The sequence below is a fragment of the Aplidium turbinatum genome, chromosome 2, assembly GCF_918807975.1.
Source record: "Aplidium turbinatum chromosome 2, kaAplTurb1.1, whole genome shotgun sequence".
In the NCBI taxonomy this organism is placed as follows: Eukaryota; Metazoa; Chordata; class Ascidiacea; order Aplousobranchia; family Polyclinidae; genus Aplidium; species Aplidium turbinatum.
Window position 1 is genome coordinate 17,114,145 of NC_137473.1, and position 72,089 is coordinate 17,186,233.

Genomic DNA, 72,089 nt, shown 5'->3' on the forward strand with positions numbered 1-72,089 from the left:
ATATTTTTGATGCTGTAATGTCAGATAAATTTTCTGCACCATAATTGATCTATCTTGCGTAGTTTTTGAGTTGTATCAGCTCAAAGTGCTAGTGTCGCTCTGTCTCACCGACTTCCCCGTCCGCAGGTCAACTGGCCAAAAAGCGTCACAGGAAATAGGGTTAAACACGAACAGCTTACGAATGACGAATATTTGTGTTTGTACGAAGGGCGTATGTGACCTCAGGCGTTTCAACCATTCTTCTCCTGATGTAATTTTTTTTATAAAAAATCTCTCATTTAGATTCAAATTATTATCAAGTGGGAAAAATTTTCCCTCAGCCTTCCTCAAATTTATACAAGTTTGGCCATTTAAAACATTGTCAAAAATAAATCATTGTAGAAATACAGTAGCCTAATGTTAGCCTACAGTAGCCTACTTGGTTTGTTATGAAAGAAATTAAAGTATTTCGAAGTTTCAGTTCATTTTTTAGTTACTAAAAGCCACGGTTTGAAAGGAGGTTATGGTTAAATAGGCCTAAAAATTGTGCGTCTTAAACAAAAAGCATTTTTGGAGTAAAAAAATATTCAAAAAGCGATCAAAACGTGGCAAAAGTTGTCAAAGTTTTCTTCTGCCAAATTAAGCACCAGACCACCCTGCTCATTTTTTTAATGTTAATTATGCCTCTATTGTTATACTAACCATTTCATATCGACATTTTTGCTTAGACTAAGTGACTTTAGTTCTCCTCCAAAGATGCTTCTCTAAATCCGTTACTGCTTTTGGCTTTTATTCAAACATGGCCGTAAACTTTGCTTATTTCAGTCTTTTGCTGAAGTAAATTACTGCAATTTATTTTCAAGCACAAATTTCAACACCAACGAGATTTTGTCTGCTTTACTAAAATTAAGGTTAGTCAATGTTTCACACAGTAGGTTATAATAGACATTTGATATTATTTGCAGTTAGGCCTATCTTTGTTTTGTTAAGATGTAGACCGATCAGATGATTTTTCTGATGAGAACGTAGAGCAACGCTTCTTAACCCGCGCAAGGTCGTCAGGTGCCCAGCAGCAGTGAAGTTGAATAAAAGTAGCCTACCTATTCAAAAAATCTGTAACTTAGTAGGCTATGTTTAGAAGGATAGAATCTACGTGTTCTTTAAATCTGATGGGCACTGAAATAGGTATTTCAGTACAATTTGTGCGATATTTTTTTTTTGTCAGAACCAACTTTTTTTCAACCAAAGGTTGTGCACTGTGCAGTGTGTATTTTTATAATTTAAAATTATTACAATATAAACTTATAAAGGCTTCATTTCTTATAAAAAAAAATTGCTTTTTTTTGGCTTATCTCATTGAGCATACAGTACTTTAAAAGATAATGCAACTAGGAGGCCTATGTATTAAAAAGTTGCAAGTAGCCTAATTGAAGAGAAATACCGGTAGCCTGTATCCAAACACAATTTCGCACTCGCTTCGTTTGCCTGGTGCGACATTACGTTTTCTGAGGTGTGCAGGTGCGCCTTGAAGTAAAAAAAAGTTAAGAAACACTGGCGTAGAGTATTTCAGAAAACTTCTAAGTTTAAAATGTAGGCCAAAAGTGTCCAAAGTCAGGCTTACCGGCAAAATCCTGCCGTGATGCGTTTATGTATGGCACTTGCCGGTTGTTGCACAATGTGTTATGTTTGATCCGCTGACATACAGAAATCATATTAAACAACTTGCATAGCAGAGACATTTTTTTACAAACGTAGCCCTGTACAAGACATTTTTAAGCTTTGCGAGATGTCCCTGTTGGCAGTGGGTGTCTTGAGACAAAAAAATATTCAACAGTCCTCGTATCTCTCGCTAGCGAATTGAAACACCGTTTTCGGGATTCGGCCGCAATTGATCAGAACTTATTGTTATTTACTTCTCCCTTTTGCTTGGACCCTGATGAGACTCCAGCCACTTGAAGCTAATTGCGTTGCAAAACACAAACTAGAAATGCAAACGTTTGCAGTGAAAATGTTGAATTTGTTCGACTCAACATATTTGTGTGAGCAGACGTTCTCGGTTATCAAATTATACCCTAACCGCTTGAGATCAAAACTGAGCAACTTCTGCTTTTGTGATGTTTCAAGCTTGTCTACCTTCAACCCCAAACAAGACTTGACCCGTGTGTTGAAATCAAGATGTCAGTTTCATCCTTCACATTGACATAGCTGTGTTTTATACAGTGTTCTTGGATTTTTCAATTTCTGAAGAAAGGAAGATAACTTGGGGTATAATATGTAATATAATCTAACCTATCATATGATATGTGTATAACAAAATACTTAAACCTGCATATTCCTTTGTTGTGTAAAAATGACATTACATAATACAATATTAGTATATTACTGTATACATATGCATCTGTTTTCTGCAAAACCAGATTATCAGAGTTTGTTGGCTCTCTGGCCCTTCCGCATTATCAAATGTGGTCCGCCTGGGAAAACGTCTAGACATCCCAGAAATGTAGGCATTAGGCTACTTCAGTTAATTGCGTTGTTGGAGCAATCTTATTTAATACAATTTTAATTTTCTGTGTAGATAAAATTGGATTGTAACTTAATACAATGCTTGAAATACCTTCATTGTCGTTAATCTTAAACAACATTACTACTTGGTCTGTTTTTGCAATATTTGCTGCTGTGCTTTACCATTGGTGGAGGCCAGCTCATCCTAATTTCCCTCCTGGGTACAGAGGTTTTCCATTTGTGGGTATACTTCCATACCTTAAAAAGAACCCGGAAAGAGTGCTGAAAAAATGGAGTTCACAAATGAAGCAACCAATAATATCAGTGAGACTGGGTTCTAGGGATGCTGTTTCTTTAAACACTATCGAATCTATACAGCAGGTAAGTTAGTGCCAGCAAAGCTATAGCCTACTGTATTATTGGATGATTTTCATCTTTGTTCATGATGCTTGGGTAGAGTGAAACTATTCGAAGGGAAACCCTTTCAAAACAAATTTTCGATTTTACTTCGACGACATTGTTTTGTCTTGGTTATATTTTAAATTCTAAATTGTTTATTTTGTTATGTACCATTACAAAACTTTGTACGACCTGTAAGTTTTTTCTTATCAATGTTTGAACTCTGACTTCGCAGGTCCTCGTCAATAACAGCATCAAAACCGCAGGAAGACCAGACTTGTACTCCTTCACACAATTATCCAAACAAAACGGAATAGTCTTTGTAGATTTTAGTGACACCCTTAAAAGACATAGGACCTTCGCTTTGACACACTTCAAAAAAGGGTAAATTAAAACGTAGCTTAATATGACATCATATGTTAGGCTACTTTTTAGATTTGAAAAATTAACTAAGCAGGAAATTAGAAAGTAAATGAGGTGTAGCCATACGTATTGTTCATATATGTATAGTGCAGACATAAAATTTCATTCTATCTTTGACTATTATTGAATGTATACTGTATAGGCTACATCTACAAAATTCGTTTCAAGACGGAGTGCAATCATTAGTTGAATCGACAAAAATGCAGCAGCATTAGGGCATTGTAACAAACAATTAAATAAAGGTGCCGCATTTAGGAGCGGTTTGGAGTGTTCTGTGAATTTTGAATTATGTTATGATGACAATTATATTGATGACTCGCTCTAATGCAGTGCTTCCCAACCGGTGGGTCGCGACCCATTAGTGGATCGCGAAGCTATTTCAGGTGGGTCGCGAAGCATTTCTAAATGTTACTGAATGTTAAAATTTTTTAAAAAATATCGACACTACTATGGATCTCACAAGCCGCAGTTTGGTCTTGATCAATACTGCGCCTTCGCCATTCTTATCCTCACTTCATTTGTTGACTGCATTTTCATGAATTGTGCACCCTGTTTTCTATTAGATCGGGAAATTATTGTATTATCATTACGTAACAATTAGATGTGTTATGTTAAAGGCCATTTTTATTTTGACCTGAAGACTAAATTTTTATTAAATTTTGACTTTATTTTGACCTAACGAAATTGCTTATTTGTAGAGGGCACAGTTCTTCCTTGAATTGATATCAGTTACTGAAACATAATATTTTGTCGATTTTAGACCCAAACGTAATATTTTGTTGAAAAGTCAAGGTGTTTTATGAATTATAAAAAGTGCGTCGTGTTTTTTGGCGATAGGAAAATCTCCACAAATCTGTCTAACTTCTGCTGAAGACGATTTAGCTTGCTCAGGCATTTTAATATTACAGAATGTCAGTAAGCTATTATTAAATCCAAACTGTAAATCTTCGAAAAGACCACGTTTGTAAAGAGCGAGTATTTTATAAAAAATATTCCAATACGTAACAATGAATAAACAATGGACAATTTGCGATAAAAGTTATTGCTGATCCGTGGGCATTGTGACATATTTTCTGCTTTTATGGGTTAATATGGTTTAATGGTGTCGCAGTTCCTGATTTACAATGCTTCCATGAGGATTTTGACAAAAATTACAATAAAAAAACACAAAAAGTTTGTCAAAAGCCATACTTTGACAAATTTGGACTCTATTGCAAATTTTGACTTTATTATCAATTTTGACTTTATTTTGACCTATAAACTTCTTAGAAACAGTCCCCTGTAGGTGCTGAAAACAACTTCATTCTTTGATTCGTGGATAAACGAGATCCTTAAAAAATTTTGACCCTATTGACTTTTGCGGACCCTAGTTCTGTCGCATTAACTACTTCAGTACGTACGCCAGTAGTAAAGATGCCATAATAAAGATGTCATATCTCATTGTGGGCAGGGGTGCATTCCTAAACATTTTTTTGGGGGGGCTCTAACACTTAGCTGTGTTGTTATAGACAAAGTATGTATAAGTAATCGGTGTAGGTTAGCCAGCAATGTTTACCTTTTTTAAAAGGAAACACTGTTCAGTTTGTTTTTACTTCTGAACATCATGTCGAAAAACAACCCATGCTAAAACATAGCTTAAAGTACAGAAAAAGGTAGAAGCAACAAACCGTGAAAACGTGGTTGAATCCGATATAAAATTATAAGTTTGAAATTTGGCTTGGTTGCTACACTGCAATCTCCTTTGCTTTTTTTTACTGCGTTGGCCTACACTTGAAACTCGATTTGCATAAGCTAATTCCAATCTCTTAACTCAATTGTAAACTTATGAGTATGAGCCAATCCTAAGCACACTTGCAAAAACATTGACTGCAATAGGAAAGTAAGGAAATGCCATTCTTGAAATGAGCGCTTGTGGTTGCAGATTTGCAATATAAGAACCAATAAGCTTCCAATGTGACAGTTACACTAAAATCTCATTTAGTTATTAACAAACAGTTTAAAAAACTCCAATTACAGCAAAAGCATATTCCAAGTTGGTGCAAACGAGATTACACAAAACAAATAGCCGGTCTGCCAGGTCTTTGGTTTTATGGGCTAAATTATAAGCACCACGACAGTCCTTGATTTTAGCCAGCAAACAGTTTTTGCAGAGATCTGAGTTCATTCAATGTGGCCAGCTTAGAATGCTTAACTTGAATATCCACAGCCGACCGATGAGTCTGCAACACTTCTGAGTTGCCGCAGTGCCATTCCATAAATGAGGAGGTGATCCATTGATGCTGATGAACAACAATGCTGAAACAAGTGACATGGTCAGCCGTGATCGTAGCGGTGTGATGACCAAGTTCATTTGTGAAAATCCACGTTCGGCTTCAGCACTTATAGCAATCATGTTTAGTACTACGTTCTTGAGCAACTTTATCGTATCTGGTTAATAACAAGGATTGTCAACATACAGTCGAAAATCAGAAATAGGAGTGATGACATGAAATCTCTCCTCTATTTTTCGTAATCTCTGCTCCCCTTCTTGCCATGGAACTTCGACTGCAGCAGGCTATAACTCTGGTACAATAATTTCCAAGCTCTTCACAGAATTTTCATTGTTGGTGTCCATCATCCTGCTTCCAATGTTGTCAACCAAAGCTTGAATAATTCGATTACGATCAAAAGAAGGGTAGTCTCTACGTGAGGTTTGAACTGGTCCAATGTTGTGCCTTTAAAGGAGTAGTTTTTTGTACTTCCGGGACTCAAGTTAACAACTTCATCAAACGAATACTTTCCTTCTTGAATAGCTTTTTTTATTTGAAGTAGAGAATTAACAGTTCATTTGACATGACGATTAGCTACTACGAAGTTGATATTCCCAGTCTGGAGAGTTTCTGACAAAAGTGATAATTGGCGATTGCTATCAACTTATGTTCGTGTTTTTCTGTTGTGAGAAAGCTGTTAAAGTGTTACTTGTTCAGTCGAGAAGTTGTTGTTCAGCCAGAAAAGCTGAAAAATGGAAGCTTGAACGAGCCCCCCCTGAGCCCCCCCTACATCAAGCCTTTTCGTTTTTCGGGGGGCTCAGCCCCCCCGAGCCCCCCCCAGGAATGCAACCCTGATTGTGGGTCGCACAATAAAACTTGCATCAAAAGTGAGTCGCAAACTGAAAAAGGTTGGGAAGCACTGCTCTAATGATATTCTTAGCAATCTTAGCAATATAAAACAAAAAGTTCTTGATTGCATTCTGCTACATATTATAATTCTTATGAATGTGAATCGATTTCTGCAAAAAATATTCAAAGCGTTTTTGATTTTATTTGGGATCATTTTCAAATAATGAAAGGAAAAGCTGTTGACTTTTATCAAGCAGATTCACAGCTTCTTGAAGGCTTTAAAGTCATTGGTGCAAGACTGCAAGAACGATCACGGATAGAGTTTATGTGATCAACCACTTTTATGCATAGTTTAAAATTCTTTTAGCCCTTCGTTTGCTGTATTTTAGTAGAATGAAAAATGTTTTCGAAGTGAACTGTCTACTGCGAGTAGTTTGAACCACCGTTGCTTGATCACAGCAGCGAATAGAAACATTGAACTTTTAGAAACAAGTTTTTTTTTTATCAAGATTTCTTGATGTCCCACGCTACGTCCAATTAACATAAGACGAACTATGTAGAAAAGAGTGTTCTTCATGGCAGTCAACGTAATGCTGTAGTGTATAGCCTACTCACTAGAACCAAGGCTGTAGAGTCGGGCGAAAAATATACGACCCCGAGTCCTTAATTTATAATTGGCCAAATTCGACTCCAGCTTCAGTGTGCCAGATTATGGAGGGAAGCCAGATTTTTTTTTAATTTTGCAATTAAGACAATGGTTCTGGTAACAATGCAGCTATTTTTTTATTGATACTATATAGCTAATTACACTTTGCCTAAGGGCATCGGCTATGTCTAGCAACTCTTCGCAATCACCTCGAGCGTTGTTTTTTTACACCCAAGCTAGTATTACACAATTCATCGCATTAATCAGATAGCCTACCTCGCAGGCAAGTTTACATGTTTTACATAACTTAACCACTTAAACAGGTCAATATCCACTAAGATCCCATTGACAGCGTCCCAATCAGAACATGTTTAAGGGGCTGTCGCCCTTGCGACCCTTCTACCACAAGCAGAGATTTCATCCTTGCTTTTAACTTTGGTAATCAACAGAAGAAAAAAGAGTTCTAGCAGCGATGGGAATCGAACCCATCGTCATGAGCAGTGAGCACTTCCCTAACCATGTAGGCCACGCTGCCAAAGGCGAAAAGTTCACTTAATTTAGTTTCCATCAGAAATGTTTTCGTTTTTTTTTCTTTTCTACCCCTAAATTCTCATTGATTGAAACCCTGTTTTACCTGTAACTTCTGATTGGTTGGTTTATTCAAAGTTTCACTAGGCTGTTACAAAATTTAATGTTAGAGTGGCTACCTTTACATAAATCCATAACAGTTGCAAAAACGAAGAGTCTCCGTCGTTTTTTACACTATACATTACAGATTTCTTCTAATAAGCTTTTATGTTGAGAATTGCATGTGGTTCAACGCCAAGGTATCAGTTCAGTTCAGCAGGCCGTAGCTTTCACAAGAGGCGTAGGCATGTTTCTCTTAAGCAGCGTAGCCTACAGTTTACATTAGATAAATCAATGGACGTCACTTTACAATCGACGGTGTATCTTTAAGTGTCTTGCTAAACTAAAGACATAGCCACATGCTCTTGAACGGCATCGAACCGGCGGCCTTGCACACGTTGAACTATGGATCAACACTCTGCTATGCAGCCGATGAGCCAAAGACAACGCCAATTCGTAACACATCAATGCTTGCAGGTTAGTAAATCTTGGTGCTGCTGATACATTTGTATATTTTCCAGTTTTGGAGCTGGTGCAGATGCGATTGAAAACGCAGTGAACGAAGAAGTTTCCTGTTTCATAAAGTATCTTCGTAATCTTCCTCAGCAGCCATTTTGCCCCAACGTAAAGATATATATTCAGAAAAAAAGTAGTCTTAATAATTAATTCAGGATACGTTAACTGTCACAACGTGATTGACAATTAGTCTGCATCCTATATTGTTTGACATATTTTACCATTTATTTTGAAATAACATGATACATTACATTTTTTGCAATTGATTAAACTAGATAACAATTAATATAGTTCATATTGATAATTGATGTTTTTTCAGCCTAACTTTTTAAGCACTTGTTTTATGTTTATTGTTTTCCATTTTATGTTTATTGTTTTAATTTCGTGTTTAAAAGCCTTATTTTTTTATATGAAAACATTTTTTTTCTGAAAAAACCTGACTAATCTCGCTACTTTGCCGTGATAACATATTTTCTTTGTTAATTTTTTTTGCAAAACAAATTTCATTTCAGAAATACCTTCCCCGTCTTACCATGAATATGACCTGTCAACTCCTAATAGGCAAGCACTATGACTACGATGATCCTACAGTAGAGAAAGTTGCTCGGCTGATTGCTCAAGAGTAAGTAACCTTGACTAGAATGCTTTGAAATGTTTCATTTCGTGGTAAATTACTAATGAAAAATCAAGCTTACAACAAAAACAGAATTTGATCAAACAAATAAAGTGTAAACTGAGCACCAATGAGCAACAATTCGAAGTACGGTAATTTAATCATGGGTTTAATCTGTCTAATTGGGTCATATTAACTAACAGAAAATACGTTTCGAATAGCCTAACTTTAGAAAGAAACCAGCATTCAAAATAGCAACTTGTAGTTTATTATGAGTCGAACTTCCGCTGAAATTGAATTCTACATGTAAATAATTTTATGATTACCAGTGGAGTGCAAAATTGCCTGGTCATTGGCATAGCCTACGCATATACGACACCAGAAATTCGCGAATTTTAATATTAAAAATTTAAATCTTTTTTCAGATTTCAATTTAAAAATCAAATAGTCGAAAAAACAAGTAAAGAAAAACACTTCTCTCTCTCCTCCATCTCTCAGTACTTATAAATGTGGATTTGGACACGAGAAAAATCGAGTAGTTACACAATAGAACACATTCATAATAGAGCAAGAACATGGCTTACTTAGAGCAAGAACTGTCGGAACCGAATAACCTTACGGTTTCCTAGTCGAGGTGCTGCCTGTCATCAAGCAACAACAATAGCATGAATTCATTAAAAAGTATAATCACCACGTGTAGCACATATAAAGATTCACGATCTGCAGTGCATATGCAGTTTAATATTAAATACAATTAGATCGAAATAGTCAATTCATGACTAAATAATGTTTTTCATCTCAAGCTATGCAGGAAACTCAACAGCCAGCGACCAGCGACAAATTATACACCTACACATTTTTTTCCATTTGGACACGAAAAAGCTATTTATAGAAGTCAAGTAAAATGCTTTTATAGTGTTGTTTAAAAGAGTTTTTATGCAAGTTTTTTTATTGTGTATCGTAGTTGATTTCAGTCCAACTTTTAGTCCCTCGATAAGACAGCAAATTTTTTGCTAAGGCTTTGTTTTGACTACTTGAGGAAGAAAAAACACAGCTTTATCTAACTGTCTGGTGTTATGAATGTGTACGTTATGAATTTTGTTAAAGTGTTCTCGAAAGAAGCTTAAAGGGGTACTAAAGGAAAAACCTGACTTGGCGACTTTCCATGTTCTTTGTGTTTAACATGCTACCATAAAACGATTTTCAATAAAATTTTGCCCCATTGCGGTCTGACCACCATTGCGCGTGTGGTTTTGTCAGAGCTGTCAAAACGGGAATTTGCGTGAGGAGCGAAGCGTGCGACTGTACAGTCTACGTCATAAAAGCTGATCGAGCAATATTTCTTACTGCGGGCGATTTAACTGTATGTATTCTCTCATTAACCAGAGTTTCTATGATTACAAGCGGTAGTTTTTATACTTGGAGAATTAAATAATGTTTTGTCTAGTTGAAATACTGCATTCAAAGAAATGGCATACACATGATTTTACACAATCAACCAACTCTACATAGGCTACTGTGTAAATTCACGCTCGTCTGATCACATAGGCTACACTTCTTGGACCAACAAAATGAGCGATTTTATGTAGATTTAACAGGACATTGAATTGCTTTTCATAGTTTAGTGCATTTTTCACTCGGTGCAGACTTACATATTACTAAGGCCATTTTAATTTAACCTAAAAAAATTCTTTTTTACTTTATTTTTACTGAACCGAATTGATAACTTGGAAACAAATAAGGCGATAGCAAGTCAAGTCAATTTATTTTGTTTCAACAGCGCCATATATTCACAAACAAGCAGAGTAAATGTAATTATGCATGTCCAATTGTCCATCTAGCATGTCTTTTATCCGTGCTGTATCCATCTCACAGTAGCACAAAGCTTGATGTTGCTCAACCATTGCCACACAGTGACAGCATGAACACCTGTTGATATAAAATTGGTAATAATTAGGGTGATTACTTTTTTACTTGTCAAAAAAGTGAAGAATTTATCAAAATTGTAGCGTTAGATCAAAAATTGTCAAAATTGTTCACAAAGTTAAAATTGTTTACAAACTGCATTGTTGTGGTGTCGTAGAGGTTGCACTGTCAGTGAATTTTTTTCATTTTACACCTTGTAGCCTACTTTGGCGCAGAGGGATGGTGTAACGGATAAGAATTGGACTCACCGAATTGTAGCAGACCCTCTACAATCTACATGTACGCGAAACTACCAGGAATAACCTATCAAGGCTTTGTTAGTCCGAGAATAAAAATTCAAAACCAACCAAACCCGGTTCGACTCCCAGCTTCAGCTGGTTGTTAATAACATCGCTCACCTCTAGCTAGGGTGTAATAAATTGGGTGGACATAATTGCTGCAGGAAAGGCGGCTGAGAGAAAGGAACTGGCTGGTCACAGCGGTAAACCATAATTTCTTCGTGGGAAAATTGTAACTTAAAGTTCCCGGATCCTTTCGTCTGCATATAATGACCGAAGAAACACACACTTGAACTTCTTTTCAAACAGTGTATTTCTGTAAAAATTAGCCCACGGCTACCAAAAACGAGGGGGTGCAACGCGTACACCACTTAAACTGTCACTACACAACAGATTACTTGGATAAAAGACGGAACTTTTGTCCAGCTAGCAAGCACTAAGCCAACAGTTAAATGTGCGGCCAACTTTCAAACAATCATTTTACGAATGACCAGAATAGATATCAATATCTCAAATTCACGTAGAAAGTAACTGTGACGCAATAAATGAAAGACAATTATGAAGTCATTCCAACAGGTGTTTAAGCTGATGTAATATTTCCTGTTTAAACAGGCCCAAACAGGTCCAAACAGGTCTTATGAACGATGGTGCAATTTTGGCACATGCTTTAGGAATTTCCATGACGTAATATTCAGTAGACTTGAACGGTTTTTATATGACGTTTGATTTGGTGAAAATTGTCGGGAACATAGCGGCCCCTAGTTATGACAGTCTGACATGGCATAACTAAAAAGAAATGACGACAATTGTGAGCCAATGAATAAAAACACATGATACACAAATTGTTTGAATCACTCACGTTTAAGTTAATACGCAAATACAAAGGGCATGCAAAGAATGAACAGCAATAAGAATAAACACGACGATACATGAAATTGGTACCATAGGTACACGCTAAATGACGCTATATACAATGGTTGCGCTAATAACCGACTGTTCCGGGCTCAGACAAGGGTCGGCCACCGCAGACAAAACCAGGCTCAAACCCTAACACTTAGGTGTTCTTTACGGGGGCGAGGCACGAAATATCCCTCAACACGTAGTCTACTTTCACTTTCCCCGTACTCTCATCATAGTTGCAGACGGCAACTTTGGCTCTACGAACCACAGGCTTCCCTTTCCTAATTTGTGGAACTACCTCATGCACCCTCCCAAGTTGATACTTCCCACGTTTACCAATGTCTTGGAGAGAACCTACCACTACAAGTTGACCAGGCTCCAAATTCTCGGCCATTTTTAGCCATTTTTTCCGGCCCTGAAGACCTGGCAAGTAAAAATCGATCCATTTATTCCAAAACTGCTGAGAAAGTGACAAATTGAACCGATAATCCCTTCTTAATTGGTCACGATCATGTGGTTGCCCAACAGCACAGTATGGGTCTAAGTATGGGGTCAAAAGTGAGGCAGGGGTGATGACAGTAAAATCCCTAGGGTCGTCACTCAAAGGTACCAAAGGGCGTTCGTTCACGATCCGAACGGCACTACCTGTGTACGTAAGCAGTTCAATAAAACTGGGCTTACGTATTGAAGAGTCCAAAATGTGAAAAAATGCAATTTTAAATTGTTTAACCATTGCCTCCCAGGCGCCACCTTGCGCCGGAGCATACGGAGGTATAAATTCCCAGTTTATCTCTCTCTGTCTCAGGGCGTTGTGAAATTCAGCTGATTCTATCAACTCGGGTAACTTCTTAGATGCTGCCTGAAAGGTACTTCCATTATCGGAATAGATAGCATTAACCTGCCCACGTAAATCTGTAAACCTTGTAAAGGCAAGTAAAAAATCACTCAGCGACAATGACGTAACCAGCTCAACATGAATAGCGCGAGATGCCATACATGTGAATAAGAGTCCCCAAGCTTTTTTGTGACTCCTACCTTCAACAAAGGTCAATGGTCCAAGATAGTCCAAGCCGCAATCAAAAAAGGGTTTCCTATGGGCAGTTGTGCGAGACAAAGGTAAATCAGACATGAGCTGCCTTATAGGCCGAGCTTTCTCAATCGCACATACACCACAATCATTAAGATACCTCTTCACGGAAGCATTACCATTAGCGATCCAAAACTTCTGTCGCGTAGACAACAAAGTGTGCTGTACTCCACAGTGCGCATTTCGATTATGATGCGACAGTACAACAAGCCTAGTGAAGGGGTGCTTCGAAGGCAAAACAATCGGATGCTTTTGCTTCTAGAGAAATCTCGGGAGAATTACTTAAGCGCCCTTCAATGCGGATTACACCAGCATCATCTACACAAGGTCTGTACTTTTTAAGTGAACGCAATCCTTTCAAGCGTTCCTTCTCACGTTGCGAAGCGCCAACACTACCCCGCTTTATCACTTCCTCAAGTGCATCCGGCGATCGTTTGGTCATTAAATGTAACACATCGCCATACACGCTTTTCTGAACAAACTTCACAGTTAAGTCTAAGGCTCTATCAAGATAAGAGGCGTCCAGTTTTGGCTTCATAAAGCTACGCTTTTTCGTTTTACAGCACAAAAATTCAACAAAAGCAACCAAATAAGCAATTCTCTTTTTCATAACATACAAAGAAGGTGCGGCCTCGATCAATCTGTGAAGGCCACCCTGTCCAACGTCAAGCGACCCCTCTTCGTCACGAAGATATAGGCTATGGACAGGTACTGGAGTGGGGTTTTCTACAGATGGAATTTCTTCACACTGATAGAGAAGACTAGAACCATTTAACCACAACTCTCGAAACTCTTTCTTTGTAATAAGATTTGGCCTTGTGCCAACATCAGCTGGGTTCATATCGGTAGGGCAAAAACGCCAATCCTGGGCTCCAGACAACAATAAAATATGCTCAACTCGACGCGTAATAAACTTATTCAAACGTAAATCAGGGTTTTTAACCCACTGCAACACAGTCCGAGAATCACACCAAAAATACTTACTGCAGTCGGGCATCTTCAATGCCTCGTAGGCCTGCTTCACGAGTCTTGCTGTATTTAAAGCGGCAACAAGCTCTTTCCTAGCTATCGGCCAAGAAAACTGATTTTTTACAACAATGGTAGATTTACCCAGAACGAAAGACACACTCGGAACTCCGTTAACCAGTCTACGTAAGTAAACAACAGAAGAGAAAGCTTGATTCGAAGCATCACTAAACCCATGCAATTGATATGAAACAATATCATCAGGACTGCACACACCAGAGTTTGCAAAATACCATCTCGGTAACGAAAAATCCTTAAGCAGGTCCAAAGAGCGAAGCCACGACTCCCACTCTTTAACAAAGCTATCAGGGACCTCGGTGTCCCAATCAAACTTGTCTATCGCCAATTGCTGAAGTATAAGGCGTGCTTTTAGAAAAAATGGCGCTCCAAAGCCTAGCGGATCAAAATTTTGTCCAAGCTGACTGAGCATACTTCGGCGCGTGTGTTTAGCTAAGGGCTTTAAGGAACATGCGATACGCATCTCGTCAGACTCGGTTTGCCACACACAACCCAATGTCTTCGCTGATGGCAAAGTCATATTTTCAGTCTGAAAGTCAATGTCACGAATCAAAGGTGAAAGCATCTCATTATCCAAATTTGACAAGACAATCATAGACTCCTTGTTAGCACTCCACTTAACAAGTTTAAACCCACGGCTATCAAACAAAGCAATTGATTCATGAGTGATTTGCTGAGCTTCCTCTAAGCTATCAGCCGAAAATATAAAATCATCCATGTACATATTATTTGCAATATTGCAGAGAGTCAATTCACCAGCACTGCTGGGATTCTGCTCGATCATTTTCTTTATAGCCAAGCAAGCGATATACGGGCTACTCTTTATTCCCCAAGGGTGTACACAAAAACGAAATGGTACCATCCTACCATTTTCAAGGTCATCATCTTCAAACCACAATATACGAAACAAATCCCTTTGCGACTCCGGTAACTTTATTTGAAAGAAGCATTTAGTCACATCAGCCATGAGACCAAATCTACCAAGCCGAAATCTAGCCAAGACATCTACCAGAGGGTTTAACAAGTCAGGACCCGAAAACATTACATCATTTAACACAAGTTCCTCGAAATTCAGACTTGCCATCGTAAACAATGCGCTTTTTTAATTGTGACGTCACAAAGTATGGTAAATACCATTCAAATCCCTTGACATTTCCTGCTTCACCCGCGCGCTCAATATAGCCATTAGATTTAAGATCTTTCATGGTGTCAGTAAGGAAATCACGAAGTTCAGGTTGTTTTAAAGCTTTCTTTCTTAAAGCAGCAGCTCTATCTGACGCCAACACAAAATTGTTAGGTAGATCAATATCTTCCTTCAACGGAACAGGTATCTCAAATCGACCATCTTTCAACTCAATATTCGGTTCGACAAGTTCTCTAGCCAAAATATCATTGCGAGACAATTCACAGGTTTCATTTTGCAAAGTCAAATCCTGAATGACTTTATTCAGGTCTGCTATTTCCATATCACGAGACTCAATTTTACGCTGAAAGCCAGAGATGACATCCGACTCTGAAGACGTCTGCACTCTGCACACTTTAGCAACGCTTTCAACTAAGGGTGACTTACCACCACAAGCCAACCAACCGAGAGGAGTGAGTAAAGCATGCGGTTCACTGCGATTTTCACCAACACGTTCTTCTTTTGCCCACATCAAATAAGCGTTGTCATTGCCAATCAGTACATCTACAGTACTACAATCATTCAAATGAAACATATTCACGTCATGAAAATGACGGAAACCACTTAAATCTTGTTTATGAGGTAAAGTTTTAACATCGTCAGCCCAAGCTGGGTTAACCACCGAGGTTATATCACAAAACAGTTCATCAGTCTCTAACGACTGGATGTTGAGTTTAACAAGGTCAGCACAAGTAGGTTTCTGACCAGCCAGAGTATCCATTTTAAACGACGCTTTATCATACGGTTTAAGACCAAGTTCGCACACCAAGTCACTCGAAACAAAGGTCAACTGCGAACCAGGATCATGCTGACAATACACCAACTTCGATTTGCCAGTCATTGGATTCAAAACACGAGCAGCAGTAACGCGGTTAAAGGCTGCTTTAACATTTCCAATCTTAACATTACGCACAGGAACTCTGGCACCAGCCTCATCTTTACCGACCAAATCCAGAGAATCACGTGACGTCACATAAAAATCATGCAGAAGAAAATAGTGTTTCCTATCGTTGGTAGGTCCACACTTACGACAGTTATTTGCATGATTACAGTCTCTAACCATATGCTGGCGCAAACAATTCAAGCATTTGCCAGCTTTCACAATGACATCTCTCCGATCTTTAGGTGTCAAGCGCAAAAATTCTTTACAGTTAGACAAAAAATGATATTCAACTTGACCACGTGACGAACAACAAAAACATGCCGGTATGTCACTACGTCTGGCCACACCGCCGCGCGGTGCGCCAACAGCAGTCGAGTACTGCGAACTCCCTGAAATCACATTATCATGGGGTTTTACCGACGTCTGCCTAACCGGACATGAAGGCAATTTTCCTTTGCCAAACTTTTTAAATTGCTGCGACTCACCAGAATCGCCCATTAGCATAATGCTAAAATCAGTCGACTTGCGCGTTTCCTCCCGTACTACAAAATCAAACAAACTCTGAAAGGTAGGTTCCTCAGTGCTACCATACTGATCACCTAAAAAGTCAAGATAACGCTGCTTAGCGTCAAACGGGAGTCGCTTAGCCAAATCCAAAACAAAACGTCCTTCTAATTTATCACGCTGACCATAAGCTTTCGCGTAAAGCAAACACTGCGACAATTCATCTTTAAACTCTTTCAAATCACTGGAAGAGATAGAAGTCAATTTGCTACCATAGCGATACTTTCTAATTTCTGGTTCTGCGAAAAGACCTCCACGAACCCCAAAACGTTGGGACAAGCGAGCTAACGACATTTCTATCCTGTCTTCCTCTGACAAGCCAGGAGTGTCAGAAACCAAATTAGCAATCGTTTGTGCAGCTGTTCTAACACAAGCTGCTTGCAACAAAGTCAAACGAGTTCCCTTAAAGGGCGAAGCTGCCATCAAGGCCATAACACGATTTTTAAAGAAGACAAATGGCATATTATTACCATCGTAACCAATCAAGGCCGCCTTATCGAAGAACGTCCTACTATTTTGGTATTCAAAAAAGCAATCCTGCTGTTGAGAACTCGATTTAGCGGGAGAAGAAAACTGTATCCCTTAATGGGCTGAGTGGGCTCAGTCACATGCACAGCCCGATCACGATCCTCACATACGTTAAAATTAGGAGACACGATACGCCTCTCACAACCACCCAAATTACGTGTAGCTGGGCGATCAAAAACTAGCGGCGCTGAAAACTGTGAAGGGGGCAAAGCATTACTGCTAATGGCGGCCCCGTGACCTGTACGCTCTGGGGGAGGAGTTCGGTTGTAATTTGCAGACCTTGGCTCTACAGCCTTCGGAAGATCCTTAGCCGCGGCCCCGAGACCTCCTGAAACAGCTGGAAAACATGTGGATTGTACAGGTCCACTTACGGATTGAACAGGCGTGTGGAAAAGGTTAGGTAAATTAAACTGTGATTGATGTTCACTTCTGGAATGCCTAGAAGAGCCCTTCCTAGAGCTACGCCGGGAGCCCAACTCAGAACGATATTCAGCTAAAACTACCTCTTTACGTTGTTCGGCCCTCAACTGAGCGTCTTTGAGTGCGAACTCAGCAGCTCTAGCTTCGGCTCTCGCGGCGGCCTCAGCAGCTCTCGCTTCGGCCTCAGCAGCTCTCGCGTCGGCCTCAGCTCTCGCGGCAGCCTCAGCTCGTATGGCCTCAGCTCGTATGGCCTCAGCTCGTATGGCCTCAGCTCGTATGGCCTCAGCTCTTGCGGCAGCCTCTGCTCGTGCGGCAGCCTCAGCTCGTATGGCTTCAGCTCTTGCGATGGCCTCAGCAGCTCTTGCTTCGGCCTCAGCTTGGATCTGGAGCTCCTCTCGTCTTAACTGTAGGTTAATTTGTGCAACTATCCGTGACGAGCTCTCAGACATCCTAGTGCTTACATTTGAGGCGCTATCCTCAGGATGTATGTCAGCATCCAACCTATCTGACAACTCACTTTCTTTTTGTTCGAAGTTATTTTTTAACGAGTTAAATTCGGGATCTACCCTATCACGAAGTTCTGCCAAGATTGCAGAGTTAACAATTTTACTCAAAAGAGCATGGAAATGCCGTAATTCCTCTTCTAAAGTAGATAACTTAGATCTAAAAATTAACAGTTCCTGCTTATCACTCAAAGAACCTAGGGCTACAGAAAGTTTCCCAATTTGAGTCAAAATATCCCGTCTAAGATGCCGGGCCTCTCGAACTGACTTAGCCTCATCGTTAATGGGTCCCTCCCCAGAATGGCCTGCCCGACCGCAAAGAACATCATCAGGCTTAAACTCAGTCTAGTCGACGGCGGTCGAGTCCCTGTCGCCACCGAGTGTAGACATATTAAATGTTAGGGCTAAATTTAACAATTAAAAAATTAAGTTACACAAACACACAAATTACAGTAGTTATAAAAAACTTAACTGCAAAGACCGTAAAAAAATACAAAAAAGAATTTAAATGCACGATACCGTAGCTGTACGAGTATGTGAAGTCCAAACGTCCACAAAACTTGCTTGGATTCTTCCACTTGAATCTTCAAGCACAGATGGATTGCCTTTAATCTTCTTTCTTGCCAATAGATGTCAAAGTTATTTTTCTTCTGTACCAAACTGAGAAGAAATGTCTTTACTTTTCTTTACTTCTTTAGACTACCAACCAATAGGATCTTCTTTTATTATTTCTTTGCTTCTAAGTGCTTCTTAGCCTACCAACTAACCAACTTCGTCTTTTATTTTTTATGCTGCCTGTGCTTCCGTACAAACACTAGCCAGAGAATCGTCTTTTATTTTTTATGGTCACAGCGGTAAACCATAATTTCTTCGTGGGAAAATTGTAACTTAAAGTTCCCGGATCCTTTCGTCTGCATATAATGACCGAAGAAACACACACTTGAACTTCTTTTCAAACAGTGTATTTCTGTAAAAATTAGCCCACGGCTACCAAAAACGAGGGGGTGCAACGCGTACACCACTTAAACTGTCACTACACAACAGATTACTTGGATAAAAGACGGAACTTTTGTCCAGCTAGCAAGCACTAAGCCAACAGTTAAATGTGCGGCCAACTTTCAAACAATCATTTTACGAATGACCAGAATAGATATCAATATCTCAAATTCACGTAGAAAGTAACTGTGACGCAATAAATGAAAGACAATTATGAAGTCATTCCAACAGGTGTTTAAGCTGATGTAATATTTCCTGTTTAAACAGGCCCAAACAGGTCCAAACAGGTCTTATGAACGATGGTGCAATTTTGGCACATGCTTTAGGAATTTCCATGACGTAATATTCAGTAGACTTGAACGGTTTTTATATGACGTTTGATTTGGTGAAAATTGTCGGGAACACTGGCCACCCTACTTTCTTAGTGCCAAAGGCTTAGTACAATGAGTACCTATCTTCTCATACCCAACACTTGAAGTTGAATCAAGTATGGGATCACATTTGCTTTTTTAGCTTACGTTATACTGGTGTAAATGGCCCATTGTCTACTTATTGTGAATCATAAGCCATTAGGTGAAATAATTAGGTTAATATGGTGTGGTGCTCAACACACCTCAAAATGTGTAAAATTTTTGATAGGTCGTTTTGCGGCAGCTGTGTTGTACAGCATTTTGTACAATGATGTGTTGTAAGTTCAAGGCCTTACAAACCCATAGGGAAATACAATACAAAGCTGAGCAGTGAGCACTTATCCCGCTACGGTCGGTGATTTAATTATTCTATGTTAAGTAAAGCTAAACAAATGCAGTATATGTTGTCAAATATCTAAATTTGCTTACCCATCAGTGTTCCCCACTCGATCCTCCTGCTGAGAAACGTCAGTCACATCAGCAAGGTAAAGCTGATTGATCTCTGCCTCTGTGTACTCAGGCTCAAAACGATAGGGTTCAGGTTCTAGCATACTTTCTTCTTCATCATCACTTTCACTTCAACCACCGTACTATCTTCCTCTTCGTATTGGAAACCAAGAGGCAGAAATTCTCCAATATGACACAAAAAATTTATAGTAATCTAAAGCAGGGCTTCTCAAACTTTTTTGTTCTGCGACCCCATTTTGAAAAATATATTTCTATGCGACCCCATTTATGTATTTATTTATTTACATCAGACTCAACATGGTCCATTTTATATTCAAACATAAAATGTAGAAACAAAGCAGATACTCAACTCCGAAGAGCTGAGTTGCATTGTACCACATACAAAGATTGATAGTAACAGTCTGTTGGCATTATTTCATAAATTTATTGATTGGAAAACAAGTTACATCGTGTTACAAACTGGTATAATTTTTTACGAATGAGAGCTTGAAAAGTTGTGGTATTGTTATCAACGAATGCAGAGGTGATGCTGCGTCGTCTCTGCAGATTAAACAACATTCTGCAACAATTATTGTATCCAACACGTAAGCGATTATTACTGGATGAAAGATAGTTGCACCATAGTTGACAGGCATAAAAAGGCATACAATAGGAACGAAACAACACATTTTTAACAGCAATCGAACATTTGGAAAACCTTGCTTTTAACATGTTTCCAGCACAATACAACGACCGTAATTGCCGTTTCGTGTCTTCATCATCGGATAGCAAGTCGTTAATTATTACTCCTAAATATTTCACTAGGTCTCAAAGCAGATACGTTTTTCATTTAAATATATGATCGGATTAAAGTCAAGTTTCAACATCTTGGATTTAAATAAAACACCAACAGTTTTGTTGCAATTAAAGTTTTGTTGCATTATGGGGACATCCACGTTAATGACATTAAAACGGATCATTTTGATCATTATATTTTCTTTTTCTTTCTGACTTATCAATTGTTTTCTTTGTGCTTGCAATTGTTACCGCATGAATCTACGGAACCTAACTACTGATCCATAGTCAATTAATCTTGTAACTGCTTTAAACTTTAGTCTACATTCCTTCAGAAACTAGTTGATAAGCTACTCTGAAATCATAATGCGAGCGGTAAGGTTACTTTTGGTCAGCACATTACAGCAATGATAGCGTAACAATGCATCAATTGTTGCGATTGATTATATTTTATCGTTCGACAGTTCGCACCGACGGTTGCGGTCAATTGACATCATGGCAAGACTACAACCCACCGGCACTAGAATTTCATTACGACCCCAAAATTTCATTACGCGACCCCATTTGGGGTCGCGACCCATAGTTTGAGAAGCCCTGATCTAAAGCACCTAAAAATTGACAACTATATAAACCACGCATACAATAATGATGTTATAATTAAAGTAACTTGCGTTCTTCTGGTGACTATAGGCTACCATACTAGGTTGCGTTCTTCTGGTAACCTAGTAGCCTAGAAGAACGCAAGTTACTTTAATTATCAAATGCCTGGTGAACCATTTCACTCTGTTTTTAACGATGTTATAGGCCTAAAGTGAATTCAATTCATTCAATTTTATTTTTTGCTGCTGGCGCAAACAAGTACAGAATGACAAAGTAAACATACGAGTTTGACACCAAGCAATTTAAGCAATTTTGTGAAGTTGGTTTTTGTCGCCGAAAAGTGCTTCAAGCTGTGGTTTAGATTTTTGATTAAAAAATGTTTTTAATTCATCACGAAGATCAAAAACACGTTTCCAAACTTTGCCTCTGGACAACCATCTCACACAAGTGTGAAATAACAGAACATTACTGGATGTATCCAATTCACTGCAAACTTTTGAAAATAGGCGGCTGTTTAAAGCACTAGCTTTTACAAAATTCACGACACTTACAACGCTTTTCATTGTATCTTGGAATTCTTGTGGCAAAGTTTCTATACTAATGAAATTCTAAACTTTTCAGAAGGCCTCAGGTGACCCCAGGCAAATTGTTAGGCGACCCCAGTTGGGGTCGCGACCCACAGGTTGGAACCGCTGCACTAGGTTAATGGCCTTGTTGTAAATTAGGCCCTGGGGTACCGTACACATAGGCGTCGAAATAGGGTGGGCAGGGTGGGCGACGCCCACCCTGCCGTGAAACAGGGTGGGCAAAATATGTTTCGCCCACCCTGTTTTCATGCCACTTATGAAGTATTCGTTACAACTATTTTCGTTTTTCTTAAACGCTGGACTATCCAATCAACTGCAGCGCAACTTTTTGTTTTACGCTATGTCTCTCGCTAAGTATCCGACAGAACAAAGCAATTCCGTAACAACGCTGCGTGGAAAAACGGCGGTACGCACTGCATTGTTGTTGCTACGGCAACTGCCACAGTTGGCAATTCCTGGTGAGAGAAAGCCACGTTTGATCTTTTCTCCAAATTTGCGTCGGCAATTTGATCTTTTCTCCGAATGGTCTCACTTTCGTTACGTCACAATCAAACTTCAGTTCCCGGTCAGCGTAAGGGAATGTGAATATGACATCATAATGAACATGACAATAAAATAACCGACACAAACTAAAGACGTACTAAAAACAATCGCTTTTACAAATGCAGCAAATCCGAAGGCGCCACTTTAAAGATAACAGGTCACGAGTCACGCGCTTTTTAGGTCGCAAAGGAAAAAGAAGTTTGTTTAGTTTAGCAGCGCTCATAAGATCGCAAGATGCAAGAAAGAAAACATCCAACCTATTAAAGCTTAATTGCTGCAGCGACGCTAAACGCAGTCTTTGCGAGAAAGACTAACCACACTTTTCGAAATTAGCGTCGGCAATTGCCGAGGTGATTGTAAGGACAACAAGATTACAAGAAAAAACTAGTTTCCTTAGACTACACCAGACTAGAATGTTGATTCAATCTTACTATTGCTGGATGTTTTATTTGGGTTACTTCCTACTTCGCCGGCGCTTAGACATGTGCCCAGCTGGGAGAATCTTTTATAAAAATATCACCCTATAATTCAGGCCTCGAAACTGAAGGCGGCCATCGCCGCGATTAACCTACAAAAACCGACATTTTGTCCGCCGGGTCTCGCCCTTCCGTCGGCCGCATTTGTCCGCCATGAAGTTCCGAGAAAATTTTACACAAGCGGCCTTGTAAATTAAAGTAGTAGTACTTTGCCACTTATAATCACAAAGGACTAGAAAAGAGTTAAAGCACTCGATAAATCACAATACACCCTGTATATGCTTGAATTGTTAACCTTATTGAGTGATCAAGCAGCTGATGTCTCACGATAAGCTGGATGCAAGTGACACCACAATACACCTTATTAATGCGATAAATTCAGTCTTCGAAATTAGCGTCGGCAAATGGCGCATTAGCGTCGGCAATAAAAATGCCGAGGCCACACGAGCGCTTGTAACGTTAGGGTTAAACATTCCTCCCAGTCGTTATGGCACAGCATAGATTTGTTTCCTAGTCAACACCCTGATGGATCTTTATGAAAAAGAAAGAGGCCTGTGGAGTGGTATCAAAGCCCGAAAGCCGCAAAACGTGGACGCTTCATTGCGAACGGCAAAGATGGTATAGATTTACAGCCAAGCGATAAGCCTCTTGATGTGTCTGATTCCAGTGATGACGCGACAACCTCGTGCTCCGATACAGCATCTGATGATTCCGATTCTGACAGCTAGTTCTTTATCAAACAAACTTTGTGTTGTTCGCAGTATCCCAATTGTGCCGAAATTATGTTAGTGTATACGTAAATCGAGGCAATCTTCTCGCAGGGAGCTAGTAATTTGTTACCTGTACCTGGTTGAGCAATTGACGTTATTTTATGATAATTCAACGTTGCTAGATGTCGAATTAATGTAAAACAAACGTAACTTTCTTATTGAGCATTGTTGTTACGCAATATAACCGAGCGGAAAAATTAAATCGATTTGTGCTGACTCGAACGTTGAATCAACCCAAAATTAACTTACTTTTCCCCGTGAGTTATTTAACGTGAATTCCTGCAACAGCGTGCCACGTGCGTATCTTGTAGCTCGCTTTATCGCTACTTTTGGCATTATTACATCACAACAAATCAAACAGTGCGGTCGTGATAGACTACTCTAGTATATTTTTCGCTTCTGCCGAAGTAAAAATGTGCTAATTTCGAAGACTGTATGTTGATGCGTGTCGAAGTTCCGATGGCCGCCATGTGCTTGTGATTGGCCGCCGAACAGCTTGCTTCAGTCGGACACGTTTGGCCGCCGGAAAAAAAAAGTTGTATCAAGGCCTGCTATTTGTATTGATTTAACTCCAGTAGACGTCAAATTATTGTAAGCATCTACTCCTTGTTGCGCCTCGCTTTCCGCTATCTCGTCCAGCTGATATAGCATCTGATGATACCGATTCTGACTAGTTCATCAAACAAACTTTGGGTTGCTCGCAGTGTTCCAATTGTGCCGAAATTATGTTGGCTTATAAGCTTACGTAAATCGAGGCGATCTTCTCGCAGGGAGCTATTAATATGTTACCTGTACCTGGTTGAGTAATTAACGTTATTTTATGATAATTCAACATCGCTAGATGTCGAATTAATGTAAAACAAACGTAACTTTCTTATTGGGCATTGTTGTTACGCAATATAACCCGCCGGAAAAATTAAACCGATTTGTGCTGACTCGAACGTTGAATCAACCCAAAATTAACTTACTTTCCCCTCCCGGTGAGTTTTTTAACGTGAATTACCGTAACAGCGTGCGTATCGCGTTGCTCGCTTTATCACTACTTTTGGTATTATTACATCACAACAAATCAAAAATTAAAGGTTCTTCAAAAATAGGTTCTTCAAAAATTAAATCGATTTGTGTGGACTCGAACGTTGAATCAACCCAAAATTAACTTACTTTCCCCTCCCGGTGAGTTTTTTAACGTGAATTACCGTAACAGCGTGCGTATCGCGTTGCTCGCTTTATCACTACTTTTGGTATTATTACATCACAACAAATCAAACAATGCGTTCGTAATAGACTACTCTAGTATATTTTTCGCTTCTCGTTTTACATGTTTTAGTACAATCTTTTCCTAATAAATATTCACAGTAATTGCCGAGGCAATTTCAAATTTTGCCGTTTGGCCTCGGCAACGTTTTTGCCAAAGTAAAAATATGCTCATTTCGAAGACTGAACCATTGCGAATTTGCAAACATACACATTCAATGAAATCTGTTTGAAAACTCTCGCCCACCCAGAATTCCTCTCTTCTAAGAAAAAATCGACGCCTATGACCGTACAGGTTATCAAAACCTAATACTGTAATTCTAAATAAATACAATAAACCATAAAATCAACATTACTTCATTAACTTGGCGTCTTCTATAAGCTGGTCACCAGGAAGAAGTCAAATGTGATCTTTCAGCTGTTGCACTAGTTTCTGGTGAAGAAGGAAAGATTGATGGACATGCACCGGGTGTCAAGTCAAGTCTTTTGGCATATCCCATTTGAAATTGAAGAAAATTTTTGAAGTCTGCTTCTTGAAAATGCAGACTACAAATTCTGTGGTGTGGTTTTGGTCCACTCCAATGACAAGTTGTGGTGTTGACAAATTTATTCCATTTCCTTTTTTTGTGTACGGTACTGTCTTTGGGAAACCCAAACATACTAACTTTATGCAATGCTGTCGTGTCACAGCCAAGCACAACACAAAAGTCAGGCATAGTATTTGCTATGATGCAATATTGTTTCTACAAAAGTCAAACAATGATGCAATATTGATTTTATGGACATTTAATTTTTAGCAATGCTACTAGAATTATACTAAAGGACCTCACCTTTCTCGTAACATTGCTACTATTTCTCAACGAAATATCCTAGAAACTTATAAAACGTGTGAAACTATCCTGCAAAACTCCTTTGAACGCAATACGACCAGTGCTTCCACTTTTACAAAGCTAAATTACCACTTGTATTACCACATTTGTCCTCAGATTACCACATTTATTACTGTGATTTTCTACGCGATTTTAACCGTATTTCGACTTACTTTTACATTAACAAAGTGGCTATTTTTACCCACTTGTTGCCATAGTTACAATCAGGTATTGCCAGAGTTAGGATTAAAGTTAGTAAGGGTTAGACTTAGTCATAAAGTTAGGGTTTTGATCTTGACCCAAAACTAAAAACAAATTCCAAAATGCAAGTTTTTGTTTTCAACAGCTTTATACTTTTCTCAGATTAGGACAGAATTCCTTATCTGGCAATGCTATTATTTGGCTATATTTACGTTATATAGTGTAAAATAAAGTCTAAAACAACTACGGTACTCAGTTTATTAACAGTTATTAAAACGTCCGAAATAAGAAAGCAAAGTACTGTACTTGACACCGCAGCTAGAATCTGAGAGACATCTTGACTATGAATATGATCACATGGTCACCCTACGGCCTACGTTCAAAGCCAAAAGTCAGGACGCATTCCAAAATCAAACCGAAAACAGCGGAACATGCTAGTCGCATGCTGTTATAAGTAGTTTTTTGCATTATCTATTCGATTTCGGAAGACAACAGTTTAAATGCTGTTATTTATTGATAGTATTTTATGTCAAATTTTCAAAATTTATAATTTCCACATTTTGGCAACATTTCCACACAAAATTTCCATATTACCACAAAGTTTTCATTACCACATTTTTACCACAAGCACGATGAAAATTCCACAATTGTGGTAATTACCACCAAAGTGGAAGCGCTGAATACGACCGAACTTTGCATTGTTTGCAACCCAGCGCGCGAAAAGATTTTTGATATGCTGGAGCTCTTGGCATTTATGACGTATACTCTAGCAGTGTTTCCACTTTTTGGTCATTTTAAAAAAAATAAAAAATAAATGAAACATTGGACTTTGGGCCTTGCCAGCGCCCTTGAAAACAATATTTTTTCGGTAATTTTTTTAAAAATGTATTCTTGAGTGTTCAGTTTACGCACTTTAATGCTTAATTCCAGTTTGAAAATTTCATTGAATATGCCTTTAAACCATTGTTGTTGATAAATTGATGCATGAATTTGGCAAGCTCCAGTTTGTAAATATCTTCCCGTCTTAAAAGTTGTAATGACTTGTACAGATTATTGAGAAGACAAAATTTAGAATTTTTCGTTATCGTGCGAATAGTATTGTTGTGTCTAACGTCAACCTCGTTAAATAAAGCTTTAGTGCTTGTTTCCCAGCTAATAATTCCATATAGACCATATTGTAAAAGACTATACTGTGTACACTGAGCTGTAATAAAGCATACTTAGTGTATTTTGCGATAATTAATCAAGCAAACGGCATAAAATTCCTGAATATCTTGCTAACTGGTGTGATAGGGCCTACATGTTCTATGTTAGTTGACCATGTCAGTTGGCCATCATTTAGTATTCCTAGGTATTTAACTACTTCAGACCTTATGAGGGACGTTTGGTTTATCACCAAATTAAATTTTGTTTCTACAGTACGATCAGGGAATCTATTTATTACTATAAGCTACTTAAAAAATTAAGATATTTGGACACATAGCAAGAAGCAACTCGTTGGAAAATTTAATGTTGACTGGGATGGTACAAGGCAAACGAACAAAAGGACGACAAAAAATGAAATATTTTGACAATATCAAGCAAATTACAGGAACAAAAAGTATGCCAGAAGTAGCCTACTAGCAAAAACAAAAACCAGAGCAAAATGGCAAGAGTTCATATGGGAGGCCACAGCTAATCAAACATGATTAATCTTTGAAAAAACAGATGAATTTACTTTGTATTAGGCCTATATTATGTTAATACGTGTTAACATTAGCGTATTTACAGTAGCCTACCCACAAAGTCACTTTATCTGGCCCAGATCTGGTCAGATCCTTACCCGATTTGGTAAAGATTTGAACCAGACAAAGTAGCTGTCTGGTAGTTTTGTTGGCAGAAGATCATTTGAAAACAATCTATCGCAATTAAATTTAAACAAACCTTGCAGTGTACTCTGGAAAGAAACGAACTATCATAATCAGGGCCATTTTCATTTTACCCAAAAAAAAATTTTTTTGACTTTATTTTTATAAAATTTTGACGTTATTTTGACCTAATGAAATTGCTTATATGTAGAGGCCACAGCTCTTCCTTGAATCGATACAGGTTACCCAAAAATAATATTTTGTCGATCTCAGACCCAAACGTGTTCAATAAAAAGGGCTTGTTCAATAAACGTTTGCCTTGATTGCGATGCTTGTTGTCACTTCAATCCAGCTTGATGGCGTTTACTTTTCTTGTGGCTTTCAACAAAATACTTTTTATTGCACTTCATTATGAACTCGCGAAATTTGCACCTTAAATCACCCTAGGGAGTTGCATTAAACGCATCAGGAAAATCTCGACAAACCTGTCAAACTTTTGCTGAAGACGATTTAGCTTGCTTAGGCATTTTTGTATTATAGAATGTCAGTAGGCTATTCCTAAAATCCAAACTGTTGATCTTCGAAAAGACCAAGTTTGTGAAGAGGAAGTGTTTTATAAGAATAATTAAATACGTAACAATGAATAAACAATGGAAAATTTGCGATAAAAGTTACTACTGATCCAAGTGGGCATTGTGACATATTTCCTGTTTTTTTGGGTTAATATGGTTTAATTGTGTGGCAGTTCCTGATTTACAATGCTTCCACGATGATTTTGACAAAAATTACTCTCAAGAAACACATAAAGTATGTCAAAAGCCAAAATTTGACTTTATTGAAAATTTTGACTTTGTTGTCAATTTTAACCTTATTTTGACCTATAAACTTCTTAGAAACACTCCCCTAGGAGCTAAAAACAACTTTATTCTTTGATTCGTGGACAGACGAGGTCCTTAAAGAATTTTGACTTTATTGACTTTTGCGGGCCCTAGTCATAATCAAATAAGCACAATTTGACTGCGGGTGACAGATCGTGATGTTGTATGTGGTAGATCTCGGACAAGAATTTTAAAATTAAAGGGGTGGAGGGGTGTGCCAAACCGACCTCTGAAACACACGTTTGCACCGCAGCCAGCTAAGCTTTATTCTTCTGGTGGTAAAAATGAAGAATTACAATTATGAAATTTTACTTAAGTACTATATTGTTCTCGTTTGTCTCTGTCTAGTCTGGAGCCTATATATTTTTTTAGGTTTGGAGAAAGTGAAGATGCGCATGAAATTGTTACCAGCGATCTGTTTCCTTTCGCCAAGTACATCCCTCCTTTCAAAGGTGCATGGGAAAGAGCAAAAATTAGAAATAAAATACTTTTGAAAGGTAAGATGACAGAAAATTGAACATTGGCATAAAAAATATTCTAGCCAATATAGCCTGAAATTAGGCCAATTCGTCTTTTTTGTATGCTACCTGGCAGCCCTGGTAGACAACCAAAATGAAATTATTTAGATATTTTTATGCTTTGAGCCAGGGGCAAGCAACTATTCATGGCAAGTGAAAAAGAGCACAAACTGGCGTTTGTTTATTCCTAAAACTTCTGCATGCTTGATAGCAATAACTTTAATTAATTCTTCAATGGATACAACACATTTTTCGTTTCATGCTTGGCGGAAAGCTTAATCAATGGTAGGCTACACTTCCTAATTGGTCACAACGGTAAACCATAATCTCTTCGTGGGAAAATTGTAACATAAGATTCTCGGATCCGGTTGTCTGTATGCAATGACCGAAAGAAACACTCTTCTGAAAACGTCTATTCAAGAATTGTATTTCTGTAAAATTAGCCAACTGGCTATCGAAAATGGGGTGCAACGCGATACACGACTAAAAACTTGTCACTACAATCCAAACTACTTAGATAAAAGACGGAAATTTTGTCCAGCTGGCAAGCACTAAGCAAAACAGTTAAATATGCGACCAACTCTTCAAGCAACAATTTTAAGAATGACCAGAATAGATTGCCATATTTCAAACGGACGTAAGCAGTTTCTGTGACGTAATAATGAAAGGCATTGTGAAGCAATTCTCAACAGGTGTTCAAAGGTGATGATGCAATGTTTCATGTTTCAACAGGTATGATACAAGTCTTACGAACGATGGTGCAATCTTGGCTCATTTTTTTAGGAAAAATTCCAGGATGTAATATGCTAAGATTCAGTAGACCCGAACGGTTTTATATGACGTTTGATTTGGTGAACAATTGTCTGGAACATAGCGACCCCTAGTTATGACAGTCTAACATGGCATAACTAAAAAGGAATTGACAACAATTGTGAGCCAATGAATAAAAACACACGATACACAAATTGTTTGACTCACTCATGTTTAAGTTAATATTCAAATACAAAGGGCATGCAAAGAATGAACAACAATTAGAATAATACACGATGATACATGAAACTGGTACCATAGGTACACGCTGAAATGACGCTATATACAATGGTTGCGGTAATAACCGACTGTTCTGGGCTCAGACAAAGGTCGACCACCGCAGACAGAACCAGTCTCAAACCCTAACACTTAGGTGTTCTTTACGTGGGCGAGGCACGAAATATCCCTCAACACGTAGTCTACTTTCACTTTCCCCGTACTCTCATTATAGTTGCAGACGGCAACTTTAGCTCTCCGAACCACAGGTTTCCCTTTCCTAATTTGTGGGACCACCTCATGCACCCTTCCAAGTTGATACTTCCAACGTTTACCAATGTCTTGGAGAGAACCCACTACTACCAGTTGACCAGGCTTCAAATTCTCGGCCATTTTTAACCATTTTTTCCGGCCCTGAAGCCCTGGCAAGTAAAAATCTATCCATTTGCTCCAAAACTGCTGAGAAAGTGACAAATTGAACCGATAATCCCTTCTTAATTGGTCACGATAATGTGGTTGCCCAACAGCACAGTATGGGTCTAAGTATGGGGTCAAAAGTGAGGCAGGGGTGATGACAGTAAAATCCCTAGGGTAGTCACTCAAAGGTACCAAAGGGCGTTCGTTCACGATTTAAACGGCACTGCTGGTGTACGTTAGCAGTTCAATAAAATTGGGCTTGCGTATTGAAGAGTCCAAAATGTGAAAAAAGTATTTGATCATGTCGGCCACGATACCAAATCTATCAAGCCGAAATCTAGCCAAGAGATCTACCAGAGGGTTTAACAAGTCAGGACCCAAAAACATTACATTATTTACACAAGTTCCTCGGAATTTAGACTTGCCATCGTAAACAATGCGCTTTTTTAATTGTGACGTCACAAAGTATGGTATAAATACCACTCAAATCCCTTTACATTTCCTGCTTCACCAGCACACTCAATATAACCATTAGATTTGAGATCTTTCATGGTGTCGGTAAGAAAATCACGAAGTTCAGGTTGTTTTAAAGTCTTCTTTCTTAAAGGGCGGGGAAACCCAAATTAACATTTGCGAGTATTTTGTTTCAGCGTGATGTTATTGTGTACAACATGCGTTTAAGCAAAAAATTGTTGCCCTCGTCTCGCTAAGGCCGCTTTTGTTTGATACCCGTTTGCAAGGCCTCGCGCGCATCCAGCTGTGATGCTGTGCGCTGTGACGTCACAAGGTACATATAGTCGTAGCCAAAAGTTTAAGACCAGACTTGATTTATGACGATTTTTGCATTACTTCAAAATACTGCATCAGATATAAGATGATGCATAAACATGATGCAACTGAAACAATATCTGATGCAGTATTTTGAAGTAGGCTAATGTAAAATCGTCATAAATCAAGTCTGGTCTTAAACTTTTGGCTCCGGCTGTATGTACCTTGTGACGACACAGCGCACAGCATCACAGCTGGATGCGCGCGAGGCCTCGCAAACGGGTATCAAACAAAAGCGGCCTTAGCGGACGAGGGCAGCAAAATTTAGATTTTTTTTTGGTAAAACGCATGTTGTACACGATGACATCACGCTGAAACAAAAAACTCGCAAAAGGTTAAATTGGGTTTCCCCGCCCTTTAAAGCAGCAGCTCTATCTGACGCCAACACAAAATTGTTAGGTAGATCAATATCTTCCTTCAACGGTACAGGTATCTCAAATCGACCATCTTTCAACTCAATATTCGGTTCAACAAGTTCTCTAGCCAAAATATCATTTCGAGACAATTCACAGGTTTCATTTTGCAAAGTCAAATCCTGAATGACTTTATTCAGGTCTGCTATTTCCATATCACGAGACTCAATTTTACGCTGAAAGCCAGAGATGACATCCGACTCTGAAGACGTCTGCACTCTGCACACGTTAGCAACGCTTTCATCTAAGGGTGACTTACCACCAAAAGCCAACCAACCGAGAGGAGTGAGTAAAGCGTGTGGTTCACTACGATTTTCACCAACACGTTCTTCTTTAGCCCACATCAAATAAGCATTGTCGTTGCCAATCAGTACATCTACAGTACTACAATCATTCAAATGAAACATATTCACGTCATGAAAATGACGGAAACCACTTAAATCCTGCTTATGCGGTAAAGTTTTAACATCGTCAGCCCAAGCTGGGTTAACCACCGAGGTTATATCAAAAAACATTTCATCTCGTCATTTCAGCTTTCTGACCAACCAGGGTATCCATCTTACACGACGCTTTATCGTACGGTTTAAGGCCAAGTTCGCACACCAAATCACTCGAAACAAACGTTAACTGCGAACAAGGATCATGTTGACAATACACCAACTTGAATTTACCCGTCATTGGATTCAAAACACGAGCAGCAGTAATGCGGTTAAAGGCTATGCTTTAACATTTCCAATCTTAACATTACGCACAGGAACTCTGGCACAAGCATCATCTTTGCCGATCGAATCCAGAGAATCACGTGACGTCACATAAAAATCATGCAGAAGAAAAAAGTGTTTCCTATCGTTGTTAGGCCCACACTGACGACAGTTGTTTGCATTATTACCGTCCCTAACCATATGCTGGCGCAAACAATTTAAGCATTTGCCAGCTTTCACAATAACATCTCTCCGATCTTGAGGTGTCAAGCGCAAAAATTTTTTACAATTAGACAAAAAATGATATTCAACTTGACCACGTGACGAACAATAAATACATGCCGGTAGGTCCTTACGTTTGGCCTCACCACCGCGCGGTGCGCCAACAGCAGTCGAGTACTGCGAACTACCTGAAATCACATTACCATGGGGTTTTACCGACGTCTGCCTAACCGGACATAAAGGCAATTTTCCTTTGCCAAACTTTTTAAATTGCTGAGACTCACCAGAATCACCCATTAGCATAATGCTAAAATCAGTCGACTTACGCGTTTCCTCCCGTACTACAAAATCGAACAAACTCTGAAAAGTAGGCTCATCAGTGCTACCATACTGATCACCTAAAAAGTCAAGATAACGCTGCTTAGCGTCAAACGGGAGTCGCTTAGCCAAATCCAAAACAAAACATCCTTCCAATTTATCACGCTGACCATAAGCTTGCGCGTAAAGCAGACACTGCGACAATTCATCTTTAAACTCTTTTAAATCACTAGAAAACATCGAAGTTAACTTGCTACCATAGCGATACTTCCTAATTTCTGGTTCGGCAAAAAGACCTCTACGAACCCCAAACGCTGGGACAAGCGAGCTAACGACATTTCTATCCTGTCTTCCTCTGACAAGCCAGGAGTGTCGGAAACCAAATTAGCAATCGTTTGCGCAGCTGTTCTAACACAAGCTGCTTGTAACAAAGTCAAACGAGTCCCCTTTAAAGGGCGAAGCTGCCATCAAGGCCGTAACACGATTTTTAAAGAAGACAAATGGCATATTATTACCATCGTAACCAATCAAGGCCGCCTTATCGAAAAACGTCCTACTATTTTGGTATTCAAAAAAGCAATCTTGCTGTCGAGAACTCGACTTAGCGGGAGAAGAAAACTGTATCCCTTAAGGGGCTGAGTGGGCTCAGTCACATGCACAGCCCGATCACGATCCTCACACACGTTAAAATCAGGAGACGCGATACGCCTCTCACAACCACCCAAATTACGTGTAGCTGGGCGATCAAAAACTAGCGGCGCAGAAAACTGTGAAGAGGGCAAAGCATTACTGCTAATGGCGGCCCCGTGACCTGTACGCTCTAGGGCAGGAGTTTGGTTATAAATTGCAGGCCTTGGCTCTAGAGCCTTCGGAAGATCCTTAGCCGCGGCCCCGAGACCTCCTGAAACAGCTGGAAAACGTGTGGATTGCACTGGTCCACCCACGGATTGAACAGGCGTCTGGAAAAGGTTGTGTAAATTAAACTGCGATTGATGTTCATTTCTAGAATGACTAGAAGAGCACTTCTTAGAACTACGCCGGGAGCCCAACTCTGATCGATATTCAGCTAAAACTAACTCTTTACGTTGTTCAGCCCTCAACTGAGCGTCTTTGAGTGCGAACTCAGCAGCTCTCGCTTCGGCTCTCGCGGCGGCCTCAGCAGCTCTCGCTTCGGCTCTCGCGGCGGCTTCTGCTCGTACGGCCTCAGCAGCTCTCGCGGTGGCCTCAGCAACTCTTGCGTCGGCCTCAGCTCTCGCGGGCCTCTCGAACTGACTTAGCCTCATCGTTACTGGGTCCCTCTCCAGAATGGCCTGCCCGACCGCAAAGAACATCATCAGGCCTAAACTCAGTCGAGTCGACGGCGGTCGAGTCCCTGTCGCCACCGAGTGTAGACATATTAAATTTTGGGGCTAAATTTAACAATTAAAAAATTAAGTTACACAAACACACAAAATTATTACAGTAGTTATAAAAAACTTAACTGCAAAGAGCGTAAAAACACAAAAAAGAATTTAAATGCACAATACCGTAGTACGGGTATATAAAGTCCTACTAAAGTTCCACAAAACTTGCTTGGATTCGTCCACTTGAATCTTCAAGCACTGATCGATTGTCTTTAATCTTTTTTCTTGCCAATGAATGTCAATGTTGTTTTTTTCTTCAGAACCAACAAAGAAACGCCTTTAATTTTTAGTTTGAAGTTCTTTACTACCAACTGAGAAGAAAAGTCTTTAATTTTCTTGTGCTTTAAGTTCTTCTGCACCAACTGAGAAGAAAACGGCTTTAATCTTTTGCTGCTGTAGCCTACCAACCAACAACAATCGTCTTTTATTATTTATGTGCTTCTGTGGCCTACCAACCAACAAAAACTCGTCTTTTATTATTTATGGTCACAACGGTAAACCATAATCTCTTCGTGGGAAAAGTGTAACATAAGATTCTCGGATCCGTTCGTCTGTATGCAATGACCGAAAGAAACACTCTTCTGGAAACGTCTATTCAAGAATTGTATTTCTGTGAAATTAGCCAACTGGCTATCGAAAATGGGGTGCAACGCGATACACGACTAAAAACTTGTCACTACAATCCAAACTACTTAGATAAAAGACGGAAATTTTGTCCAGCTGGCAAGCACTAAGCAAAACAGTTAAATATGCGACCAACTCTTCAAGCAACAATTTTAAGAATGACCAGAATAGATTGCCATATTTCAAACGGACGTAAGCAGTTTCTGTGACGTAATAATGAAAGGCATTGTGAAGCAATTCTCAACAGGTGTTCAAAGGTGATGATGCAATGTTTCATGTTTCAACAGGTATGATACAAGTCTTACGAACGATGGTGCAATCTTGGCTCATTTTTTTAGGAAAAATTCCAGGATGTAATATGCTAAGATTCAGTAGACCCGAACGGTTTTATATGACGTTTGATTTGGTGAACAATTGTCTGGAACATAGCGACCCCTAGTTATGACAGTCTAACATGGCATAACTAAAAAGGAATTGACAACAATTGTGAGCCAATGAATAAAAACACACGATACACAAATTGTTTGACTCACTCATGTTTAAGTTAATATTCAAATACAAAGGGCATGCAAAGAATGAACAACAATTAGAATAATACACGATGATACATGAAACTGGTACCATAGGTACACGCTGAAATGACGCTATATACAATGGTTGCGGTAATAACCGACTGTTCTGGGCTCAGACAAAGGTCGACCACCGCAGACAGAACCAGTCTCAAACCCTAACACTTAGGTGTTCTTTACGTGGGCGAGGCACGAAATATCCCTCAACACGTAGTCTACTTTCACTTTCCCCGTACTCTCATTATAGTTGCAGACGGCAACTTTAGCTCTCCGAACCACAGGTTTCCCTTTCCTAATTTGTGGGACCACCTCATGCACCCTTCCAAGTTGATACTTCCAACGTTTACCAATGTCTTGGAGAGAACCCACTACTACCAGTTGACCAGGCTTCAAATTCTCGGCCATTTTTAACCATTTTTTCCGGCCCTGAAGCCCTGGCAAGTAAAAATCTATCCATTTGCTCCAAAACTGCTGAGAAAGTGACAAATTGAACCGATAATCCCTTCTTAATTGGTCACGATAATGTGGTTGCCCAACAGCACAGTATGGGTCTAAGTATGGGGTCAAAAGTGAGGCAGGGGTGATGACAGTAAAATCCCTAGGGTAGTCACTCAAAGGTACCAAAGGGCGTTCGTTCACGATTTAAACGGCACTGCTGGTGTACGTTAGCAGTTCAATAAAATTGGGCTTGCGTATTGAAGAGTCCAAAATGTGAAAAAAGTATTTGATCATGTCGGCCACGATACCAAATCTATCAAGCCGAAATCTAGCCAAGAGATCTACCAGAGGGTTTAACAAGTCAGGACCCAAAAACATTACATTATTTACACAAGTTCCTCGGAATTTAGACTTGCCATCGTAAACAATGCGCTTTTTTAATTGTGACGTCACAAAGTATGGTATAAATACCACTCAAATCCCTTTACATTTCCTGCTTCACCAGCACACTCAATATAACCATTAGATTTGAGATCTTTCATGGTGTCGGTAAGAAAATCACGAAGTTCAGGTTGTTTTAAAGTCTTCTTTCTTAAAGGGCGGGGAAACCCAAATTAACATTTGCGAGTATTTTGTTTCAGCGTGATGTTATTGTGTACAACATGCGTTTAAGCAAAAAATTGTTGCCCTCGTCTCGCTAAGGCCGCTTTTGTTTGATACCCGTTTGCAAGGCCTCGCGCGCATCCAGCTGTGATGCTGTGCGCTGTGACGTCACAAGGTACATATAGTCGTAGCCAAAAGTTTAAGACCAGACTTGATTTATGACGATTTTTGCATTACTTCAAAATACTGCATCAGATATAAGATGATGCATAAACATGATGCAACTGAAACAATATCTGATGCAGTATTTTGAAGTAGGCTAATGTAAAATCGTCATAAATCAAGTCTGGTCTTAAACTTTTGGCTCCGGCTGTATGTACCTTGTGACGACACAGCGCACAGCATCACAGCTGGATGCGCGCGAGGCCTCGCAAACGGGTATCAAACAAAAGCGGCCTTAGCGGACGAGGGCAGCAAAATTTAGATTTTTTTTTGGTAAAACGCATGTTGTACACGATGACATCACGCTGAAACAAAAAACTCGCAAAAGGTTAAATTGGGTTTCCCCGCCCTTTAAAGCAGCAGCTCTATCTGACGCCAACACAAAATTGTTAGGTAGATCAATATCTTCCTTCAACGGTACAGGTATCTCAAATCGACCATCTTTCAACTCAATATTCGGTTCAACAAGTTCTCTAGCCAAAATATCATTTCGAGACAATTCACAGGTTTCATTTTGCAAAGTCAAATCCTGAATGACTTTATTCAGGTCTGCTATTTCCATATCACGAGACTCAATTTTACGCTGAAAGCCAGAGATGACATCCGACTCTGAAGACGTCTGCACTCTGCACACGTTAGCAACGCTTTCATCTAAGGGTGACTTACCACCAAAAGCCAACCAACCGAGAGGAGTGAGTAAAGCGTGTGGTTCACTACGATTTTCACCAACACGTTCTTCTTTAGCCCACATCAAATAAGCATTGTCGTTGCCAATCAGTACATCTACAGTACTACAATCATTCAAATGAAACATATTCACGTCATGAAAATGACGGAAACCACTTAAATCCTGCTTATGCGGTAAAGTTTTAACATCGTCAGCCCAAGCTGGGTTAACCACCGAGGTTATATCAAAAAACATTTCATCTCGTCATTTCAGCTTTCTGACCAACCAGGGTATCCATCTTACACGACGCTTTATCGTACGGTTTAAGGCCAAGTTCGCACACCAAATCACTCGAAACAAACGTTAACTGCGAACAAGGATCATGTTGACAATACACCAACTTGAATTTACCCGTCATTGGATTCAAAACACGAGCAGCAGTAATGCGGTTAAAGGCTATGCTTTAACATTTCCAATCTTAACATTACGCACAGGAACTCTGGCACAAGCATCATCTTTGCCGATCGAATCCAGAGAATCACGTGACGTCACATAAAAATCATGCAGAAGAAAAAAGTGTTTCCTATCGTTGTTAGGCCCACACTGACGACAGTTGTTTGCATTATTACCGTCCCTAACCATATGCTGGCGCAAACAATTTAAGCATTTGCCAGCTTTCACAATAACATCTCTCCGATCTTGAGGTGTCAAGCGCAAAAATTTTTTACAATTAGACAAAAAATGATATTCAACTTGACCACGTGACGAACAATAAATACATGCCGGTAGGTCCTTACGTTTGGCCTCACCACCGCGCGGTGCGCCAACAGCAGTCGAGTACTGCGAACTACCTGAAATCACATTACCATGGGGTTTTACCGACGTCTGCCTAACCGGACATAAAGGCAATTTTCCTTTGCCAAACTTTTTAAATTGCTGAGACTCACCAGAATCACCCATTAGCATAATGCTAAAATCAGTCGACTTACGCGTTTCCTCCCGTACTACAAAATCGAACAAACTCTGAAAAGTAGGCTCATCAGTGCTACCATACTGATCACCTAAAAAGTCAAGATAACGCTGCTTAGCGTCAAACGGGAGTCGCTTAGCCAAATCCAAAACAAAACATCCTTCCAATTTATCACGCTGACCATAAGCTTGCGCGTAAAGCAGACACTGCGACAATTCATCTTTAAACTCTTTTAAATCACTAGAAAACATCGAAGTTAACTTGCTACCATAGCGATACTTCCTAATTTCTGGTTCGGCAAAAAGACCTCTACGAACCCCAAACGCTGGGACAAGCGAGCTAACGACATTTCTATCCTGTCTTCCTCTGACAAGCCAGGAGTGTCGGAAACCAAATTAGCAATCGTTTGCGCAGCTGTTCTAACACAAGCTGCTTGTAACAAAGTCAAACGAGTCCCCTTTAAAGGGCGAAGCTGCCATCAAGGCCGTAACACGATTTTTAAAGAAGACAAATGGCATATTATTACCATCGTAACCAATCAAGGCCGCCTTATCGAAAAACGTCCTACTATTTTGGTATTCAAAAAAGCAATCTTGCTGTCGAGAACTCGACTTAGCGGGAGAAGAAAACTGTATCCCTTAAGGGGCTGAGTGGGCTCAGTCACATGCACAGCCCGATCACGATCCTCACACACGTTAAAATCAGGAGACGCGATACGCCTCTCACAACCACCCAAATTACGTGTAGCTGGGCGATCAAAAACTAGCGGCGCAGAAAACTTTGAAGAGGGCAAAGCATTACTGCTAATGGCGGCCCCGTGACCTGTACGCTCTAGGGCAGGAGTTTGGTTATAAATTGCAGGCCTTGGCTCTAGAGCCTTCGGAAGATCCTTAGCCGCGGCCCCGAGACCTCCTGAAACAGCTGGAAAACGTGTGGATTGCACTGGTCCACCCACGGATTGAACAGGCGTCTGGAAAAGGTTGTGTAAATTAAACTGCGATTGATGTTCATTTCTAGAATGACTAGAAGAGCACTTCTTAGAACTACGCCGGGAGCCCAACTCTGATCGATATTCAGCTAAAACTAACTCTTTACGTTGTTCAGCCCTCAACTGAGCGTCTTTGAGTGCGAACTCAGCAGCTCTCGCTTCGGCTCTCGCGGCGGCCTCAGCAGCTCTCGCTTCGGCTCTCGCGGCGGCTTCTGCTCGTACGGCCTCAGCAGCTCTCGCGGTGGCCTCAGCAACTCTTGCGTCGGCCTCAGCTCTCGCGGGCCTCTCGAACTGACTTAGCCTCATCGTTACTGGGTCCCTCTCCAGAATGGCCTGCCCGACCGCAAAGAACATCATCAGGCCTAAACTCAGTCGAGTCGACGGCGGTCGAGTCCCTGTCGCCACCGAGTGTAGACATATTAAATGTTGGGGCTAAATTTAACAATTAAAAAATTAAGTTACACAAACACACAAAATTATTACAGTAGTTATAAAAAACTTAACTGCAAAGAGCGTAAAAACACAAAAAAGAATTTAAATGCACAATACCGTAGTACGGGTATATGAAGTCCTACTAAAGTTCCACAAAACTTGCTTGGATTCGTCCACTTGAATCTTCAAGCACTGATCGATTGTCTTTAATCTTTTTTCTTGCCAATGAATGTCAATGTTGTTTTTTTCTTCAGAACCAACAAAGAAACGCCTTTAATTTTTAGTTTGAAGTTCTTTACTACCAACTGAGAAGAAAAGTCTTTAATTTTCTTGTGCTTTAAGTTCTTCTGCACCAACTGAGAAGAAAACGGCTTTAATCTTTTGCTGCTGTAGCCTACCAACCAACAACAATCGTCTTTTATTATTTATGTGCTTCTGTGGCCTACCAACCAACAAAAACTCGTCTTTTATTATTTATGGTCACAACGGTAAACCATAATCTCTTCGTGGGAAAAGTGTAACATAAGATTCTCGGATCCGTTCGTCTGTATGCAATGACCGAAAGAAACACTCTTCTGGAAACGTCTATTCAAGAATTGTATTTCTGTGAAATTAGCCAACTGGCTATCGAAAATGGGGTGCAACGCGATACACCACTAAAAACTTGTCACTACAATCCAAACTACTTAGGTAAAAGACGGAAATTTTGTCCAGCTGGCAAGCACTAAGCAAAACAGTTAAATATGCGACCAACTCTTCAAGCAACAATTTTAAGAATGACCAGAATAGATTGCAATATTTCAAACGCACGTAAGCAGTTTCTGTGACGTAATAATAAAAGGCATTGTGAAGCAATTCTCAACAGGTGTTCAAAGGTGATGATGCAATGTTTCATGTTTCAACAGGTGGGATACAAGTCTTACGAACGATGGTGCAATCTTGGCTCATTTTTTTAGGAAAAATTCCATGACGTAATATGCTAAGATTCAGTAGACCTGAACGGTTTTATATGACGTTTGATTTGGTGAACAATTGTCTGGAACACTAATAGGCTACACTTCCTAATAGGCTACACTTCCTAATAGGCTACACTTCCTAATAGGCTATATGCTTAGGCATAGGCGTAGCCAGGGGGGGGCGAAAGGGGCCATGGCCCCCCCCAAATTTTCCAAGTTTAGATTCCAAAGTTGATTCCTTTGTTGAAAATATAATAAAATTTGTAGAAATTTATAACGTTTTCCAAGACATCTGGCTATTAACACCCCCAAGGACTTGTTTTAGACACACAGAAAGACACCAATAAATTTTGCAAATCGTAAATCGCGCAAAATTTACGCGATTTACGTTTCTTTTAATTAATTTGTAAAAGCAATTTCAGAATGGCTTACTCTGTTGGGTTTTTTGTAGTTATTGAGTTTTTGTGTAGCTGAGTTTTTGGTGTTCTCTAATTTTAGCCGCAGTTTTTGCACGTTCGTGTGTAAGTTAACAAGTTTTTGCCCGTTCGTGTGTAAGTTTCTACCTTTAATAAGTTAATAGCTGTTTATCTGCTAATAAATTTCATACAAATATTACCTTAAAAGTGTTTTCAGAAAGCGCTATTAATCCATTATTTGAGTGTAATTTTGCAAAATTTTTCCGGGGGAGCATGCCCCCGGACCCCCTTAGAATACGCGTGCCTTCGGCACGCTCTAACCTCCACCAGCTTTATTGCTTTCCTTGCTCAACCCACCAGGATACACCACTGCACATCAGGTGGCGATGGCTCAAATTAAACACTTTGTCGTTCTCTTCAATTCATCAAATATTTGGCCCCCCCCAAAATTTTTTCCTGGCTACGCCACTGTGCTTAGGGACAAACTTGCCGATGATCAATCTCCAGGCACTTGTTGGACTAGCTTTAATTACAATTCTACGGGCATAATACGAGGGACCAGAACATTTTCTCACAATGCTTTGGATTGAACTCCTATATGTGTCCCTGATGTTGCACCATGAGAAGTTTGGGTTCTTTCAGTTTTATTACGCTCCAGTTGTAGGCTTACATTTGGATTTGAATTATCTAATTCTAAGGGAAGGTCACTATGAAACGTTTTTGTTTGAGAGCTTTCGTGTAGACTTCGCTGTTCTTCATCAATCAAGCTCTACTTTTACTAATTATGTCTACTAGGCCAGTGACTCTCAACCTTTTTTAGCCAATAAAAAAATATTCGATGGACCACTTTGCTATGTTGACGCCTCATCAACGCCACTAGTCGAAGCTGTATGTATTGCACATTGGTCAGAAAACTCAAGGGCGTGTTCAATCTTAGTCCTTAAAGTAATGCGTAATTAACTGATTAAGCAAACCCTCTCAACCATCTGTCTACCGTGGGGTCCAATGGACCCCAAAAGAAATTTCGCTCTGCGATTTTTCAGGACATATAGCAGATGCGATATTGATATACCTTGACTTTTCAGAGCATTGCTTGATCTTTTGGACAATATAATAATTACTGATCTCAGATAAAAGCTGGTAGCATAGAAAAAAAATAATAGCATCTTGTACCGTGGGGCCTAATGGACCCCAAGCCTGCTGCATTCGAAGTAATCTTGTATTACAACAGCACTAAAAGAGGAGTCGACACAATTGACAGAATGGTTATAGACCGAGAGCCTACGACAGAAGATTTCACCCCATAAGGTACAAAAGGTTTGACCCCTTGAAGTTACTGGGGTCAACCATGTCACTCACAAAAAGTATGGAAGATTGACCGCACCGGGTGGATCTGGACCCTAGAGCCCCCTAAAAAGCCCAAAAAGGGGGTTAATTTCACCCCATAAGGTACATGGACCAAACTTGGTGAAAACGAAGTTCTATGTCAGGACATCACAAAAATATCAAATCTAACAATATTTTCGAGTGGAAAGGTGATGTAAGACTCCCCCCAAAGTGACCCCCCAGGGGGTTAATTTCACCCCATAAGGTACATGGACCAAAGTTGGTCAAAACGAAGTCTTATGTCAGGACATCACAAAAATATCAAATCTAACAATATTTTCGGGTGGAAAGGTGATGTAAGATGCCTTCAAAGTGACTTCCCTTAATGTGACCCCCTCGGAAGGTTTATTCCACCCCATAAGGTACATGGACCAAACTTGGTCAAAATGAAGTCTTATGTCAGGACATCACAAAAATATCAAATCTAACAATATTTTCGGGTGGAAAGGTGATGTAAGATGCCTTCAAAGTGACTTCCCTTAATGTGACCCCCTCGGAAGGTTTATTCCACCCCATAAGGTACATGGACCAAAGTTGGTCAAAATGAAGTCTTATGTCAGGACATCACAAAAATATCAAATCTAACAATATTTTCGGGTGGAAAGGTGGTGTAAGATGACTTCAAAGTGACTTTCCTTAATGTGACCCCCTCGGAAGGTGTATTTCACCCCGTAAAGTACATGGACCAAACTTGGTCAAAACGAAGTCTTATGTCAGGACATCACAAAAATATCAAATCTAACAATATTTTCGGGTGGAAAGGTGATGTAAGATGTCATCAAAGTGACCCCCAGAGGGTTTATTTCACCATAGAGTACATGGACCAAACGTGGTCAAAACGAAGTCTTCTAGGGCACCACAAAATATCAAATCTAACAATTCTCTCAGTTGGAAAGGTGATAAAAGACCTACCCAAAAGTGAATCTCCTCCTATAGTTTAATTTACTTCATCCCTTTCTCGAACCAACCTTGGTGTAACGAAAGTGCTATGCCAGGATAGTACGAATGGATTAAATTTAAAAATATTTTTATATAGGTTTTGATGAAATACATTCACAAGCTGTCCCATGATGCATGAAATGGAACTATAGCCTACTTTACAAAAAGTTTTTGTATAAATCATATTAAGTCAATCGAAAAAAGGCAACAGGACATGACAATACATGGCTTTGTAACACCAAAAACAGAAAGTACGTAAGAAGCATATAGGCTACAGTAGCCGGAAAATTGATCCAAGATCTTGATACCACCACTAAATGTGGACTTAATCGAACAGCTGACTATCCAAATCAAAACGTTTCGAAATGAATCATTTGGAACGTTAATTTAGGCTGTAATGAACATTTTCCAGCTGCTACAATAAATAACCCAATAAACCCAATGTAGTAAATTTTTGTTTAATGCCATTTGCTTCATGTCTCCAATCAGTTATTGTAACTGTTCATTCATAAACAGAGATTGTTTGTGTAAATGTAAACGGTAACTCAATTGGTTAGCGCGTCACTTCTGGAACGAAGAAGCTTCAAGATCAATAGCGGCGCTGGTTCGACTCTTGGGGTGTGCGCTTGAGCAACGCACGTTAAGGGCTGCTCTCCATTCAGCGGTATCTAATGGATGGAATAATTCCCCGACAACAAGCCTTCAACAATCGGAAACTTCACTCTGTCAATCTCGGTGACCGGGCCTGCGCCAGTGATTCAAAGCCTCTACAAGTATGCGAAACTGCCAGGATTAAGCTCTGCAAGAAGCTTTCCCAGTCCGAGGATAAAGATTCAATCAATCAATCAATCACTGGTGTCGCTTTTACTTTCTTCGTCTTATTCTTCAGATTCATACAATTCTCCTGTTATATACAGAGAAATAAAGACTGTACGAAACAATTGCTATTATGCACTACAGATATGCGTAACATACAATAGTAATTTTATTATCTTTTACAGACGTCTATTTTTCTTCGAATAATGCAACATTGCAACTTACTATTAACTGGAAAAAGTTCAACATTTATTTGTTATTTAGTGCACCCAGGCATTTTTCTCAAGATTGCAGAAACTATTGGTTATAGGTTTCTAAAACGAAACTTTACAGCCAGTTATTGGCTAATGTTTACAGTAAGAAAGTAAACGACTGATAGACCAGGAGAAAGTTTTATATTTATAAAGGGTAACCCAAGCGACATCCAATGCTGTTTACCTTCTTCTTGACTTTCCTGGATGAGATCAGATTCCACGCAGAGACATCTAAAGATGCTTTATACCTTTACCTTCAAACCACACCACTTTATAAGAACCTCCTTCTTCTTTCCAGCCATACTCTAGCAGCAACGTTGCTGCTTGTTCACTTCTAGTTGAAGATAACCACCATCTTGTGATGAGATGTGTGCGCCTTGTCTTCTGGAGAAGTACTCGTAAACAAAGTGGTAGAGTACTACTATCTACAGTAGCTTCTGGTATGCATGATATCCTTTCATTTTCTTTTTTGGGTTTGTAGCCGTCTAAAAACATTTGTAAACGGACTTCGTTGACATAATTAATTTTCTTGTTTTTGTACATGTTACACACAAAGTTCTCTATGGCGATGATAGTGTCTTCACTAATTTCTTTGTCGTGTCCGAGTTGGCTAAAAGCTGCCTGCGCTTCGTGGTTTCCTTGGAGTAATTTCAGCGGCCGCACTTTCCCTTTCCTGCTAAATGACGAGGTGTAATCAGAATCTGTAAAGGCATGATATGCAGGTAAACACTTGCAAATCGTCACTCCAAGTGCGGTAGGCCTATGCAGCTGGTTGATGTTGATGTACCGCTGCGTGTTATTGCTTTGCAAGCCAGCTTCTATCCATATCTTTAATGAAGGATCAAAAGTTCCATAGCAACCTAAGCCAATTACAAGACAGTCAGTGTCAGACGTGCGGATAACCACATTGCTTGGGGCTGGTACATCGCAGACAGCTTGCTTTATCTCTGTATATAACAGGAGAATTGTATGAATCTGAAGAATAAGATGAAGAAAGTGAAAGCGACAGCAGTGACAATGAAGAATAAAGAAACGACCGTTTACATTTACACGAACAATCTCTGTTTATGAATGAACAGTTACGATAACTGATTGGAGACATGAAGCAAATGGCATTAAATAAAAATTTACTGCATTGGGTTTATTAGGTTATTTATTGTAGCAGCTGGAAAATGTTCATTACTGCCTAAATTAACGTTCCAAATGATTCATTTCGAAACGTTTTGATTTGGATAGTCAGCTGTTCGATTAAGTCCACATTTAGTGGTGGTATCAAGATCTTGGATCAATTTTCTGGCTACTGTAGCCTATATGCTTCTTGTGTACTTTCTGTTTTTGGTGTTACAAAGCCATGTATTGTCATGTTCTGTTGCCTTTTTTCGATTGACTTAATATGATTTATACAAAAACTTTTTGTAAAGTAGGCTATAGTTCCATTTCATGCATCATGGGACAGCTTGTGAATGTATTTCATCAAAACCTATATAAAAATATTTTTAAATTTAATCCATTCGTACTGTCCTGGCATAGCACTTTCGTTACACCAAGGTTGGTTCGAGAAAGGGATGAAGTAAATTAAACTATAGGAGGAGATTCACTTTTGGGTAGGTCTTTTATCACCTTTCCAACTGAGAGTATTGTTAGATTTGATATTTTGTGGTGCCCTAGAAGACTTCGTTTTGACCACGTTTGGTCCATGTACTCTATGGTGAAATAAACCCTCTGGGGGTCACTTTGATGACATCTTACATCACCTTTCCACCCGAAAATATTGTTAGATTTGATATTTTTGTGATGTCCTGACATAAGACTTCGTTTTGACCAAGTTTGGTCCATGTACTTTATGGGGTGAAATACACCTTCCGAGGGGGTCACATTAAGGAAAGTCACTTTGAAGTCATCTTACACCACCTTTCCACCCGAAAATATTGTTAGATTTGATATTTTTGTGATGTCCTGACATAAGACTTCATTTTGACCAACTTTGGTCCATGTACCTTATGGGGTGAAATTAACCCCCTGGGGGGTCACTTTGGGGGGAGTCTTACATCACCTTTCCACTCGAAAATATTGTTAGATTTGATATTTTTGTGATGTCCTGACATAGAACTTCGTTTTCACCAAGTTTGGTCCATGTACCTTATGGGGTGAAATTAACCCCCTTTTTGGGCTTTTTAGGGGGCTCTAGGGTCCAGATCCACCCGGTGCGGTCAATCTTCCATACTTTTTGTGAGTGACATGGTTGACCCCAGTAACTTCAAGGGGTCAAACCTTTTGTACCTTATGGGGTGAAATCTTCTGTCGTAGGCTCCCAGACTATTAGGAAATACACTTCAAAAAGAATAACGAGAAGATGGCCGATAGTTTTATTTTACAATGTGATCGATGTCACTGCTGTCAATGCTTTTGTGATATGGCATCAATTGTAAGGTGAAAATAGCAGCACAACATTCAGCATGGAAGAGAAGAAAATTTTAGATCTAACTAGGAAAAGATCTTGCTGGATTACCAGCTTCGACTTCAATATCAACCAGACATCTAAATCCGCAACAAAATAAAAAAAAGAGCTGTTAACGATTAGGCGCCAAAATCAAAGAAGGCTAGATGCTATCTTGGCGAAAGATACAAAGACCAAAAATGCAAACAATTCTGTACTACTTGCAAACTCAACGTTTGCCAAGAACATTCGCAAATCATTGGCAACCAATGTGATAACAAATAAACTCAGAGTATTTCTTGTGAACTAATAGGCCTATGTAGGCCTAATATGCGTTTTTTAGCCAAATCTCTCAACAGTTTGACCATTGCTCAAGACTAGACCAATTCCGTATCAGTTTGGTTTGTGCATAGGCTACTGTATGACTTGTTTGTTAAATTCCGAGTATTTTTGTTTTTTCTACAGTGTTTATAAGTTATGATTTTTGTAGTATGTTACGTCCTTTCCTACTGAGCTTTAATTTCTTCATCGGAGCTGCTTTTTTTGTCCAAAACAAGTACTTTGAAATTTGGGGTCCAATGGACCCAACGGTAAAACTTGTATATATTTTTTTCGGAGGACAGAGGGCCTCTTAATTTGCACACTCAACCTTAACTAGGCTTCTTGAATACACATAATTTTAATTAAAAGTTTTATTCTAAGAAGACATATTGCACATATTGTTTCAATAAAATAGTAATGTCATGGTGATGTGACGATGTCTCAGTTTTGCCCTCTTAGCAACAGGAGCTTCCAACATTTTGTTAATTTAAAAGCAGTGCATAATACCTTACTTAATTTAACGTCTGAAAAATATACAGTAACATGCTACATAAATTTCTTGCACCTGTATGCAGTCTTTATATAATTTACTGTAGTAAATGATGCAATTTTCAATTTTGAAGAACGTTTTATCAAGGATTTATAGAACTCTCTGTGTACCAACAGAAATTCCAGGTGGACCACCAGTGGTCCACCTAGACCACGTTGAGAATCACTGAACTAGGCTACATAGGTAGGCACACCGCACACGGGTTTATCAGCATGACTAGACTACTTTGGGCATCCAAATTAAATTCTGCAACTTTAGACATTCACTGTAGTCTAGGCTACACCGTTTAGGGCCTGAATTGATTAAAAGTCGCAACAGGATTTTCTTAAAATCAAAACATACCATAAAAAGCTTTTTACTTTTCACAATTAAGTAGGCCTAGTCAAAACGACTACTTTGGGCATTCTAGCATCACACGAAACATCAAGACGGTTTCCTCTTTGTAGATTTTGCGGATCCTATAATAAAGGAACACAAAGCAAATTTGGATCCTGACAACTTGAAGGATTATATTGATTTGTTTCTGAACGAACAAGAGGTTGGCAAAAACAAAGATATATTTACTGTAAGTTTTATTTCCTTAACCCTGTGGCATTCACTTTCCAGTTTGAAGAGATTTCGCCCCTTCTGAGCTTAGAAGTCGTACCGGTATATCAGGAGTGCTTAGCAAACATTGTCCGACCATAAGAAACCCATTCGCCAAAACCCAATCTTTCACTAGAGATAACACAAAAAGACTATAATCGAAACATTATTTACGGTATTGTAGTGTTACTGATTAATCTATGCATCGCATTGATTAATATCTATACCATTTTCTCGCATCAAACCATGTTTTGTCCTCTTCACTTCACTGGTTTGACACCATGTTTCTTGATTCACAGGATGAGCAATTGAGACATCAAATAATCGATCTACTGGGAGGCGGGACTGAAACTACTTCTGTAGTGATATCCTGGGCTATTCTATGCTGGCTCCACTTTCCAGAATATCAAGAATTAGTGCAAACGGAAATCGACACTGTTCTAGGTAGTTTAGAGCAAATTATGTTTTGGTTGGAAGTGAAGTTACATTAAAATTGCTTTTATTTTGAGTCAAAACCAAGAAAAAGATTTTAAATATTGTAAATTGGACCTACTTTTTTATGAACACCCTTATTAGGCAGCCTACTGGAACTGTTTACCTACAAGACACTTAGTATTAATTAATTAATAGCCTAATACAAGTGAAATTTATTGATAATCGTTTCAGTTGCCAATCCATAGTGGTACCGTAACAGATGCGATCATTGGTTTCTATCTACAGTTGGTTATAATGGTGAAGTTCAGACGTAAACCATGCTGCGAAGTTGTTGTTTGCTCATAAAGCCGGTTCCCCCACTCGGCCACTCTGGTATTTATAATAATAATGTGTGTTTTTGTATACATAATGCTGTATCCACCGCAGATATGCGTTGCTCTTCAGAGTCTTGGCTGCGCAATCTTACCATTAAGAAGCTATGCTCTTACTTTTTCTTTACTAGTACAGTATAACTCGGTTGGAAGGTGATAAGCTTGCCGATAGAAAGTACAGTATAGTACCTTAACCTACATTCAGAATCTGCTCAAGTCAACACAGTTTCAAGGCTTTGTTATATCGTTAAATGTAAGCTATCGACCATTGGATTTGGGTACTCACCGGACTCTTGTCAAAACGTTTAAAAAGTAAAAACAGAATAAGTATTATGAGTCAAAATGTCTGACTACGTTACTTAAAAAGAAGCAGATTTTTTATTTTTTGTGTGACATTCTGGGCAGTTGTAAATATGATGAATAGAATGTTGTTGTTTTTTTCATTCTTTTGTAAAATCAAAACAAGAAGAGAAAAACATAAACTGAAACATCGTTTCATATTTTTTTCTTGTTTTACTTCACTTGACCTCGTTTGTTTGTTGCTTTCACGCCTTTGGCCGGGTTTTATTTAATTTGCAGTCATCTACGCATGGTCTCATAGTTATTGCATCAAAAATCTCTTCATCATCTGCATTGTGGCGTCTTGATAAGTGGCGTTTGTTGATTTTCTTTGATTTTAGCCTTATATTGGCTGCCATTGTAGAGATCTTTAGACTTATCACTTATAAGCCATAATCAAACCAAAGCAAAGAACATAAACACTTTTTAACTTTGTTCCCCAGGAAAAGAAAAAAATCCAACCATGTCAATGCGAAATTGCATGCCGATGACGTGTGCTTTTCTTCATGAGGTGTTTCGTTTTCGAACTCCAGTGAACACCATATTTCGAAAATCGATCAAACCAATATCAGCGATGGGCTACTCCATTCCTGCTGGAACAATGGTAAGTATTTGAACCATGGCGACTTGTATTGTTGTTTTTTGCAATATTTAGGCCTACTGGGTAAATGAAAACTCTCGGAATAAAAGTTCTTTTACTTCTTTTACAATGGAATGAAAATATTTTTGAATATTATTTTGCATATTGTCATATATTCATATTTTCATTACGTTATCCTTTTCTCTTTTAATTACGGAAAAAATCTAACTTAGCCTACTATGGTGTAATATTGTATGCAGTGCACACTGCTATTTTAAAAGAAGACTTTGCAGCAGGAGCTCTATCCACTTTTAGAATTCGGGGGGGGGGAGGGATTTTCGGACAGTGGGCTAAATCGTCATAGTCATGTCAACTTCTGGAGGGCTACGCCCCCCAGACCCCCCATTGCAGCATCAGCTGCATTGCTCGTCAACGTGCTCAGGGTTTTCAAATCGTTTCATAAAGTATGTTTCCGAAGGAAGGTGGTGGTGCCAAAGTACGGGGGATGGGGGAATATATCTCCCCAATATTTTGGCAGCATCCCCTCCCAATAATTTAGAAACAATTATTTGTTATGAAGTTGTATTTCGATTTAGTTGTTTGCAAGCATCTCGAATTGCTGTTATTTTTCTTTTATTGATATTTGATCAGAGTTCTAAATTGTCTTGGATTTGATGCTAGACAATGAAGGACCTTCATTGAAGGTATTAAGGACGAGTTGGACCAGGCCACGGCACTGCAGTAATAAAGAAATCGCACAAACATATTTGGGACATGTGCTGATTTTCAAGCCTTTGGAACTAATGGAGCAATTTAGTATCACGTTGCAAGGAGAAAAGCTTGACATTGACTCTTGTGAAGAGCTGTTTCAGACCCTGAAAATCACTGGAGAGAAGTATCGTGATTAGGAGCTTGAGAACAATTACAAAAATGCAGTTACTTTCCGGAAAAGTTTGCTGCTAATTTTATCACGCCTTTGCAAGCACCACGGCGAAGCAGAGTCCCTGAAAGATTGAGTGGAGGCTCGATAGCAACTACTGCAGACATCGATAGCAGAGGCTCGATATCGATAGCAGAGGCTCGATATCTGCAGACATCGATAGCAGAGCAGAGGCTCGATAGCAACTACTACATTATAAAATGCTTTACAATCAGTTCATGGACAGAGTTATCTCAGAACTGACCGAACGGTTTGAAAGTAGCCTGAATTCCGATTCGGCAAAGTATAAAGTACTTGCACGAATTTTCAAGACCGGCTTAGTTCCTGAAATGGTCAAAAATTATCCAGAGCTGAATAGAAAATCGATGAGTTAGCCTATTGAATTGATGCATTCAGCAAGGCAAATGGACCAAATCTCTGTAGCCTACGATGCTAAACCAGCTTACCAGGCATTGTCTTCTATAGTCCTATAGTGTCATTTGTCCTATAGTGCACTAAGTGTAGTGATTCTAGTGAAGGAGAGAGCAGGAAGAAAAGTATAACTTCTGTTTTTTTTTGGAAAAACTAAGTAGGTTATTATTCATTCGAAGGTCATAGGTTCGAATCCCGCTGAGGGTACCAATTTTCCTTGGCTTCTTTCTTAATCTTGCAGCAGTCATTCACAAGAGCACTGATAACGCTTTTATCTCCATGATTTCTTGTCTGTATATTAAGCTGTTAGCAGCTAATTTACCGAGGTCCGGTGATTGTTTAATAAAGTTAATAGGCTACCAGTAGGCCTAGGCCTACCAATAAAGTTGTGTAAAAAGTAGGCTATGCATCCCACCAATGTTCAAAATCGTTTAAAATTTGATGAAATTTTGATTTATCCCCCCAATCCTCAAATAACTTCGGCACCACTGACGGAAGGGCATTTTTGGGTACGCAAACTAAGTTAAAACTCCACAGTGTAAACGCCTGGCTCGTAGTTCATGGTTGCCTAATCAAAAATTCAAAAAAGTGATAACAGCCGAAATATTTTTTTCAAAATTTGATCATTAAAATATCACAAAACCTTTTCAAAGCCGAATGAGTAACAACAGCCGAAATATTTTTTTCAAAATTTGATCAATAAAATATCACAAAACCTTTACAAAGCCAAATGAGTAGGGGGGGGGGGGGTGATTTTGCATTGCTCACCCCCTCACCTCCCCCTGAGATAGAGGCCATGCTTTGCACAGTTACACAAAGCCTTTACTGTATTTAGTTTACAGGGCCAACAGTGGAGTAGTGCTTATTCGTTAATAACTTGACATCAAACTTAATGACCAGAATAAAAAGTTTGTCCTTGCAATGGTGAGCATTAAAAGCTGCATTGGTATCAGACAAACACTTATGAGCCCTTCATTTGACATTCTTATTGTGTGGAGAAAGCAAGATAGCCAAGCAAGATAGGCTTGTAGCCTAACTTTTTTGTGTCTTCTTTTTTCGTTTGAGACTAGATCAAATCAAATTTCAGGGCAAGTGATGGAGAGTCAGGTGAGTGTAGCTTCGTCCAGCGTTGCTATACCATGCATCCCATTTGGTGCCTTGTAGATGGGACATTCGAGAACGACATGGTCAGCAGTTTGTTCTTCCGCGCCGCATTCGCAGGCCGGTGAGGGAGCAAAACCCCACTTGTGCATGTTGGAATGGAAGCGACCGATTCCGGTTCGGATTCTGTTGAGCTTGACCCAAGTCGGCCGAGGCAGGTCCATACCAGGGGGCGCGCCACCGGGTGAGGTATAAAACCATGTACAGTAGTTTGGTGTCGGTGGCACACCACGCTGCATTCCAAGTGTCTTCCATGAAGTGTGCTGCGCTGATGGCATGATCGCTGAATGGACGTAGTAATTCAACAGCAGCTGGCACAAAGGGGTGTTTTGACTTTAATTGCCGGGGAGATTCCTGAGGTGGGATGTTGAGTTTTGCATGAAGCAAGTGGTTAGGATCCCCCGCCCGGCGAGCCAGGTGCATCATGGCTCCTTTTCGGCGAAGCTCAGCAGGTTGGATGCCTGCGAGGATTGGTAAATACTCTGTTGGAGTTGGGCACAGGCATCCAGTCACAGTTCGCAATGCGTCGTTGATTGGGCTGTCGATGAGGCGGGTGTGGGCACTGCGCACCAGGCAGGGGCGCAGTATTCAGCAGTGGAGTGGACCAAAGCCAGGGTTGCAGTGTGCAAGGTGTCAGCACCTGCACCCCAAGTTGTGCCTGCCAAACGTCTCAGCAGGTCGACGCGAGATGTCAGCTTTTTGCGTAGTGACTGTAAATGGTGACGGTATGTGAGTGACCTGTCAAGTGTAACCCCAAGGTATGTAGGTTCTGGGCAGGGCGGCAAAATTTTGCCGTTAACGGTCACTTTCAAGTCACGTTTTGCCTCCCTGTTGTTGAGATGGAAGGCTGCCGTCACAGTTTTACTTTCGCTGAGCTTCAGTTTCCATTGATGAAGATATCCAGATATGGTCGTCATGTCTTGGCTCAACGTCATTTCTAATGATTGCCAGTCTTTCGCAGAGTGCAAGATGGCCGAGTCATCAGCATATGCATATTTGTCAGATGTTGTTGATGGTAGGTCATGCATATAGACATTGAAAAGGAGGGGAGCCAAGACTGATCCCTGTGGGACACCGTTTTTGAGTCGCCTCAGTCTACTTTGTTTTCCGCTTCCGGTGGTAAGGGTAAAACTCCTGTTGTGGATGAGTTCCATGATCATTTTGACCGTGTGCCTGTCAGGGAGTAGGTGGAGTAGTTTTTAGACTAGGCCACGGTGCCAAACAGTGTCATAGGCTGCTGTTAGGTCGATAAAGACAGCCCCTGCTTTCTTTTTTGCTGAGAAACTCTCCTCAATATCCTGAGTTAGTAGTGTGACTTGGTCTACAGTTGACCTCCCGTGTCGGAATCCATTGTTCTTTGGGAAGCAATGGGTCAATTATTGGTTCAACACGAGCTTAGATCAGTCTCTCAAGGATCTTGAAAGGGATGCAGAGCAAGGAGATGGGGCGATATCTCTTTACATCGTCTAGTGGTTTGTTTGGCTTAGGGATCGCGACGACCAGAGATATTCTCCATACTTTAAGAATCTTGAGGCGGCGCAGGCAGGACGACAGGAAATCGCATACCAGGACTTTAGAACATAACCAGCGTGCATGACAAGCTCTGGACATATCCTATCTGGACCAGGGGCCTTACCAGGTTGTAGGTGCTTGAGAGCAGCATTGAATTCGTTCCGTGAGAAGGAGCTAAAAATGCTCTCCTGGTCAGTTGTGTTGATCTTCCAAAGCTTTTTCACTTCTTTGGTAACAAACCGATCGGAGGTACGATCACATGGCAGCAGTGGCCGAGTGGTTAGCGCGTTGGGCTCGCAGTCGAGAGCCTGCATGTTCGACTCCAGCCACCCGCACTTGCTGTTGTTTTTCTGGGCAAGAAACTTTACGATAATTGCCTCTACCCAGTGATCGATTTCGGGTAATGGGTAGTACCAAATTTAAGTCATACGTAGAGTAGACCACCGGAAACAGACATTGCAGTCGGCTGCAGCGTGGGTCAGGTGTACGTCGGAAGGCGTACACCGATGCATAGCGCTCAAGTCCGCTTTCCCGCAATGCAGGATAAAGATAATAAAACAAAAAAAAAACATGGCTTATATATCCCATTTTTTATTACCTGCGATGCGATCTTATTAGCAGGAATGGGACATTGTCGGGGTGATTGTCTTGATCGTCCCGGTTATTGAGTTTGCTTCACGCTGTACGGCTTGAGTGCGAGAGATCGATAGATTGGATAGTTTCTGTCCAGCGTTCTTTTCTTTTTGCATCGAGTCTTTCCAGAAGAGCCTTGGCGGCTGAGGGTGTTGTTTGACCATCTGAAGAGCTAACAAAAGATTGGTAGAGGCGCTCGCACTCTGCATCCCAGCACGGAGTGTAGTTACTTCTACGACCTCGAGGGATGGCTTGTTTGGCACATGTTAAGATAGTGTTGCAAAAGTCCTGGTAGGCCTCGTCCACATTGTGACAGTTAGGTGGAGGTAACTCATTTGTGAACTTGTTGGTAAGGAGGCTAAAGCGATTTCAGTCGGCTTTACGGAAGTTCCACCGCTTGACTGGTTCACTCGGAATTGGTGTCTTGAGCGGTATTGCGGTGATGAGAGAAGGTCGGTGTTGGGACCGAGGGAACTTCTGTAGCACACGTCTGTCCGGAAGCTGATTGTCATTGCCAGTGCTAGCAAAGGCCATGTCTGGGTTTGTTCCAGTGCCCCATCGCCGGATGTAAAGCTGGCTTCGTCTTTGGAGTTGTACAGTGGGGCATAGTTGTTATTTGATGCCCAATTAGCCAGACATGCACCAGAAGGTCTGGTGATGCGATATCCCCAGGCGACGTGCTGGCAATTAAAATCACCAGCGTAGAGGCAGGGGTGGGAGTACACTGGGATGGCCGTCGGAGTGAATGGCGAAGAAGGTGGCTTGTAGATGTTTCCGATTTTGTAGCCGTTGACGTCTACACTTAACTATTCAATCTCTGAGTCTGAAAAGGATTGTTCAACCAGTCTCCAGTTCAGCTTCTCGTGGAAAAATGTGGCTAGGCCGTGTGTCCTGCTTAGGATTGACCCAGCTAGTGAGTAATTTTGGATCACTAGCCTGTCTGCGCTGTGGCAGTGGGTCTCCTGGAGGATGATGATAAGGGCCTTTTGTTGTTGAGCTATTCTTTGTACGACATCGATTTTAGCAGTCGTAAGGCATTCAACGTTAAGCTATAGGATGTTGGGACTTCTGGCTTCGTTCTTTGGGGCCGAAGGTTTATCCTTTTACCACCCCAGAGACGCCCTGATGTGTCTCTGTTTGTTGTCATTAGCCTGTTTTGTGCAGTTACCGGGACTCACCACGAGGAGGTTGACAACATGAGTCAACATGTGTACATGACTTTTTTGTGTGGTAAACACTAACAGTTTAACAAAAAAATACACAATCAAGTACGTTAAACCATAAATACTAGCCTATTAATACTACAAAAAGTGCTCAGTGCTAAGCAAAAAGCCAAGCAAAGCGATTTACATCAAATGCAATTTTAGCCAACTAGTCTCTAAAATCATTTAGGCTACATGCTGTTTCACCCTTATTTGGGGTTATCAGAAGATTCAAAAAGCGTTCAAAAATAATTAATAGGTAATAACTTACGGTACTTAAAAAAGTATAGAATATCTAACCTTTATGATGTCTACAAAAAAACTCGGTAATATGAAAGGGCACTTTTGACAAAGTTTAGTGCTTAAATGATTTAATGTTCGAAAAGTCAAAGTAACAACCTCGATGGGATAAACAGCAAAATCAGGTCTGAAGAAAAAGCTGACGTGATAGAAAAAAATCGACTTCATGCTTGCAATCAGCACAAATAGTGTGTCTTGAAAGCCACCATTTTACTTAAAAAAGAAACACGTCGACCAGTGTAACCAACTCTTTAAAACCCCGAGCAGTGCTGTTGAGTGCGAGTAGGCTATGTAGCCTAAATTGTATTTGAGCTACTGTGGAAGAAACAATAACGAACAACATGACGATGTAGAAGTAGGCTATTATGATAAGTATCACAAAATGTTTATGTTTTACAAATTCTTCTTCAGATTTTAATCAATTTATGGGGAGTTCACAACGATCCTCAAATTTGGAATAATCCGGAGAAATTTAATCCTAAACGGCACATCAACGAAAGCGGAGAATTTGTTCGTTCAACTAGTGTCATCCCTTTTTGTGTTGGTTACCGACGTTGTTTGGGAAAAAATCTTGCTCTCACTGAACTGTTTATCATGTTTACAAAGTTGCTGCAAAATTTCGCCATAGAACCATGCACCGAAACGCTTCCTGAGATCAACAAATCTCACAATAACGTCGTCCAGGTTCCACTTCGTTACGATGTGAATTTAGTTCCTCGTTAAAGATGATCCGAATTCCACGTGTTGAAATTTGTTACATAGCTGTATATAAAATCTTTTTATAGGCTTACATATCCCTTGATAGTGTGACGAAAGATTGTATAACGTGATGGTTGACCTCAGCAAAAAGAACATAGTGGAATACGAATGTGTATTTATCCCACGTGACTTCATCATTTCAGATTGCCTTTTGTGACAGGTGCAAACGGCTATAGGCCTATCTACCAAACTTTGATATTCAAAACACGAGATTCTGGATTAACCTCAGCCTAAAATGATGGTCTGGGCTGGTCTACACCTCTACAGTATGTAAATAATCGTCCAAACGTTGCCTGCTCGCAATTCAGTAGGCCTATGGTAATCTTGTAACGTTGTAACAAGATCATTCTACAGAAGACATTGCGTCTGAAGTATTTTGCATTCGAATGCATGACATTACGCAGCGTAGCCTATGTTTGCAAGTAGAGGTTTAAAGTATAGATAAAGTTCCGAAAGTGGAGTTAGTGCCATCTAAGCTTACAGGCAGCTCCGATTTTAGTTTTCTGCATGTGTTTTTTTTGACATTGATAAGATTTTGCGTAGCCTATTTTATTCAATAGACTAATCGCAATGGAACTAGATTTCTAGAGGCTGATGACAGGGATTGTTTGAAGTAGCCTACATCCAGTGATGGGCATTATCGGCGATAATTATCGGCGATAAATTTTTATCGCTTATCGTTATCGCTTAATTATTTTTTCAGTTATTGTTTATCGTTATCGCCAAAGGCAATATTTGATTATCGCCGATAATTGATCGCCGATAAATTTTATTTCGGATCAACACACAAGTGGAAAGAACATGAAAAGTAATATTTTTACTAGCCACCTAGTTCATGAAACTAAAATTAAAACCAGTTCTTCTTCAGTGCCTGAAGTGTGTGTGCACAGGTCGTTGTCATGGGAGAGGGCACGCCCCCTGCAGCGACGGCCCTGACAACACAATAATTTTTAGAGTTGCAAATTGCAATGCAATGAAATGCATGCAACAAGTCTCTTGTTGTTTTGCTGCAATCGACAATCGCGAGTGAATTTTACACTTAAAATGTAAGCGCACAGGCGGTACAGATTCCTTTGAAGCGAAGCGAAGGAAATTGGCAAGTGGTTTATGAAAGTGTCGCAATACGAGGCCGTTTTTACATCGGAAACATGGTCTTTCGCGCCACCATCACTGAAATAAGTCATTGCGGAATATGATATTGCTTGAAGCATTTGACATGCAGACCGACATCACACTTTTTGCATCTTGTAGTAGTTTTTGCATGACAATAGGCGCATCGAGTTGCGTGGTAAAATTATGCTAAATACAATATAACCTTTCTCATTTAGCCTACCTATGCTGCATAGCCAAGTGGTGAGAGCGCTGGAACGGCAATCGAAAGGGCAGGACACTGTCTTTCGCAGGACACTTAAAGGCATGCCTGAAGGTGGACATGAAGATTGGCTTCCTTGCCTTCCCGTCCACTTAATCTAAATCTTCAACCACCAGGCGTAAGCCTGGATACGACGACGATTTACCTATGCGACATAGCCAACGCTGAATTAAATATTTTTATTCCCACTAATAATACAGTGCCTATATTGTAATTCTTATCTCAACAACTCAGCGTTCTGCCATTGCTTTAATGATGGTGTTCACAAAGAAAACAGAAAAATTTATCTGAAAATATCAGTAAATTACGATAATTATGTTATTGTTCTTGAACAAACACGACTAATTTGACAAGCTTGATGTATGCACATTTTTACTACCAATAACGCTTAAGATTACTGATAAATTTTCAAGCATTTTGCGTTTTTTGGAATTTTTTCAATTATATTGCTGACTTTGCTGTAAACAGCCCGTAGAAAGCAAAATACAAAGTTTGGAATTTTTTATGGTATTTTCATTTCATTTAATTATTTTGCCTACTGCACGTAAGCTGCAGTGTAACTCAATTGGTAAAAGCATCCAACTGGTATCTGAAGGTATAATTATAAGCAAAGGCGGTTACCTCAGTGGTTTGATTCTGGATCAAGAGGTTGAAGATTCGATACCTACTGCTGCTGTTGCGATTCTATTCATGCATAACTTACAAAAATTTTTGTCCCTTTACAGTACATTATGTTCGATTTTTCGTCATGTTGATGAAAACAGTTCGTGCTGCATGGGGTGGGGCAGCGCTAATCAAGAAAAAAAAAAATATCGTTATCGGACATTATCGGCGATAATTTATCGTTTATCGTTATCGCTTAACTTTTTTTTGATTTATCGTTTATCGTTATCGCTTTAGGCATTTTTTGTTTATCGATTATCGTTATCGCTTAACTGAAAAATGAGTTATCGCGCCCAACACTGCCTACATCAAGGGTCACCAACCTTTTTTGCATGCGGGCCACGTTGGCACTAAGGAGAGCTATGGCGGGCCGCACTAATAAAATGTTAGGTAGGTTGACTCCGATGCTAGAAAAGAACGCATTTCGTACCCAGTATCCAGCGTTCCATGTTGTTCATATTTATGTTAGGATACCGCAGCAATAAAATGAATCGAACAACGCTACTGCCAGGCCAAGCTCCTTTTACAACACTTTTGACTTTTTTAACAATCCCTAATAAATAGAGGCCACTTGTTTTGTGCACTTATAGCGAGGCGAGCGGTTTCATCAGATTATTCATCGCCAAGCAAGAGTGGTGTTGTTACTTCGCTTCGCAAAAGATATATTGCAATTAACAGTTTCAGTAAACAAGGAATAGTTTGACACATCGCAATACAGGCAACAATAGTGACCTGCAAACATATCAGGGAAAAATAGGCTCTAATAACAGGGAAAAAGAAACCAGGAACCATGAAAGAAACGCTTGTGAAAATCACCAAAAAATCGTAATTCTATCGTAATTTATGAACAGTCTTCCCTCTTAAAAAGCAATGGGTTGGTTTTTCATCTTTTTTGTGAGAGTCTATAAAACCGTCTTTCTTTTATTATAGACAACTGTCACTTGGGGTGCTCATCAGCGTGGCAAGAATTTGTTGATTAACAACATTTTGCAGTACTTGCTTCGGCAGTACATATACTATAATTGGAACGATACAGAGAATATTAGCATGGCTCCTGCGCAAGGATGACACGCAAAATCGTGAAGCGTTCCATATTTCTTAAAAAAAAACGTTTTGCAGTAGGCCTACTAAGCTAAATATTTTCATTATACAATCAGAAAAAGTCTCTAAATTTATATGCAATATTTTGCCAATTTATTATAAATTGAGTTGGCACACCGGCCCATTTTGCCAACAAAAACTTGCATAAAGAGAACACTGCTCGTGAAACACAATAACGGTGAAACTCACACTAGCGTTTACATGACATTTGCAAACTTAAAATAAGCAACCCTATGCTCACAGACAATTTTGAAATTCGATAACAAACGTTTTAATCAACCACTGGGACAGTGTGGTTGGACATCGCATAGGAATAACTTTAAGCAGTGTTGTACGCGTCATTGAAATAATTTGACGGCGTCAGCGTCAGCGCGAATTGCCTAAAAACTTTACGGCGTAAAGGACTGCGTAAGCTTTTAAAGAAATTGACGGCGTCAGCGTCAGCGCTAATTTCTAGCGCTATTTTTTGCCAGCGTTTCATAAAACGTAAATATTTCAACCAAGTTCAGGCTAACAATAGCTATAAATAAAGAGCAGGTATTATGTTTTGAGACTGTATTGTAATTAGCTGCTCAGCCTATTAGTTATTTCCTTGCAGAAAAACAAGCATTTCAAAACGTTTGTCTGACAATCTGCTGCGTTTGGGACGCATATTCAGGGGCGCCGGAGCGATTTTTGACTGGATGGGCAGGAGTATGAAAAAAGGGCACTTTTGTTGCTGAAAGGCCAATTTTTTTTTTAATTTTTAAGATAAGATATAGCGATAATGCTCATCTATCAGCTCATTATCGAGTATAATGATACAAGTGTCCGCTATACAAAGAACAATGGCACGGAAGGGCATCATGCTATTTTATAATGATGTAATATAACTTACTGTGATGAAGAATTTTGTGTCGTGAATATTATTTTGAGGCAAAAATAGAACATTATAGTTAGGCTAAAAGCGAATAGCATAAATTGTTATATTGCAAAGTGTGCAAGAGCTTACATGACCTTAAAAGGGCACCATTGCCCCCTCTTCCCTCCCCATCCACAGAAATTTGAGGGCAGGGGGCATCCGCTCCCCCTGCTCCCCCCCGCTTCCGGCGCCCCTGCGCATATTGTCCTTTCCAAGTGAAAACATGCGTTCCACAGCAGCGCTGGTTGGTATTGGTGTGTTGTATTTCAAAAACAAGTAGAAAACGATTAGTCTGAAAGGTAGGCCTATCACTGTTTCAAGCGTGCTGTGATAGTTTAGCATGTATAAATCTTTTAACGAGGTCCACTGCACCAACATCGCTCTTTTCAGGAGCATAGGCCTAGAGCTCTTGAAATAAAGTATAGGGGAGACTGGGGTAAAGTGTGCAATGGGGTAAGATGAGCAACCCCTGTTTTTGGAAAAACGAGTCGGCGGAATTTTTTTATTTTTATTCTGGATGTATCACTCATAATGCCACTTCATTCAATGTATTTGTTATGTCCACTGAGAATTGCATTTTACAATGGCACGCAATTTTATCAGATTATATTGCTTATGTCGAAAATTCGAAATTTTTATTTTTTTGCCTAAAACTGAATAACTTTATTGTTACACTATGTAAATCAAATCTGTTTTTTTGTATTGGTAAGCATAAAGTGTGAGGATATTCAATAAAACGTTCAGGTTGGTTAGTCTTGTAGTTTTTTAAATATTTGTAATTTTGTCACAAAAATCAGGATGGGGTAAAGTGTGCATTGCTAGTTGAAGTACTGTATGTTGGAGCAGTTGCTCAACTTACCCCAAAAGAAATAGCCTTAGCTTATTTAATGTTTGAACTGTTGAATTTGTGTCTTTTTAGGTTCGTATTGGATAAAAAAACAGTGTTGTGTTGTGAAGCATAATGCCTCGCAATTATACAAACAAACTGACAGGGGAATGCTTCAACTTAATCGAATTGCTCAACTTACCCCAGGTCATTGCTCAATTTACCCCATACAATTCATGCCGGGGTAAGTTGAGCAACACGCGAATAAGTATCAATATAAAAAAATATAAAAATCGCAAGGTGATAAAACTCAATCTAAAATGTAGCTGATTCACTAGTGCTTTAAGTTCACCCAATTAAAATTTTCCAAAACAAACCGTTCTTTTGTAAAAGCGACTTAAGCAAAAAGGTGCTCATCTTACCCCACCCTCCCCTATTCAACGTCCGCGATGCCATTCATGAATTTTTCGCTTTCTGTCTCTGATCCCTCGTTCTCGATACATGGGTGATCACCATTTGGCGAACTTCTTCCGCATGTATTCCATGGAGCCATTCCAACCAACGCAAAAGCCGGTAATTCGGATGAGTCGCGCTGGCCAGAAAACATTGTGAAACTCTTATTATGAAACGAGATTTTCCATGAAAACAAAAAATGACGCTTAGCGCTTGACGCTTGAAATCGGCAAAATACTTGACGGCGCTATCACTTCCGTCAACTGAAAAATAAATTGACGGCGCTAGCCTCAGCGTCAACAAAAAGTTGACGCCGTCAAATGACGCCGTCAAATTGACGGCGTCAACGTACAACACTGACTTTAAGCAACCCCCACCTAGAACTATAATTGATTTGAATTTTTATCCTCGGACTGGGAAAGCTTCTTGAAGAGCTTAATCCTGACAGTTTCGCATACTTGTAGAGGCTTTGAATCACTGATGCAGGCCCGGTCACCGAGATTGACAGAGTGAAGTTTCCGATTGTTGAATTCTTGTTACAGGGGAACTATTCCATCCATTAGATGCCGCTGAATGGAGAGCAGTCCTTAACGTGCGTTGCTCAAGCGCACACCCCGAGAGTCGAACCAGCGCCGCTTGATCTTGAAGCTTCTTCGTTCCAGAAGTGACGCGCTAACCAATTGAGCTATCGGGGCGGACTTGAGCTATCTGATTGGTCGGTCGGTGGAATCGTTTGCAATGCAAAAATATGCTTCCCGGAAAGTATTTTTTGCCTTCGTGCTCTTTAACTCCTCAAGAAAAGTATTTATGGTTATATTTGTTCGCTGATACCTTCCGCGCGGGCTGCACATAACAGCGTGGCGGGCCGCCATTTGGTGACCCCTGGCCTACATGATGCAAAACTACCTTCTCAGAGTGATGATGGCTATTCTATGTGCTCGAAAATGATGGTCTTGGCAAAAAAACATAAAAAAAGGCTGAAGATGTGTCTCTGAGTCGGGTGCGTTAAATAATAGTGTTGTCAGATTTTGTTTTAACATCAATTCCAAAATTAGCAAAGACAAGATTTCAAAAATTATTAAAACTTTAATTTATCAACTCATCATTGCAATAGTGTGGAATATTTTAGGCTGTGGCTATATTTAGACTATATAGTGTAATTATAACCCTAATAGTGTTGCCAGATAAGGAATTCTTCCCTAATTTTAGAAAAGTTTAAAGCTGTGTTATAGACAATCGTTCCCCAAATCAAACGTCACATAAAACCGTTAAGGTCTGCTTAACCTGGCGTCTTACGTAATGGAATATTACTAAAAAAAGAGCAGAGATTTCATCCTCTTTGTAACACCAGTGAAATATTTCATCATCTTAAGTCTTGAATTGCAAAATCTTGAGTAAGCCAAATTTACCTGGTGCTGGAATTGCTTCACAATGCATATCACTGTTACGTCACAGTATGCAAGTTATGTGGTTTGAAATATCTCAAGTCAGTTTCGCCATTTTAGAATTGTCGTTGGAAAGGTTGGTCGAGTATTAAAACTGTTTTGCTTGTGCTTACCAACTAGACGAAATTTCTGTCTTTTATCTCAGTAATTTGTATTGTGGTGACACGTTTTCTACTGCGTAGTGCATACGCGTTACACTAATTTTCTACTGAAGGTGGCTATTTTTTTTTTTAAATACAATTCTTAAGAAGACGTTTTCAGAAGAGTATTCTTTTTCGGTGTCATTGCATACAGACGAAAGGATCTGGGAATTTTATGTTACAACTTTCCAACGGAGATATTATGGTTTACCGCTGTGACCAAGCTGTTGAAAATAAAAACTTGTATTTTGGAATTTTTTTTTGTCCTGGGCAAAGATTAACACCCCAATATTATTCTTAACTCTCTCCCTTACTTTCACCCTTTCTAAATTTAATCCTAACTCTGGCAACACCTGATTGTAACCATGGCATCGTTCCCACGAATTACCCATAAGTACCCATAAGCACCATAAGTACCCATAAGTCACGTCGAATTACCCATAAGCCTCATAAGTCGCATCGAATTACCCATAAGCACCATAAGTTGCGTCGAATTATCCATAAGCCCCATAAGTAGCGTCGAATTACCTATAGCCTAAGCACCATAAGTCGCGTCGAATTACCCATAAGCACCATAAGTCGCATCGAATTACTCATAAGCCCCATAAGTAGCGTCGAATTACCTACAAACCCAATAAATCGCGTCGAATTATCCTTAAGCACCATAAGTGGCGTCGAATTACCCATAAGCAACGTGGAGTTACTTACGTCTTCATGTCAGTGTATATGTAATCTGCAGGTCGCTGCAGCATACATAGCGTCACATAAAATAAGGTGTTGCGACCGTGCCATATTTTAAACTGATTGTCCTGTTTTTGTATCATGCACGTTGTAACGTCCGCGTTTTGTCGCTTCTACCTTTTACTGACCTCTGCCATGTTTATCGTATATTGTTTTTTCGTTGTGATGGTCAGACATAAATAAAAATAACTGAAAATATTGTAAGCGTTCTCGAAACATTACCGATATAAACTAAATTAAGCGAAGATTTCACCAGCGCTTGCGTGGCGTAGTGGTTTAGACCAGGGGTCCACAAATACTTTTTGGCGCGACCCAAAAAACAATCGTTCGAAATCTTCGCGGCCCAAACGTTTCAGAAGCATATAATTTTGAGCAAATATTTTGCAATTTAATTAATATCAATTTGAATACGGTCGTCCCCGCTACTTAAGCCCACATAGGGACTGGACGATTTCGGGCTTATTAAGCGGGGGCAAATTTCTACCACTCTTATACCTTCAGTAATTCCGAAATGGACCAAATTGGGCTTAATAAGCCGGTGGACCTATTTACTGTGGGCTTTGTTGTCGTCGTGTGAGCCTTTGGGGCCGAGGGTCCACCCTTTTACCACCCCAAATTCACGATGTGCCCGGACTACACTGAAAGGTTATTAGCGAGCAGCCAGTCTTTGGTTTCATCATCCATGAAGCGCAGACCTTCCACTCCGTTTAGTGGCTTGAAGATAGTACAGTCATTGATGATGTGGTCTGCGGTCTATTCCTCGGCACCACATTCACAGGAAGAGGAATAGGCCATTCCCCATTGGTGCATGGTTGAGCGAAAATCCCGACGCCAGTACGAAGACGGTTGAGTCGCACCCATGTCTGTCTTTGTAGTGTCAGGCCTATGGGGCATGTGTCGGTGTTGGAGATGAACGAAGGAAGTCTGGTGGTACTTGACTTCCATTCAGAATTCCATTTATGGTCTGCCCATTGCCCAAGCTCGGTAGCCACAGAGATGTCTTGTTCATCAGCTTCGTTGATCAGTAGTTGAGCGGCTGCCACGAATGGGTGTCTTGATTTCATTCGACAAGGGTGCTCGTTTGGAGGAAAAGAGATCTTGTGGTGGAGAAGATGTTAGGCTCCAGTGCCTGTCGGCCGAGAGACAACGTGGCTTCTTCGCGACAAAGCTCAGCAGGTTGGATGCCAGCGAAAGTGGGGAGATTGTCCAATGATGTGAGACGTGGGAAACTGGTCCCTGTGTGCAGGGCGTTGTTTTTAATGGCAGTGTCGATGTTGTGGCAGTGAGCACTGCAGCACCCAAACACAGCGCTCTGCTGAAGAGTAGACAAGGGCTAAAGCTGCTATACGGAAAGTGTCAGCTCTCGCCCCCAGCTGGAGCCTGCCAGGCGCTTGAGTAGCACAGCACCGGATGTCAGTTTCTTGTGCAGTGACACCAAATGGTGGTGGTATGTGAGCGATCTGTCCAGTATCACCCTAACATATTTTAGTTCGGGGCAGAAGGATAGAGGGTTTCCATTGTTTTGAACATGTAGCTCACGATCAGCTTCGATTGTGTAGGTGGAAAGCTGCTGTTACAGTTTTGGTTTCGCTGAAATTCAGTCTCCAGTTCTGGAGATAAGCTGAGAGAGTTTTCATGTCCTGGCTCAAGGTGTCTGTTAAACTTTATAACCATAGGCTTAATAAGCGAGGACTAGGCTACTGTACTACAATCAAAAGTATAAATTTTTTTGTACAAAATTGTACCAAGCTCAGCACATCAAAGAGTGTATGATTGTATATATATTTACTTTTGTCATACAAGTTATATTGATAGTAAATTTAAACTGTTTTGCGACCCACTGTGGATGATTTCGCGGCCGCAAAATAGTGGCCGCGGGGTCCGCAAATAGTGGTTGCGACCCACTATTTGGGGACCCCTGGTTTAGACAAAAAGCTATTCACATTGATGACACGGGTTCGATTTCTACCCTTGCAATTATTATTTTTTCTTCTTTTTTATCAAGTTCAAGGCACGAATTAAGACTCTGGCTGAGTGCTAGAACGTTCACTATGCTGCAGTCACCTGCTTCATAGGGAAAGTTGTCCAATGTTAAAGTGTTTTACCGGCCAAAACACTCCATCTGCTGCAGCAACCTGCAGACAGGCGCGGATTTATGGGGGGGACCTATCCATCAATCAGACTCCGTTATTTTTTTCATACAACTTCAAATAAATTTCAATAGCAACATTTGTTGGAGCTCGTCGTAGTCATATGAGCCTCTGGGGCCGAGGGTCCATCCTTTTACCACCCCAGATTCACGATGTTTCCGGACTACACTGAAAGGCTATTAGAGAGCAGCCAGTTTTTGGTTTCATCATCCATGACACGCAGACCTTCCACTTTGTTAGGTGGCTTGAAGATAGTACACTAAGTACAGTCATTGATGATGTGGTCTGCGGTCTGTTCTTCGGCACCACATTTACAGGAGGAGGAAGAAGCCATTCCCCATTAGTGCATGGTTGAGTGGAAAAGCCCGACGCCCGTACGAAGACAGTTGAGGCGCACTTATGCCTGTCTTTGTAGTGTCAGGCGAATGGGGCGTGTGTCGGCGTCGAGGATGAAAGAATAGAGTCTGGTGGTACTTGCAGGTTGGATGCCAGCGAGAATGGGGAGATTGTCCAATGGTGTGGGAAGCAGGCACCCAATCACTGTGCGCAGGGCGCTGTTTATGGCAGTGTTGATGTTGTGGCAGTGAGCACTGCGGCACCAAACAGGTGCACAGTACATTTCTGAAGAGTAGACAAGGGCTAAGGCTGCTATACACAAAGTGTCAGCTCTCGCCCCCAGCTGGAGCCTGTCAGGCGCTTGAGTAGTGCAATGCGTTATGTCAGTTTCTTGCGCAGTAACACCAAGTGGTGGCAGTATGTGAGCGATCTGTCAAGTGTCACCCCAAGATACCTTGGTTCGGGGCAGAAGGACAGATATTTTCCTTTGTTCTGGACGTGTAGCTCACGATCAGCTTCCTGATGTTGGAGCTGACTCAGCTGAAACCAACGCTGAACCAAATGACGTTTCTTTTTAATTGATTTTCAAATTTTTTGCCCCTCCCCCCCCCCCCTTCGAAATAAAGATTACACTTAAACGGATGGAAAGGCAAGGAAGCCAATCTTCGTGTCCACCTGCAGGCATGGCTCCAAGTGTCCTTCCAAAGAAACAGGTTCTTGAGCTGTGAACTATATTTTCAAATGCCGAGCCAATGCTCCTCACCACTCGACTATGCAGCCGACTAGGCCTACTAGGTACTAGACGGCTATAGCCCACAAGCTTATTATGGGTAATTCGACGCTGCTTATGGTGCTTATGGGTAATTCGACGCGACTTATTGGGCTTATGGGTAATTCAACGTGACTTATGGGTAATTCGACGCGACTTATGGTGCTTATGGGTAATTCGTGGGAGAACTAAAGAATATTCCAAAATGCACGTTTTTGTTTTCAACAGCTTTAAAATTTTCTCAAATTAGGACAGAATTCCTTATCTGGCAACGCTATTATTTGGTTATATATTTACACTATATGGTGTAAAATAAGGTCTAAAATAACTATACTCAGTTTATTAACAGTACCTGTTATTGACAGTTACTAAAACATCCGAGATAAATAAGCAAATTACTGAACTTGACACCGAATCTAGAATCTGAAAGACATTTTGACTATAAATATGATCACATGGTGAGTTGGTCACTCCACGTTCAAAGACCACCCTCATTCTGGCAGAATAATTTTTCCGCTTTCCGCCTAAAAAAGTTATCCGTGAATAAGTGCGAAGCATAAAATGCGACCACACATACGTTCGAAAAATCTTAAATAAAACTATCACCCGCAATACGTGTCACTTAAATTTTGAATGCATTGGATTCAGTATTAAATTACCTTTCCAGGGATGTGCACAAATAGGTTGGCATTTGGAAGAAACTCCCATCAGAACGGTTCAAAGATGGAGGATATATTTACGATAAACCAGTGACGATCGGTGAGGGAAAGCAAGGAAAGCAGTGCTTACCTTAGCAAAAACTATGCAAAATATAATGACTGAATTCTAGGTTTAACTTATTATTTTTATCACGTCTATTTTAACTTGAAAATTACTGTATTCCTGACTAGAATTACTCGTAACGCTTGTGAGTAGTCTAAGTCCTCACCAAACCGCATGTCTTGCCTATAAATGCCAATTAACGCAAACGCTTCTGTCAGAAACAATCACTGAGGCTCCAGGTAAGCAACTATCAAACTTGCTTTCCCAGATTCAAAAATGTCAAAAAACGCCTTCGTTTTAACCAATCCTCACCCGTTTTGCAAAACGTCACCAGCTGCTTAGCCAATCAGATGTGTTATGGTTATGGTAGGTTAGTTGTGCTTTCCCAGTGACGTCAATGCGTACATTCGCTAGAGCGACTAGACTAACTCGTCAGAATGGTATCTCGTCACGGTACACGCACAGCATCATAATGCCAAAAAGCTTGTTGCTGTTTTTTGATGTCTCCTCGCCATGTACTTTAGCCTACTGTACTAGCTTTCATAGTCATGCCTTTGCCTTTTTTACAGCGTTGATATAACGTTTCTTCGCCAATGAACGTTCAGGTGCGGGTGCAATATTTAGTTTGTTAAGCTTCTATACGCAGGAGGCAAACTTATCCAGCTTTTTGTACAAATTGCTTGCGGTTGTAATGTTTAGGCCTAAGTGTTAGTTTTTGTAGTGTAGGCTTAACTGAATATCTGAGAATGAACATTCATGACGAATTAAACATTTAGACAACTATTATTCCATGTCTAACACAGGATTTTGGTCCTGCAACGTTAAAATTAAGATTGTTCATGACTTCTAAACATTAAATGGATGTATGATCACGACATAGGCGCAGCACAATTTGACAGACTTTTATTTTTGATTTGTTTTGGAAATGCTCTCAGAGCGCACCAAATTGGAAGTGTTTTTCAAAAATTTCTGGGGGAGGCCCCCAGACCCCAGCTGGAAGTGTTGCCTTCGGCAACACGCCTTCGGGCTTCGCCCGACGGTTACGCCCTTCGTGCCTACTACCTTGCTGCAGCATATTTCCAAGTTGCTTTCCCAACGGTTTAAGCCACCGAACGTCACTGCGATAAACATTAAAATAATACGATTTTTGCATAATTGACACCTCTTCAAACATCTTCGAATATAACTATAATCCGCAACACGTGCCACTTAAATTTCACATGCATTGGATTCAGTATTAAATTACCTTTCCAAGGATGTGCACCAATAGGTGGGCATTTAGAAGGAACACCCACCAGAACGGTTCAAAAGTGCTGGAGGATATATTTACAATAAACATTAAAATAATACGTTTTTTGGATAATAGACACCTCTTCAAACATCTTGGAATAAAACTGTAATCCGCAACACGTGCCACTTAAATTTTACATGGATTAGATTTAGTATTAAATTACCTTTCCAGGGATGTGCACCAATAGGTAGGAATTTGGAAGGAACTCCCAGCAAAACGGTTCAAAGATGCAGGAGGATATATTTACGATAAACATTAAAATAATGCGATTTTGCATAATAGACACCTCTTCAAACATCATAAACAGACATAACTCAGCAACAATCCTACATTTAACATTATAAAAACAAAAAAACAAAAAGGAACGTTTTCGGCTAGTCATATAGCCTAGCCCTTTTCAAGCCTATAAGAAAAATACATTATTAAAAGAAATGCTAAAGAATCATATAGTATCACAGCAAAAATATAGTCAAATCTAAACATTTGAGAAACTGCCTCGCTCACACAAAGTGATAACTGAAAATTACACAGCACAACGGGTCAAGTATTTCAGAGGTAAAATTAATTGATTGTTCAGACAAGGACTCAGGCAGATTACGCAAGAAAGACAAAAGCACAAGAGATAGTGGCACAAAACAAAGTAATGCGAAAAGCACAAGACGTGAACAAAAGGTAAGAAGCTCCGCAAGCAAATAATTGCCTGTTGAGCCCTGGGTTTAAAGATTTGATGATCAATACCTCATGAATCTTGATGTCGAATTCGGACAAACACTTACGAACAATTTTGAAAGATTGCAATGACGGTTTATTGTTTGAGCACGATTGGCAGTTTCTAATATGGTCTTTAATTGCACTGTTTTTATTAAAATTAGCTAAATTCAAATGCTCTCCCACTCTCGTCACCAAATGTCGCGTGGTCATACCAATGTATGACGATCTCGCATCATGCGAGCAAGTGAACTTATACACGACGTTAGAACATAAGCGGAAAGGAGTTTTGGACTTTACCTGAAAATAATAACCATGCTTTAAATGTTTTATAAACGGGAAAAATCTTAACGTTAAACTTCAATGCAATAAATCTGTTTATGGTTTAAAAGAGTTACCTCTCTACCCAAACTGTATCTTCAAACATCCTCGAATAAAACTATAATCCACAACACGTGCCACTTAAATTTTACATGCATTGGATTCAGTATTAAATTACCTTTTTGTGCACCAATAGGTGGGAATTTGGAAGGAACTTCCAGCAGAACGGTTCAAAGATGCTGGAGGATATATTTACGATAAACATTAAAATAATAAGATTTTTGCATAATTGACACCTCTTCAAACACCTTGGAATAAAACCATAAGCGAAGTGAGATCATTAGTAGAAAGTACACTTGCATACAAACTCGCCAACATCAATTTTAATGTAAATCCTGACGCAATTAATTGTCACATATCTATGGTTGTCGTAAATGTTATGTCATATTCACTCCGGCAGGTGGAATATGGCTACTGGCGATAAGTCCTGCCTCAACAAAAAAGCCTAGCGACCCCGTGAGGTTGCCTCAATGGCGCGGTAGGAAAACCTTGTACATCACACCGATAACACTATGTAACAAAAAAAAATTAAAAATTTTTTTCTTGTCCTTGGGAAACAATTGCTATTCTTTGGTTGCTTTTGTCGAAAAAACATG

At 40.0% G+C, this 72,089-nt stretch overlaps 1 protein-coding gene and 1 non-coding gene across 3 annotated transcripts; both read left to right on the plus strand.

Moving 5' to 3' along the window:
* The first annotated feature begins 8,707 nt into the window (after positions 1–8,707).
* On the plus strand, positions 8,708–57,790 carry LOC145765558 (cytochrome P450 2J1-like). 2 transcript variants are annotated; one of them, XM_082577393.1, is made up of 7 exons: positions 8,708–8,812; positions 29,165–29,289; positions 48,673–48,791; positions 49,111–49,255; positions 49,478–49,618; positions 50,400–50,560; positions 57,107–57,790. In XM_082577393.1, the coding sequence occupies exons 1-5, from the start codon at positions 8,724–8,726 to the stop codon at positions 49,489–49,491; spliced, it is 492 nt and encodes a 163-aa protein (XP_082433519.1). In that variant the 5' UTR covers positions 8,708–8,723; the 3' UTR covers positions 49,492–49,618; positions 50,400–50,560; positions 57,107–57,790. The 2 variants fall into 2 exon arrangements, with proteins under 2 accessions (XP_082433519.1, XP_082433518.1); XM_082577392.1 differs by lacking the exons at positions 8,708–8,812; positions 29,165–29,289; positions 48,673–48,791; positions 49,111–49,255 and having other exon boundaries at positions 49,490–49,618.
* Positions 57,791–60,481: 2,691 nt separating this feature from the next.
* LOC145765773 (U6 spliceosomal RNA) lies at positions 60,482–60,588 on the plus strand. Its single transcript, XR_014288647.1, has one exon. It is a non-coding gene; the product is annotated as a U6 spliceosomal RNA (small nuclear RNA).
* The last annotated feature ends 11,501 nt before the right edge of the window (positions 60,589–72,089 follow it).

Bases quoted from the DNA above. Each gene is read 5' to 3' on its own strand.
- LOC145765558 (XM_082577392.1), top strand. From the start codon at position 49,564: ATGCTGCGAAGTTGTTGTTTGCTCATAAAGCCGGTTCCCCCACTCGGC. The intron at 49,619-50,399 runs GTATTTATAATA...TTTGTTCCCCAG, and splicing joins TCCCCCACTCGGCCACTCTG to GAAAAGAAAAAAATCCAACC. The intron at 50,561-57,106 runs GTAAGTATTTGA...ATTCTTCTTCAG, and splicing joins CCATTCCTGCTGGAACAATG to ATTTTAATCAATTTATGGGG.